Source organism: Podarcis pityusensis (assembly GCF_964106645.2).
Source record: "Podarcis pityusensis genome assembly, chromosome: 15".
NCBI classification, from domain to species: Eukaryota; Metazoa; Chordata; class Lepidosauria; order Squamata; family Lacertidae; genus Podarcis; species Podarcis pityusensis.
Genome location: NC_138040.1, coordinates 38,267,716 through 38,336,954, shown reverse-complemented (window position 1 = coordinate 38,336,954; position 69,239 = coordinate 38,267,716). Strand labels below are relative to the sequence as shown.

General features: G+C 43.4%; 6 protein-coding genes across 18 annotated transcripts in view; 4 read left to right on the top strand and 2 right to left on the bottom strand.

Annotated features, from left to right (window-relative positions):
* LOC308464621 (interleukin-1 family member 10-like) overlaps positions 1–4,143 on the top strand; it is an 8,549-nt gene extending 4,406 nt beyond the window's left edge. For all 4 annotated transcript variants that reach the window (XM_080984068.1, XM_080984069.1, XM_080984070.1 and 1 more), the window contains 3 exons: positions 611–751; positions 1,344–1,477; positions 3,147–4,143. In XM_080984068.1, coding sequence (XP_080840194.1) covers positions 611–751; positions 1,344–1,477; positions 3,147–3,359 — 488 coding nt within the window. In that variant the 3' untranslated portion in view covers positions 3,360–4,143. The remainder of the gene's footprint in view (positions 1–610; positions 752–1,343; positions 1,478–3,146) is intronic.
* Positions 4,144–6,950: 2,807 nt separating this feature from the next.
* Positions 6,951–16,018, top strand: LOC308463855 (interleukin-36 alpha-like). The gene is made up of 5 exons (XM_080982660.1): positions 6,951–7,078; positions 8,850–8,931; positions 13,176–13,304; positions 14,495–14,616; positions 15,652–16,018. Exons 2-5 carry the CDS (start codon positions 8,883–8,885, stop codon positions 15,859–15,861), a joined length of 510 nt encoding a protein of 169 aa, XP_080838786.1. The 5' UTR covers positions 6,951–7,078; positions 8,850–8,882; the 3' UTR covers positions 15,862–16,018.
* Positions 16,019–18,248: 2,230 nt separating this feature from the next.
* LOC308463852 (interleukin-36 receptor antagonist protein-like) lies at positions 18,249–23,312 on the bottom strand. 3 transcript variants are annotated; one of them, XM_080982654.1, is made up of 6 exons: positions 23,298–23,312; positions 22,827–22,869; positions 21,800–21,956; positions 20,045–20,161; positions 19,697–19,827; positions 18,249–18,901 (listed from the first exon to the last, which is right to left on the bottom strand). In XM_080982654.1, the coding sequence occupies exons 3-6, from the start codon at positions 21,894–21,896 to the stop codon at positions 18,680–18,682; spliced, it is 567 nt and encodes a 188-aa protein (XP_080838780.1). In that variant the 5' UTR covers positions 21,897–21,956; positions 22,827–22,869; positions 23,298–23,312; the 3' UTR covers positions 18,249–18,679. The 3 variants fall into 3 exon arrangements, with proteins under 3 accessions (XP_080838780.1, XP_080838781.1, XP_080838782.1); XM_080982655.1 differs by lacking the exons at positions 22,827–22,869; positions 23,298–23,312 and adding an exon at positions 22,250–22,480 and having other exon boundaries at positions 21,800–21,953; XM_080982656.1 differs by lacking the exons at positions 22,827–22,869; positions 23,298–23,312 and adding an exon at positions 22,264–22,281.
* A 3,166-nt stretch (positions 23,313–26,478) lies between these two features.
* On the bottom strand, positions 26,479–64,991 carry LOC308463850 (interleukin-36 receptor antagonist protein-like). 8 transcript variants are annotated; one of them, XR_013979737.1, is made up of 7 exons: positions 34,032–34,078; positions 33,568–33,610; positions 32,529–32,685; positions 30,778–30,894; positions 30,423–30,562; positions 27,530–29,605; positions 26,479–27,423 (listed from the first exon to the last, which is right to left on the bottom strand). XR_013979737.1 is itself a non-coding variant. In XM_080982646.1 (6 exons), exons 3-6 carry the CDS (start codon positions 32,623–32,625, stop codon positions 29,384–29,386), a joined length of 576 nt encoding a protein of 191 aa, XP_080838772.1. In that variant the 5' UTR covers positions 32,626–32,685; positions 33,568–33,610; positions 34,032–34,078; the 3' UTR covers positions 26,479–29,383. The 8 variants fall into 8 exon arrangements, 7 of the variants coding, with proteins under 7 accessions (XP_080838772.1, XP_080838774.1, XP_080838776.1 ...); XM_080982646.1 differs by having other exon boundaries at positions 26,479–29,605; XM_080982648.1 differs by lacking the exons at positions 33,568–33,610; positions 34,032–34,078 and adding an exon at positions 64,675–64,991 and having other exon boundaries at positions 26,479–29,605.
* On the top strand, positions 43,608–48,403 carry LOC308464516 (interleukin-36 receptor antagonist protein-like). The gene is made up of 4 exons (XM_080983866.1): positions 43,608–43,744; positions 45,390–45,506; positions 45,724–45,854; positions 46,638–48,403. Exons 1-4 carry the CDS (start codon positions 43,648–43,650, stop codon positions 46,857–46,859), a joined length of 567 nt encoding a protein of 188 aa, XP_080839992.1. The 5' UTR covers positions 43,608–43,647; the 3' UTR covers positions 46,860–48,403.
* Positions 57,920–63,494, top strand: LOC308463846 (interleukin-36 alpha-like). The gene is made up of 5 exons (XM_080982639.1): positions 57,920–58,119; positions 59,703–59,924; positions 60,041–60,163; positions 61,993–62,132; positions 62,830–63,494. Exons 2-5 carry the CDS (start codon positions 59,828–59,830, stop codon positions 63,073–63,075), a joined length of 606 nt encoding a protein of 201 aa, XP_080838765.1. The 5' UTR covers positions 57,920–58,119; positions 59,703–59,827; the 3' UTR covers positions 63,076–63,494.
* Positions 64,992–69,239: the final 4,248 nt, after the last annotated feature.

Here is a 69,239-nt window from a genome sequence, read left to right as displayed (position 1 = left end):
GGTGCTTCTGCTTAAGAACACTTTCAGGTTAAGTACAGACCTCCGGAACTAATTAAGTACTTAACCCGAGGTACCACTGTAGATATAAAAAGGGAATCTTGACACACCAACCAAAGCATTCATCTTCTCATCTATATATTAGAGAGACGGGAACCTTAGGCTCAGGGGTCAAATATGGCCAAGCAGCCCTCTTGATATGGTCCATGGAACACTCCCCAGGCCACACCCTCTCTTCCCAGGCCACACCCTCCACTGGCCTCAAATCCCACCTTCTTGGGGTATCTCCCTGGTCTGGAATGTGTCCTTGAACTCTGATTATAGCTCTTGGCTGCCTGGATGAAGAGAAGCATGTGTATAAAGTAGGCTAGTGTACATAGGTTAAATTTGCAATCATTTCTCTTCCCACTTCTGCTTCTGGTCCCAGTGATCACCGGTATGTGGCCTCAACCTGTGAAATATCTCATGCAGGTGTAGCACAAAAATTAAAAATGTGGCAACTGACAGAAGATGGTGTTCAGAGCCAACGGAGTTGGTTATTTCCTCCTCCAGATATCTCTTGGCTTATATGTTTTTGTGTAATATGTGTCTGTCTATGTATATTTTCCCCCAGGGCCTTTGCATCCCTCAAGTACAGAGAATGTGCATATGAAGAGGGAGCCCTGGTTGTTCAGATTTTGGGATATCAACCAGAATTACTTCTTCCTACAGAACAACATACTAATAGCAGCCCCACAAAATTCCAATTCATCAGGTAGCTGCTGAAGCTCTTCTCGTCTGTATGCATTTCTCAATCATTTGTAAATTTGGGATTTGGGTAATGGAGGTGTTGGGTTTGCCACTCTTTTTATAGGGTACATGATTATTGCCATTGCTGATAAATGGACCATGCTCTGATCTACCTTCTTTCATTTCTACCCCACTCTGATTCCTCCCCATATATGAAGATTCCTATTTGTGTATATTGACCCTATCAGCACCAGTAAATTACAGTTAAGCAAAATGGTGTAGTGGCTAGAATGTTAGGCTAGGACCTTGGAGACCAAAGTTGAAATCTCTACTGAGCCTTGAAGCTCACTGGTTAACCATGGGACAGTCACTATCTCTCAGCCTAACCTGCCTCACAGGGTTATTCCAGGGATGAAATGAGGAGGGTGAGGACCATGTACACCACCTTGAACTCTATGAAAGATGAAAGATGGAATATGAATTTTTGTAACAACAAGAACAACCGCCACCACCACCATCTCCTAATTAGTATCTTCTCATCCAAAACTCTTGCACCATTGAAAGATGCTTTTCACTATCTCTTGTACCATTTAACCTGTTTCTCTGTTGTTCTCCAGATGAGTTAATGGTTGTACTCCCAAACCACTCTCTAGAAGAAAAAAAGCGACCCATATTTATTGGCCTCAGAGATAAGAGCTACACCCTGTTCTGTGTGAAGTCTGGTGAAGGTCAACCTCAGCTAAAGTTAGAGGTGAGTTTCAGGTGTAGTTGTAGTTCAGTTTCAGTTGTTGAATTCACTCTGTCCTGAGAGAGCTCAGTTGGTAGAGCATGAGACTCTTAATTTCAGGGTTGTGGGTTCAAGCCCCACATTGGCAAAAGATTCCTGCATTGCAGGGGGTTGGATTGGATGACCCTCATGGTCCCTTCCAACTCCACAATTCTATGAATTGTAATCCTAAAAGATTATCTTGTCATGAAGATAGTGACTCTATTCCAATGCATGTCAAGAGCACCATTCTAGAGTCTATGACACTCCTCGACCTCTGTTGAGAACCCTAGCCTGAATAGACAAATATCCTTGGTTTTATCTCCAATCTATGTTTACAGTTTAACTCCCCTTTTTTCAATATTTCAACTGGTCTGAACAGTCTAGTTCTTATCTAATGGAAGTTCAAAGCATTAGGAAGATGAAACTATCTTCTAAGTAATATCTGGTTGGATATTACCTGAACCACTTATATCAGAGATGGGTTGTGTGTTTTTTTTTTTTGCAATTCATCCCATCTACACTCTCTGCATGGTTATTAACCTACCCTGCTGGATATAAGAGCATCCCACATGGTTTTGTTAAAGTCTGTGACTGAGCTTTGGAACAACAAAACTCTATCTTTTTAAGAGTACTTATAGAGTTGGGATTAAAGGTGGAGTCCTTGTCAGTAGATCTTTGAACCCCTCTCTCAATAGTCAGGCAGCCCTTATACAAAGGGAATCACCCATGTCATATCTGTTTGTCCTCTATGATTAGGGTTATGTATATTCTGTGCTAAACACAGACCTGGTATTCTGTACCAAGATCACTCATAGTCTTTGCTTACAGAGGAGGAATACTGAGAGCCAGGGATACTTCTCCACACTTTGTTTGTTTGCCCCCTTTTTACAGAGAATGCTTACATGGATGCACATTACAGTGTTTTATATATAGTGGTACCTCTGCTTGCGAACAGGATCCATTCTGGAGCCCCATTCACAACCTGAGCAGAACGCAACCCGCATCTGTGCGGGTCGTGATTTGCTGCTTCTGCGCATGTGCATGATGTCATTTTGCACATGCACGAGCAGCGAAACCCAGAAGTAACCCTTTCTGGTTCTTCCGGGTTGCCGCGGGATGCAACCTGAAAACATTTAACCCAAAGCATCTTTAACCCGAGGTATGATAGTACAACAGTAGATTACACTGCATTCTATATATCCTTCCTATTCCTCCCCCAGACATGATTGGTGGCAGTCTTCTTTGTGACAGAATGTGATTGTTGCGCTAGCCTATCCAGTGTGGAGAGGCAAAGCATAATTCAGGATTTTAGGGGCTATTGTGCCTTTAATTAAAAGGTTCCTATACTTGTTGTTTCTCCCTGCTTCATTATGTCCTGTCAACACTGTTGGGTAATTAGTTCCAAATTGACCTTTAATTAGTTTGCTTCTATATCCTGTGGAATAGAATGAACTTTAATTACTGGTTTCTGATATTTCCCCATTTTAAAAAAAATAATGAAGTAGTATAGAACACAGAAAAAAAACCCGTTAATAGAAACTGTTGGCATGGAACACAAGCTTTGAAATGGACTATTTGTTGTTAATCCAGAAACCATGCTGTCCTATTAATACCATGTAACTTATCTGTCTGAGTTTTCATGTTTTCTTAGGAGAGAAAAATTCATCAGCTTTATGAAAAAAATGAGGAATTCAAGAGCTTCACCTTCTACAGCAAAACTGAGGGCAACGGAGAGAAATGCTCTTTTCAGTCTGCAGAGTTCCCAGATTGGTTCATAAGCACTTCACCTGAGCCAAACCAACCTGTTGGTTTGAGTAAGCGAGATGGGTCTGCAAATATTCTGTTCTATTTTGAAATAAAATAATTCATCAGCATAGATCGGAACTATTGTTTTTAAGGGGAACTGAAAGCTGGAATCTGATATATTTGGGGTATAGCAAAATGAAGTCCATTGCAGCACTATGTGGACAGATTAGGAAAGCAGTTAATAGCCGCCCATCCATTGCTGATGCTGTCGATTTTACAGCCCGATCAGCTGCATTTTATGAAAAGCAACAACCAACACATCAGGAGCAGCCAGAAGTTTCATGAACTAGTAAACAAGGTGTTATGTAGAGATATGCTGAGAAATGTGTCAGAGGAAGGGTTTCTTTAGAAGATGTTCGTGCTTTTTTAGTAGCCCTCAGAAAATTGTCTCAAGTTGAGTACACAGTGGCATCTTACAATGAGGGAAAAATTGTATAAGAGGGAAAATACGGGATCTGTCAGTTACCAAATGGATAAATGAGTACAAAAAGGTAGCTAGATATTGGAAGACATTAGTGGGAATAATCAGTGAAATATTTCAGTGGAAAATAGAGCTAGACCCAGTGGTGTGTCTTTAATGATTTTTGTAAAGAACTGTGTGCCCGTAGAGAAACAAATCCCAATCTTACACATTGTTACAGTGGCATGAATAGCATTTGCAAAATCATGGGAAAGACTCAACATTATAAAAGATATATGATCAAATGGAAATCATTAAATGGTCAGCTTTGAAAAGAGAGATGAAGAATTATAGAAACAGTCTTCTCAGCTTTGTTGTTGCTTAGTCATTTAGTCATGTCCGACTCTTCATGACCCCATGGACCAGAGCACACCAGGCACTCCTGTCTTCCACTGTCTCCTGCAGTTTGGTCTGACTCATGCTGGTAGCTTCAAGAACATTGTCCAACCATCTTGTCCTCTGTCGTCCCCTTCACCTTGTGCCCTCAATCTTTCCCAACATCAGGGTCTTTTCCAGGGAGTCTTTTCTTCTCAAGAGGAAGCCAAAGAATTGGAGCCTCAGCTTCAGGATCTGTCCTTCCAGTGAGCACTCAGGGCTGATTTCCTTAAGAATGGATAGGTTTGATCTTCTTGCAGTACATAGGACTCTCAAGAGTCTCCTCAGCTAGGACAGTTATTCAATATATAGGGGGAGAGAACTCATTATTAAGGGAAAAGGGAGAGATTTTATGTTTGTTATATGACTCCTCACTTCACTGTTCTTAAAGTGATCTGAGTGGGAGCACTTTTGCAGAGGGAGAGGCAAGAAGCCACTACCTCTGATGTCACTGGCATTTGTCATCAGGGAGGAGGAGTGGACAAAGGCTGTAAAAAGTCTTATTACCCCGCTCTTCCTCCTCCTTCCCTGAAGACAAGACACAGCAGCACCCAACCTGCTTGCTCTGTATGCAGTGAGAGATTAGCTAGTCGTAGTAGTTGGAACTGAGCAGGACTTCTTTGTTCCTTTCTGCAACTGGCTGGTGGAAGGAAATACTGTATTACAAGCCTGGAGCAATTAGCTGTGGGTGCTGAATAATTAGGTTGATTGGCTTGACTGGCTTCTGGTTGCTTTGCAGGTACATAAGTGTGGGGAAATAGGGATGTGGGTGGTGCTGTGGTCTAAACCATGGAGCCTCTGGGGCTTCCTGATCAGAAGGTCGGCGGTTCGAATCCCTGCAACGGGGTGAGCTCCTGTTGCTTGGTCCCAGCTCCTGCCAACTGGCGGGAAGGTAAACCGCGTTTCTGTGTGCTGCTCTGCTTCGCCAGAAGCAGCTTAGTCATGCTGGCCCCATGACCCGGAAGCTGTATGCCGGCTCCCTCGGCCATTAAAGCGAGATGAGTGCCGCAACCCCAGAGTCGGCCACGGCTGGACCTAATGGTCAGGGGTCCCTTTACCTTTACCTTAGTTAATTTTTATGTGATTTTAGTAAGTTTAAAAATTAAATAATAAATATGCCAGAGCTCAGGAACTGATTTTGAGTTTAGTAAAGTTACTAAGCTGAATGCATATTAGATCAGCCTCAACTTGGCTTTGACTAGTGCTGCATCAGCAATGTAGTACTCAGATGCTGAAGAGATAAAGGAACAGTGTTGTAATCAAAGGAATTTTAATATTCAGGAAGTTGTTTATGAGTAATCTTAACTTTGCATTCCAAGTGGGACTTGAGCTAGTATTACCAGGAACAACTTTAGGTGTGGTCAGTGCCAAGTTCAGTTTTGAGAATGCTTGATAGATTTATTTGAACATGAAAGGAATGATTCCCACATTGTTGTCATCTGTTAAATGGACCATGGGATCCTTGCAGGTTGGTTGCCGGGTGCTGGCAGTGAATACTGACAATCAAAGCAGCAAAAGGAACGAGAAAGCAATGACCACCTACTGAAAGTGAGAAATAAGGCTTATTGAAGTCCTTTTAATGAAAACACTCAGCAGTAGAGTCTTCCTGGACTTCGCCTCCTGCACTTCAGGAGAATTGCCTAAGCCTCTTTGCAAAGTTTTCACATTTTGCCTTTGACTGCCTTGTACCTGATCTCAGCAAACCCACCACAAGAAAGATGCATTTTGGTTGGTAGAATGAAAGGAAGGGTAAAACATAGCATTTGCATGGGTTGAAAAATGAGGAAGAATGTGCACTGAAAGAAAGGGGTGAAATAGCACCTCTTTAGGATCCAGGAGGGACGCGGGTGGCGCTGTGGGTAAAACCTCAGCGCCTAGGACTTGCCGATCACATGGTCGGCGGTTCGAATCCCCGCGGCGGGGTGTGCTCCCGTCATTCGGTCCCAGCGCCTGCCAACCTAGCAGTTCGAAAGCACCCCCGGGTGCAAGTAGATAAATAGGGACCGCTTACCAGCGGGAAGGTAAACGGCGTTCCGTGTGCTGCGCTGGCTCACCAGATGCAGCTTGTCACGCTGGCCACGTGACTCGGAAGTGTCTTCGGACAGCGCTGGCTCCCGGCCTATAGAGTGAGATGAGCGCACAACCCTAGAGTCTGGCAAGACTGGCCCGTACGGGCAGGGGTACCTTTACCTTTACCTTTAGGATCCAGGAATTCCAGTCTCCTGCTGTCCAATTCAACCCCAGCTCTGGTGGAATTTACTCCCTCTTGACCCCTCCTGCCCCCCCCAATGGTGCATTGTGCCCAGCTGAGAAAATTAATATTTTAATGTGAGATGAAGGGTTATTTTTGCCTTAGAGATTTCCTTCAAAACGGAAATCCTGTTTCACAAGAACTTAGATATAGGTAATCTGGGTTCAGGGTAGCTGCAATCACATCAGAGACCCTGTAATTCAATTACTTACAGCTCAAACCTGGAATGTCTTAGAATAGGGGTCGGCAAACTACGTCTGGGGGCTGAATGTGGCCCCCTCAGCTCGTAAATCCGGCCCGTGGACCCTGCCACCCGCTCGGTCAGCCCCTGCACGCTGCAGACACCACATCACAAGGGGACTGACTTCCATGATGCTGGCACGGCTTCTGGGCAGGTGCCTACACTGGCGCAGGATTGGCTGCAGGAAGTTGTTTATTTCCTTGACATCTGATGGGAGGGCGTTCCACAGGGGCAGGCACCACCATCGACAAGGCCCTTTAAAGTGTCGTGAGATTGGCATCTTCTGTAAACATCTGCCAGTAATAAGGCTCAACTCAAATTACCCTTGAATATGTAAATCACACCCACCAGTGTCTGTGGGCTGCTATAAAGAGTTTTGTAAGGACCATTGGAGGAGCACAGAGAAGGAACCTCCGTCCCACAGCACAAGACTGCTCTACATCAGTGCAGGTACCATCTCCACAACTGTCTCTCTACGCTTTCTTTTCTTGAGCTGCTTTGTTCCCCTGTTAGGGCTAAACCACCTGTGAGGCAGGAAAGCTGTGTATAGCTCAGGGATCACCAATATTTTAAGTCCTGTGGGCACACTTCGAATTTTGAGTGAGTGCTGTGGGAGGTCCCCCTCCCCCACCTGTCACTTATCTCTCTTCTCCCCCAAATCACTCCCTCGAACAAAAGGAGAATGCGTGCACATACACACTTCACATTGATCTGGGAATTATCCTGAGCCTTTTAAAGTACACACAGCTGAAAGTGGATGTGGGAACCTGCGGCACTATAGAAATTTATAAGGGAAGAAAAAACTAACCACCCTTACCGTCCCAGGACTAAGGGAGCAGCCAGGGGCTCCCAGAGGCTTTGTGGGTGCCAGCGAAAGGCCTCAAAGGCCCCATTGCAGTCATCAATGCAATGCTGGTAATCCCTGGTCTAGCTCTTCCTTTGAATGATTTCCCTATCATTATAGCCACTTAAGAGACAGACTAAGAATCCCAGGGAACTGTGATAGTTTAGTTTAACAGCTCCTGTGACCTGGTATGGTTTGCTGTTTGTTAAGATTCTGCATGCATCCCTCCTTTATTTTTTTCATTTTTCTATTTTTCGTTTGCTGTATGGTTGGTTATGCATTTATTATAATCCAGCCTGTACAGTTTGTTTTTATATAATGGAAAGCGAACGTCTGTCTGTCTGTCTGTCTGTCTGTCTGTGTCCTCTTCCAGTCCTTACAAAGCTGCTGTTAGCTCCATAGTGGAAGAGATGGGGGAGGTACTATATTTTTATCTGATGGTTATAGTGTTTGGGGAATTTTGATTCAGAAAATGGCAGGGGGAGAGAAAGGGTAAAAAAAGAGAAGTCCTCTCTTCCCCAGAGCCACTACTTTGAACAAAATTGTAGAGCTCCATGGCTACTTTAAATTTAAAAACTTGGGAGAGATGCTATATTGGGGTGCCATCCAAGAGGGGCTGAGGACCCCCAAATTTTCAAGGAGGACCTGCTGGGCTTTTGCATGGCCACTGTGGGTCTTGCCAGGCCCTCCTGCAGCTAGGATGGGCCCTGTCAGGCTTTCTCTTTACTCTAGGTGAGGGAAACTGAGGATGGGACAGAAATTTGATTCAGTTTTCATTCAAAGGCGAACCTATCAAAATTGTGCTTTCCAAAACAATGCACAACCTGAAACTCAGCAACCTTTTGAAATTTACACTTGTCCAGATTTTGCAGTGCAGTTATCCAGTCAAGTAATGTGGAAAAAAAATGCACATATTGGAGTAAAGTGTCCACACAAGTGCACTTTTTGGTGAAAATAACATATTCATTGTTTCTCTTGTTGGTTTCTGCCTCGGTGAGGCCATTGACTCTGTACTCTTCCAGTAATGACCCATCCCCCTTGTTGCTTAAGGTGAGGCTGCAGTATAGCTCAAGTGACAGTCAGTGCACCACTGCTTTTGTTCAGAATGCTTACAGTGGTGTCCAAACTTTTTTCAAAGAGGGCCAGATTTGATGAAGTGAAGGGCTGTGAGGGCCAACCAAAGGGCCAACCAAAGTTGTTAACCTTTTTTAGGGTTGAAGTTGTTGAGCTTTTTTAAGGATTTTACCCCAGGAAATAAACTGCCGCAGGGGCTGGATTAAACCAACCAGTGGGCTGGATTAGGCCCCCAAAATGGACTTTGGACATGCCTGGTGCCTTAAGATGTCCTCTGTAGCTTATCACTCTCTGTTTCAACAGCTGTAACTGCTGAAGAGGTGACAAATATCCTGAATGTCAGCCAATCTTCAGGAAGGAATGGAGAAAGCAGGAGGAGATGAAGGTTTGTACACCCACAAGAATGAACTGGCACATTTCTTTTCATGTAAAGAAACCAAATTCTTTACTTTTCTATTTGTTTTCCAAGGCAATGTTCCCAAATCTGCAGATAGCTTTCTGAAAATCATTGGAGGCTAGATATTAAGAAAATAAAAGAATCAGAAGTGGCTTCAACATTACATTACATTACATTACATTACATTACATTACATTACAGTGGTACCTCGGGTTACATACGCTTCAGGTTACATACGCTTCAGGTTACAGACTCCGCAATCCCAGAAATAGTACCTCGGGTTAAGAACTTTGCTTCAGGATGAGAACAGAAATTGTGCAGCGGTGGCACAACAGCAGCGGGAGGCCCTATTAGCTAAAGTGGTGCTTCAGGTTAAGAACAGTTTCAGGTTAAGAACAGACCTCTGGAACGAATTAAGTACTTAACCCGAGGTACCACTGTACATTAATATATATACTGTATAGAGAGAAGTCTGTCTTTCTTTCTGAAGTGGCTTCAAGAGGCAATGCTCTCTGTCTGGGGATTCCCCTGTGCTTAATCAGAGACCTGTAATTAGTGAAGAATGCTTCAGCACAGTTGTTAACAAGAATGAGACCTTGTCAGCATACAGCACCTCTGCTCAGAGATCCGAACTGCCCCCCCCGATTTGGAATTGGCATTGTTAAAGATTTCACACTTGTAAGAAATCAGTCTTTTAATGCTGCAGCCAGCACCCACACATTAGAATTCCCTGCCTATTGATATCATATAGGCAGCTTCACTGTGCCCTTTTGGGCACATGCTTAAAACATTCTTGTTTAGGCAGGCCTATCCAGTCCCCTAGGTGTTGATGTGTTTTATAATCTCTTTTCTGTGTGCTCTAGAATTTTAATGGCCTTTTGTATAGTTTGACTTATTTGTTTAAACTGTTTTCATTGAAAATTTTTATATAACCTGTAAACCAATTAGAAGTTTTGTTATTACAGTCAAGCAGTATTTGCAAAAGAAATACAGGAACAATAAGAAAAAACTTTGAATCTCAAACTCTCAGAATTTCAGCACTAAGATTCAAACAGATGGCAAAGTTAATTTCTCTGTCAGTCAGCATTCCCAGAGCAACTTACACAACAACAACAACAACAACAACAACAACAACAACAACAACTAGTCTAATATAACTAAGACAGGCTTCTTCAACCTGGTGCCCTCCATCTATTTTGAGCTGTTACAGCTTCTATCAAGCTAAGCTAGCACTGTCACTCTGCATGGGATTGATAGGAGCTACAGACCAAATCATCTGAGAAGCACCAAGTTGGCGAAGGTGGATCTAAAGGAATAATAAAACAGCACAGTGCAATGTAAAATGCAAATAAATAAAAACGGGCTGCAGCTTAAAAGAATTAAAAACTTAGCCATGTGAATCCAACTTCTGTCCAAAAATTGTTAATGGATACATGAAGGCCTGTTCCAGGAACAGGAATCCGTCACTATCTCAAAATAAATAACAGGACTTATTCTCTGGGCATGGCTCTAACTGAGCTTTTCATGGTTTTCTGATTATGTTCCCATTCCTCCTCCACATCTGCCTGGGCCTGCCTTAGAGTACAGATTCCATACAGTATTTGGTTGACCACATACAGTCCTATGTTTGGATATAACCCTGGCCTGTCAGTCTAAAGCACAGAGGCTAAGGTTTATCAGGACTAGGGCAACCAGGCTGACTGCTAAAGCAACAGGGCTGCTAAATGCTGAAGATGCACCTCTTTATCCTGTGCTTTGATGCCTGAGATGTGTGTTTTCAGGACCCAACTTATTCCTGTGACTCTAATTGTTTTTAATTCTGACTTTTAAATGGTTGTAACCCACTCTGGGACCTGCTGGTGAAGGGTGGGTAATAAATTTGATTTTAATAATACAAAAAAATACTATAGCGCTGGCTGTCAGCTTCTCCTTAGCCTCAGCAATACCTGGAGAACTCAGCAGGGAGGAGGATGGGGGCCAAACCTGAATTGGTTTGCTCTGCCTGCCATTGGCTCTGGCTAATGTGGGTCTTTCTTCATTCCACCCCACCATTCCCAGTGGACACCATCCACCACTGTTTGAAGGTTTGGTGTGGTTTCTTCTCATATACATTAGGAGGCTCTGCTCCCATTTGATGCTGCACTGAATCTTAGGCATCCCATCCCATGGTGGATGAGGGCAGGGACAGAGTTGGAGGCAAGCCTCATCAGAGCTTGTTTCCAAAAGGGAAATGACAAGCATACCTACAGAGTGAGGTAACTGATCTCCTCTGCAGAAACCAGTGTGTGCAGTTTTCCATCCAGGTTAGTGCTATTGAAATGCAGAATACATATCAGTTGGCTGGGTCAGTTTGATTGATTGCTTTCCATTAATCAGGAGGAACGGAATTAAATATACAAGCAATGGGAGGTGACTCAAAGCCAGAAATCCAACAGCTAAGGCAAGAGAGAAAATAGGGAGCCAGTCAAAGACCAGCACTATGGACAGCTCTAAAGCTGTTAGGTGCAGAACAGAGGTCAGCAAGGCTTACTGGGCATGGGCTGGATCACTCTGCGGACCAGACTGGTGCAGCGCAATGCCGGAAAACGCGTCTGTGCATGTCTGTGGCGCCAAGAGCCACAGCGATTTCCGGAGAAAAAATGGCGCAGCCCAAACGATATGAATCAGAACCATACAGCAATTTCTGGACCATCTGCGGGCCGGATCCAGAACCCATTCGGGCCAGAACCGGCCCGCGGGCCTTAGGTTGCTGACCTCTGGTATAGAATGAACATCAAGCCGCTTCTCTAGGAAGCATTGATAAAGGCCCTAAACACCTGGAGTCCCATGCTCCTACAATGTTCTTTTTTGAAGGCTGCTTAGTGTTTTCAGCCAGGGACAATATGTGAGCATGAGGTCTTGGCAAACCTTCAGGGTGGCTGCTTGCTGGGTTTGGTGTTTCTTGTTGGGTAGTCTGGGTTGCTTGGTTCCTTCTTGATGAGTCCATCACTTGCTCATCCCAAGTGGCTTTTCAGGTTCCCTAAGGCTGCACAAGCTCTTTGACCCACAGCTGCTATAGCAGTGTTGAAGGAAAGGGGCAAAGAAATGACAATATATCTCGCCACCAGTGCCTAGGTTGCTTGTTGGGAGCCATGTCCATAACATGTTATGGCAAATGACATGGATTGCAGCCTAAAGCATTGTCAGTGAAGGATGCATCTAATTTTTCATTTTGGCAGTATACTTACCTGTGGTTTTAGCACTGGTTGAAAAAAGTAAAACTTTGTTGTAGTTGTTTAGTCATTTAGTCGTGTCCGACTCTTCGTGACCCCATGGACCAGAGCACGCCAGGCACTCCTGTCTTCCACTGCCTCCCGCAGTTTGGTCAAACTCATGCTGGTAGCTTCGAGAACACTGTCCAACCATCTCGTCCTCTGTCGTCCCCTTCTCCTTGTGCCCTCCATCTTTCCCAACATCGGGGTCTTCTCTTCTCATGATGTGGCCAAAGTATTGGAGCCTCAGCTTCAGGATCTGTCCTTCCAGTGAGCACTCAGGGCTTACCGTATTTTTCACTTTATAAGACGCACCAGACCACAAGACGCACCTAGTTTTTGGAAGAGGAAAACAAGAAAAAAAGTATTCTGAATCTCAGAAGCCAGAACAGCAAGAGGGATCGCTGTGCAGTGAAAGCAGCAATCCCTCTTGCTTTTCTGGCTTCTGGGATAGCTGCGCAGCCTGCATTCGCTCCATAAGACGCACACACATTTTCCCTTACTTTTTAGGAGGGAAAAAGTGAGTCTTTTAGAGCAAAAAATACAGTATTTCCTTAAGAATTGATAGATTTCCTCCTTCATGGATCACTGCCTTGACATGGCGAAGGGGCTTGAATAACTCAGAGAAGCTATGAGCTATGCTGTGCAGGGCCACCCAAGATGGACAGGTCATAGTGGAGAGTTTTGACTAAACATGATCCACCTGAAGCAGGAACTGGCAAGCCACTCCAGTATCCCTGCCAAGAAAACTCCATGGACAAAGACAACAGGCATATAAAAGTAAAACTAGGAACTTGTTTAACCAACTGTAGGCACAATACTCTGCACAATTGATGCCAAACAGGGCAGTTGCCATGTCATGCAAAAATGTGATTATTTCTAAGTATTGCTTGTTCCTTCTTTAGATTACTCTCCATTTTTTCTTGCATATGGATGTATTTTTGGGTACATTATATATTTCCATCCTAATGTGTTCCCCAGTTCCTTCCGGGGGCATTCGTCCAGCATTAGAGTATCCCTGGCGCTGCAGACTTACAGACATCAACCACAAGATCTTCATCCTGCAGAATGATCATCTGATAGCATCCCCACCAAATTCCAACACATCAGGTAATAGTTCTTATGATTCCTTTGCATCTTGCTGGTCCTGCCGTTACTGACTGAACACTTGTTTACATTCTGGAGCTGAGTAGCCAGGAATCGGGAAACAGGGGTTTTTTTATCATCCAGAACTCACCGGAACTTAGTTCCAGCACCATTGCCATTATAAGAAAACAAGGGAAGTGTTTGAAATATACTCGGAGTCGAGAGTGGATTTCATGCTCTTTATTCAGCTCATAGTGGTGAGGAGGAATGGAAGTTCCCCCAGGATGTCTCCATGATATACATTATTTACACAATGGGCCCCATGTGATTGGCTAATTCCGGGATTCTCCTGTAGGCCAATCCGGTTGCGGATTCACTTCCACCTGGAGCTGGATTGGGTGGCTCCTGTGGACCAGTCAGACTGCTGCATTCTGAATCCTATTGTTCTAGGACCAATCAGACTGCTGCATTTTGGATCCTATTCAACTCAGTACATAACAGTGTTCATGGTGAGTTCTGGCAGCAATTTTTCTAGAAAAATAGCATTGTCAGGAAGGTATCTGATTCAACCACATCTCCTTTAACAATGGTGCTCCATGACTTCTGTGGGTTTCATGAGAATCACTGCAAAACTAGAAAGGAAATGGGAGAATGATATATGCAGTTCTCTTCCTCTGTATTTTATCCTCACAACAACCCTGTGAAGTAGGTTAGGTTGAGATTCAGTGACTGGCCCAAGGCCACCCCGTGAGCTTAAGCTGAGTGGATATTCAAACCCTGGTCTCCCAGGTCATAGAGTGAGTTCGTGTAAACTGTATTTGTTGCTCTACCTGCTTTTGCATCTGGCCCTGCCCAGCAGTGGCATGTGGTCCTTGGAATGTTGCCCAGAAGGGATTGAGGACTGCAGGCCAAAAGGAGCTCCCCACTTCTGCCACAAGAGGTGGAAAAATTACAAACAGGGCATGGGATTATCTGTGGGTCTATGCAAACTACCGACACTATGTAGCAGAAACTCATGAAAACTGGACACGTGTCTACTGTAGTGATCATGTGTATAGACACATATTTGATTTTGAGGGGATCATCAGTAGTTTCCCATCCTATTGAAAACCTTCCTTCCATTTTGGCTTCTCCTACAAAATTCCTGTACCAAATAAGAATGCATGATTTACTCCCTCTCACGGTACTGACCCTGTTTTGTTTTTTGTCTCTAGAGGTAGTATTTGACATATATCCCAACAGAGGTATTACGGGAAATGTAATCTTTATTGGCTTCAATGGACGTGTCCTGTCCTGTGTGGAATCTGGAGGAGGGCCTCCTCAACTAAAGGCAGTGGTGAGTTTTGTCCAGGGCTGGTCCAATCATTTTAGCACCTGCGGCAAACCACAAAACGGTGCCCCCTGCCACAGAAGAAGGTGGGAAGATCTACCTTGGGAACAAAGCAAGGAATCAAACCAACCTTACTCAATGGTTGAACTGGGAATCAAAGGGCATCATGGGTGGGAAAGGGCCTGCTTTGGCTCACTCTGAATGGGGCCCAGAGGGCAGCCCCTTCCCTTTTCTCCCTAGGGGTGGGAGGAGACCAGCAGTCCCTCCTATTCTTTGAGGATCCACTGTGAATGGGGTGGGGGACTGCTAAGAGTGATGTGCCTTGGTCCAGTATACTTGAAGGAGCAGCTCCACCTCCATCGTTCTGCCCGGACACTGAGGTCCAGCTTCGAGGGCCTTCTGGCGGTTCCCTCACTGCAAGAAGCCAAGTTACAGGGAACCAGATAGAGGGCCTTCTCAGTAGTGGCGCCTGCCCTGTGGAACACCCTCCTATCAGATGTCCAGGAAATAAGCAGCTATCCTATTTTTAAGACATCTGAAAGCAGCCCTGTTTAGGGAAGTTTTTAATATTTAATGCTGTATTGTTTTTAACACTAGATTGGGAGCTGTCCAGTGTGGCTGGGGAAACTCAGCCAGATGGATGGGGTATAAATAATAAATTATTATTATTATTATTATTATTATTATTATCCCCATTAAAACAAAAACTTACACGTTTAGATGAATTAATGCATTCTAGTAGGCACTGTTGTTGCTTTTATCAATTAAAGTTCTACCTTGCCTTTCCTCCAAAGGAGACCAGGGTGGCAAACAACGAAGCAATAGAAAAATACAATTAAAAATAAAGTGCAACCATATTAAAAAGTTTAAAAACAATAATATATTTTTAAAAAGCTATTTTTTGGGTATTTAAAAATAATCCCATATTTTCAGGATCCTCCCCTTCCCTTCCACAAACATTTGCTTTCTCTCAAGCAACTGCAAGTGATGCAATACAACTTTTCTTTCTACCCAAGTCTTTGCGTTTCTGTTTTCTTTTAGCCTGGGAATATTAAGGAAATGTACAATGAGGTGAACGAATTCAGGAGCTCCACTTTCTTCAGAAAGCCTGGTGGCAAAGAGACGTACAGCTTGGAATCTGCAGCATTCCCGGGCTGGTTCATAAGCACTTCTCCTGAGCCAAACAAGCCTGTTGGTTTGAGCCGCCAAGGAGCCACGGAGATCACAGAATTTTATATGGCGAGAATATAGGACTAAATGTGACCTTCTGCTTTAAAGGAGAATATCTGCCACTACCAGGGAGCTGTCATTGAAAATACATGACACAGAGGAAATCATCCCCTAGAAACCCCGACGCTTCTCCATTTGTTGTTATTTTTATTCTTTATTAAATTTGTTATTTGCTTTATCTTGCCCAGGACAACCCAAAGTGTCTTAGAACCAACCAACCAACCAACCAACCAACCAACCAACCACCCACCCACCACACATACAGTAGATACATTAAAGTCTATAGGAAAACAGAAATACATTAACACTCCTCCCACTTCACAGATAGTTAAGGACTAAAGGCCTGGTAATAGAGGAAAGTTTTTGCCTGGGGCCTAAGGATATGATTGTGCCAGGCGAGCCTCCCTGGGGAGAACATTTCATAAATGGAGAGACACTGCAGAAAAGGCCCATTCTCATGTTGCCACATGCCAGATCTCTTTTTGAGGGGGCACACAAAGTAGAGCTGCAGATGGTGATCGCTGGGTCAGGGTCAGTTAATATGTGAGAGGCAGTCCTTGAGATATTGCAGTCCAGTTTCTGGCTGATGTCACAATATATGTCTGTTGAGCTCTTCTGCACTTCAGCACTGGGGAGCTGTCCGGGTGGGGGAAAGCCAGGATTTATGAGGCAAAATTCCTGGCAACGCTCCTCAGGGGGTTCTGGGGAGTGCACAGTATCCCGTGGTTGCTTAAGCTCGTATCTAGAAAGGCAGTACGGACAAAACCTCGGAAGTATGTCCCTGCCATGGACGAATCGTCTCAGGTATGATTTGTGATCGGTTCCTCGTGAATTTGGAATATTGGCGTTGATTATGGGGCGCTCCTGAAATGGCATATGATAAAGGGCTGCAATTAATCAGCTGCCGAAAGGACTGGATTTGAGCCATGAAGGTATTTCAATGATTTTCAACAAGCACAAAAATACTTACAATAGCCAGAATGGAAGGGGAGGCAAGGCAATGTTTGTTTTGATGGTTCCTAAATGGTCTTTTTCTTTCTTGACCACCCCTGTAAAATGAAAGAATCATGGGCAGGCGTTTTGATGTTATCTGTTACTGAGAGAGAGAGGGGAGCCAATGATTTATGCTCAACAAAGGGTTCTACAATTTCTTTTACACCCTTCCCTCTTGACTGAGATTGAATGGATCTTATATAAATTTTCTTGGACTGGATCAGGAGTGGAGAAGAGAACAATTTGCTATGGACTGCTAATTACACTTGGCAGGAATTTAAATATGTGACTTTGATCTTTAACTGCGAGCTGTGGAAAATATCCCCAGAATTTTAATGGCAGAGCAGACATCAACTTGGGGAGTTGTTTATAGCTCAGCAAGTACTTGAACAACAGAAGGAATGTTTTCAAAGGAGTGGAATGGACCAAGAACAATGACAATCTCTCTTCACACCAGGTCTAGGAACAACCTGCTAGAAGGAATGAACACATGAATTTTTTTTTATATGTTTGGAAAATAAGAATGGTGCTGATTGTAAGGAAACAAGAAGGCTAGCCACGAAAATGGATTAAAACTAATAGAAGGATGAGAATGTGATTAAAGAAGAAGAAGAAGTGGCAACATCAGGAAGCATTGGACATGTTTGTAACAGGAGCGGGAAACCTTATTATTATTATTTTTTAAAAAAATTGTATTAAATTTAAATAATTTGGATCAATTTATTAAAATTCGGAAAACACACACACACACACACACACACACACACACACACGAATGAAATATTGTAGTCCTGAGCCTTTTAAAGCTTTATAGGTCAAAACCAGCAAAGGCCACTGAGAGATCCAGCAGAACTAGGAAACAGCTTTCACCTTTGTCCTTAGCCCACCGGAGATCATCGACCAGCAAGGTCAAGGCAGTTTCAGCCCCATGATGAGGCCTGATTCCCGAATGAAAAGGATCTAAATGGTCCACATCCTCCAGGCGTGCCTGGAGTTGTTTAGCAACCATCCGCTCAGTCACCGTGCCTGAAGATGGGAGATTTAAAACTGAGTGATTGTTGGCCATATTGGATGGGTCCAAAGATGGTTTTTAAAGAAGCTTTTTAATAACTGCCTCTTTCAGTGAGTCTGGGAAGGCTTCCACACAGAGGGAAGCATTCACCACCCCACGGAGCCCATCGCCCAGCCCTTCCTGGCTCGCTTTTATGAGCCAGGATGGGCAAGGATCAAGGAGACAGGTGGTTGGTTTCACTCATCCAAGCAGCCTGTCCACATCTTCAGAGGGGACAGATTGGAAGTGATCCCATGCAACTTGACTAGGCAGGACACTAGGACTCTAGGTACAATTGCATGCAGAAATGTGAACGTTAATGAGAAATTGGCACCAGAATGCTGATGAATATTCCTGAGGACTCTTTTTAAAACAAAATGAATGAACTTTATTATGGTCACAGACCAGGATAAAAAAACAAACAAACAGATAAATAAAATAGCAGTTAGGATTTTTTTAACTGATAAATGTTGGAGCAGATAAGGACAAAGAAACAAGCATAGGATAAAACATCTGAATAAAATACAAGATTAAACACAAGGACTCTTTTAAAAACAAAATGCAAACTAATATGGAAATGAGGAGAACTGAACAAGACTGGAAAAATGAGAAACCAAGAGCAACCAAAATTGACCTATCCAGCCATCCCTACTCTTGATAGATGCAATTTCCTTGTGTTTTTGTAGCTTGAGTGAATACTGGAAGTTCTGAACATGTTAGAACTGAAAGGCATTTTGCTACTTGATTAGGATATACATACATTGGCATTAAAACCTCCCTCCTCTTTCAGAAGTTCTAATCACCTTTTACTTTATCAAAATAAAACTGAGTGATCTCAGCACCTCCTTGATGACTCAAACGAATCGGCTGGTTTGGCTCAGTCAAGGTGCTTAGGAACCAACCCGGGAATGCTGCAGATTCAAAGCTGCCAGTCTCTGTGCTGCTGCCACTTTTACAAAAGAAAGTGAAGTTCTTGTGTTCCTTGCCATCGTTGTAGAGATCCATAATGCCTTTACCCTATTTTAGATAAAAAAGCATACAAAAGGTTTAGTAGAAAGAAAGCTTGTGCTGTATCACAAATGAATGCCATCCGTTGCCTGGGAGAAAGCGAGACTTGGGGCTAAATCCCAATGATTGTAACCAAAGCATATAAAAATTCAAAGTTTACTGGAAGCCTCAAGTTTAAATCTGGATTGTGTCATGAATACACCAAGCATTCAGCCATGAGATAAGCCTTTCATTCAAAGGATGGGAGGACCTGTGGCCCTCTAGACGTTGGTGGACTACAATTCCTATCATCTCTGACCATTGGCTGTCCTGGATGGGGCCGATGGGAGTTAAAGTCCAACAAGATCTGACCCACCACTGGTTCTTCAGCTTCAATTCCTGTCTGCCTTTCATAAGTTTGAATCTTTGCTTATATACCAAAACAGGAAGGTTTCACTACTGAATTTGAAAAAACAAAACAGGAAATAGAAGCAGAAGCTGAATAATTAAGGAGAAATTCATAACTAATGGAGAAGAGTGCAGAACGTACAATCAGGAAGTGTTTGCTTTCACTAAAAGGACAGAAGCAACCCTAAAAAAACTCAGTAGATCTTTGCCTCTCCCAGTAGACAGGCCAGGAAGACAAAGGAGAGGGAAGAAGCACAGAAGGATAACAGAGAGAAGAATGGAATGCAGTGATTAAGGAAAAAAAGAATGAGCAAACAGCAGAGAATATCTAAAGTCTTTGTCATGGTGGATGCATCTAAACAAGCAGAAGAAATTTGAAACAATTGAATGTGGCTTTGAACCAGAAGTGAAACCCACCTCTAAGGTCAGCTGAGGTTGACCCCCAGGTTCACCACAGGAGAGGGTTTGTGCTCCATCTTGGGTGCCCAAAAAGATGGGGAATTTGTTTTCATCCATCTCTCTGTTGGGGGTCATAGCCACCAAGTAACCTGGAACCAAAAAACAGGCAAAGATCAGTGTGATAAGAGTGGGGTGTGACCATGGAAAAGTTATGGAGCACCATTTCTGACCCTAGCTGAAGACAGTGCTGCTGTATCAGACACTTCCTGAAACCTGGTTACCCAGTCCCAGAATTTGCACAAGTGTTCAATCAGTAGCAGTGTAGGTCTCAGCTGTGAGATGTGAAGGGATCATAACCATTGTTACCGGGTGAGTTGCCATCTTTGGGGGCTGCTACCAGCATGTTGTTCTTCAGGAACAGGAACTTCTGGTTGATATCCCAAATCCTGTAGAGCCATGGGCTCCCTAACCGAAGGGAAGGATCTGTGATGAAAAGAAGTAAAACAAATTTATCAACACACAAGAAAAAATGGAATATTCTAAAGAAGGAACAAACAACTTTTCAGACATATCTTTTTTCTTCTGTGTTGGAGCTGCAGTTCTTTTTTTCCCCTTTTGTGTGAAGTGGTGATAGCCATGGTTGGCACAACACATTTTCCATGGTGGCAACATTGTGGAGTTTCTGATGTGAGTCTAGGACTTCCTCTATCCTTAAGATATTGCGCAGCAAGTCATTAAAGGTGTTCCTAGTGTATCTTTTTTCATTTGGTATTAAGAATACAGGTTTATATATTGCCAAAGAGACAGCCTAGTTGTCTGGCTGTTTTCAGCTTTTATTCAATGGGATCCAACCTGGCTGAAACCCAAGGACTCTAGTTTGACTGGTTTCTCCAGGTGAAATCCATCGACTCCCCCTGCTGCTGTGTGTATCAGTTTCCTTTTGACTAAAGACCCCTGCTTTTTAGAGGAGTTTTGATTCTGACCATGTTCTTGCCCTCCTGAACCATGGCAGAACGAGATAAGCAGAATAATCTTGGGAACAGAGCACGCATGCATGTACGAATGAATGAATGAATGAATGAATGAGGTTAGCTAACGAAGCAGGATATCTATTTGGTTATCTGCAAGTATATTTGCACACAATATCGTCCATGAAATATGTACTTTAAAAAAACAGTCGTGATTGTTTACGACCCTCCTCCCCCTCCCAATTCTATAACCCAGTAATTCAGGATAATACTTCATGCATCTGGTAAAATGAGCTGTAGTTCATGAAAGCTTATATTGTTAGGAAAATCGTCCAACAGGTACCGCTCGTTCTTTGCTGAAACAGACTAACACGGCTAGATTTTGGGGACCAAGTCCTCCTTGCTTTTATGTTAAACCACCAACATGGAAAATATCCCCGTGGGGAATGTCATTTCACTCAGCTGGTGTACATGCTTACGGTGACGTAGCATGGTTTGCTGGTTTCCGGGGCAGGTGGGAGCCAGGTGGATGCACGTGCACACGGGGATAGGATGCGGAAGATGAAGGGAGCCTGCCACACAAGGCCAGCCCTCGCTGTTGATGCCACACTGCAATGCCTGCCTGCCCACGCAGGGTGGAACCCAGCTAGCAAATTGTGGCCCTTGGCAGGTAAATCCCCCTGATGCCCTAGGAGAGGAGTGCCAGGCTTTACTCGGGTTGCCCCTTGTCTGCTTCCCTCCATCCGTGCCCACTCACCATTGGGAGAGCATACTGAGCGAGGAGTGAGTGAGCAGTACGTTGGTTGGGCTGCCATTCAGAGAGAGGGTCTGGGATGTAGTGGCAATGCCAGGTCAGACTCTGGCGCCCAGATAGCCCTGCAGCAGGCAGGGAAGGATGAGGAGCTGAGGACAGGGCACACCAGTACTTGCCTGGACAGGAATCCCCGCAGAAGCCAACACCTGCATGGGGATGCCTGGTTTGCACCCACTCAAAATTATGCCCCCAGGGGACTCGACCTTCTCCCCCCCCCCAGTATGTTATGCCCCTGTGAGCATATATGGATAATGGAAATTCTAATTTAATTTAAGGATCACTGCAGGTTTTCAGAACTTCTCTTGGGCAGGAAATATAAAAGCAAAGCATTGATTTCACCTGGCTTAGGAAAGTGATGGAATAAATCTCTCATTTTCTGGTCCACAGTCATCTTGTAGGGCTTCTCCCTTAAAGTCTCTGTGTCTACTTTCTCCATTGCTTCCCAAGGATTGGTTGAGATTCAGGCTACAAGCTCACTCTTCTGCAGTTGTAGCTACTAAAAGAGAGGGATGTAAAATGTTAGAGGAGAGGCTGCAAAAACCCAAAGTTCCATTGATGGCCCTTCTGCACAATATCCCCGGATCAACATAGATACATATATATATAACTTTATTTGTAAGCCACCTTTACATAGTTCATACCATGCTCAAGGCGGCTAACAACATTGAAAAACTACATAATTACAACATAACAACCAAACCAAACAAGTTCCACATAAATCATAGTAAGATCTAAAATAAAATATCAGTATCAATCAAAAAATCAGTATCAAAAATAGCAACAACCCACTGCCTAAACAACACCCCAGGAAAAGGTCGTTCAGCAGCCTCAGCTTTTGTAGTTGGAGTCCGTCCTGGCCCCACCCTCCCAGGCCAGGTGGAACAGGCTTGCAAGGCAGGAAGGAAGTCTTCCAGGACTCACAGCCAATATAAATTAGGCATGGTGAAGCAAGGCTAATTACGCAACCAATGTCCAGGAGTAAGAATACAGCAACAGAGAATCAGACGATATGCCACTGGTATGAATTGATGCAATATAGCAGATCATTAAGTCAGAGCTTCCACCTTCTTGAAATTTAAAACAGATACACAAGCTTCCAGTTTCTATCAGGATAGAGGCTCTGGAGGTGAATTTTTAATCCTTTCCCTTGTGCTCAATCAAGCTTAACCCTCCGTCTCCAAACATTTGTATTACCCTCTTTAAGGGGAGAAGGAATGAAGGACAGATCTGCTGGGCTGGGCTGGATTAGGGAGGCGATATATTTCTTTAAAAACATATATCCTGCACAAAAGAACATTACAAATTACAAAAATATCTCAAAATACCTTACAATAAATTCATTTTAAAAAATAGAGATGCCACTTACAGCCAAAGTAAAACGAGAATAAAGTAAACAGCAGTCCAGAATGCTTAGAAAGGGGAAACAAAAAGTACACCTGAATTAGTATTGTTAATTACAATTAATTGACATTAAAATCAAGGAAATATGTCTCCCTCAGCTTCACTGCCCCCCACCCACCAAATGACTATAATGATAGATGGGGGAAATGGGTCTGAGGAAAGGCTAAACAGAGATTTCCTGCCTCTGAGATAATTTGGCATTTGAAGCAGACAATTTAGCATAGTCTTCCCTAATCTGAGGCCCTCCACATGTTGTGGACCACAGCTCCCATCAGTCTCAACCAGGATACCCAATGATCATGGATGATGGAAGCTGTAATACAACAATATCTGGAAGGCAAGTAGCTGGGAAAGGCTATGATCTCAACTAGCTGCCTTCCAGATATTGCTGGATATCTGGATAGAAGGTTCAGAGAAGTAATTGAGGAGATGCTACCTGTGCTGGTGTGAGGAAGTCCTGTGCCTTGCTATGAATTGTTTTCTCAGATTTACACAGCATCTTTTAGCTTAGTCAGACCAGTGGGTGTGGTTTATATGCTCTATGGCACCTTATATGGCACAAACACTAATCCAAGTCTTGCAGCAGCAGCCAGCTGTTCCGGGAAGTTACAAATGCTGTGATAGTTCAAAAGCTGAGGGCTCCTCCCAACATCCTTTTTATTCTGCATTTGTGATCCTTTATGCTCATGATGGTACTGAGGTGGTCATATGCAACCCCAGTTTCAATACTCTTTGAGACTAGCGATAGAGGAGAAATTTGATTCAGTGTTCATATAAACCTGAATCTTATCAAATTTGCACATTCCAAACAATATGTGAACTGAAACAAAGCTATCTTAAATTTGCGGTTCTGCAGATTTCGCAATGCAGTTCTCCATCCAATCAAATAATGTTTGTGGAATTGCATATATTATAGGAAAGTGTGCAGTATAATGGACACATTAGTAAAAATCTACAGAAATGCATTATATCGGGGGAAATTGATCACAAACATGTGTACACTAGTCATAACTGCATAGAAAATGTGTTTAGTGGGAGAAATTTGCAGTAAAAAACTAGTGAATCTTCATGAGGAATTCTTTAAAAATGCAAATTGCTGCAAAATGTAGAGAACTGAATTTCTGCCCACACCCCTCTTTTGCAGTGCCCTCCTTCCCTATGCAGTGTGGACTTTTGGCCAGTTGCCTGCTGGGGTGTGTGTGTGTGTGTGTGTGTGTTTGTGTGTGTGTGTGTGTGTTTGTGTGTGTGTGTGAGAGAGAGAGAGAGAGAGAGAGAGAATGAATATTTGGAAGAGTCTCTGATTGGCCTTGGGGAGCCTTTTTCCATCCTGCTGAAGCAGGTTAATGCAACTATCATTTAAGAATAGGGGTGGGGAACCTGTGGCCCTCTAGATGTTGAACACAACTCCCATCATCCTGATGCAGGGACAGACCTTCAAAATTTAACCCTCTTCCAGCCCAAAGCTGGGTAAGGGAGGCACCAGGCTTTGGGGAAGAGGCGTGAGACCTAGATCCATCCTACCTCCTTCCCAAAGTTGGGCAAGTTCAAATGAGGCTTTAGGATGAAGGTAGGAGGACAACAAAGGATGTGGGTGGCGCTGTGGCTTAAACCACAGAGCCTAGGACTTGCCGATCAGAAGGTTGGCGGTTTGAATCCCTGCGACGGGGCGGTTCCCTCACTGCAAGAAGCCAAGTTACAGGGAACCAGATAGAGGGCCTTCTCAGTAGTGGCACCCGCCTTGTGGAACACCCTCCCATCAGCTGTCCAGGAAATAAGCAGCTATCCTATTTTTAAGACATCTGAAAGCAGCCCTGTTTAGGGAAGTTTTTAATATTTAATGCTGTATTGTTTTTAACACTAGATTGGGAGCTGTCCAGTATGGCTGGGGAAACTCAGCCAGATGGCTGGGGTATAAATAATAAATTATTATTATTATTATTATTATTATTATTATCCCCATTAAAACAAAAACTTACACGTTTAGATGAATTAATGCATTCTAGTAGGCACTGTTGTTGCTTTTATCAATTAAAGTTCTACCTTGCCTTTCCTCCAAAGGAGCCCAGGGTGGCAAACAACGAAGCAATAGAAAAATACAATTAAAAATAAAGTGCAACCATATTAAAAAGTTTAAAAACAATAATATATTTTTTTAAAGCTATTTTTAGGGTATTTACAAATAATTCCATATTTTCAGGATCCTCCCCTTCCCTTCCACAAACATTTGCTTTCTCTCAAGTAACTGCAAGTGATGCAATACAACTTTTCTTTCTACCCAAGTCTTTGCGTTTCTGTTTTCTTTTAGCCTGGAAATATTAAGGAAATGTACAATGAGGTGAACAAATTCAGGAGCTCCACTTTCTTCAGAAAGGCTGGTGGCAAAGAGGCGTACAGCTTGGAATCTGCAGCATTCCCGGGCTGGTTCATAAGCACTTCTCCTGAGCCAAACAAGCCTGTTGGTTTGAGCCGCCAAGGAGCCACGGAGATCATGGAATTTGATGAACATAACCTGACATTCGTTATGATTGAACTTAAAGAAGAACGGATGAATTTGAGGACCAGAGCCCTATCTGAATTGGAAAAGAAAAGCCTGACAGAGTTTCAGGAGGCGACAGGACTAACATTGGTTGAGAAAGAGAGGTATTTGGGGGTTAGTATGACCGCCAAAAATGTGAATCTGCTTAAGGACAACTGTGAAGGATGTTGGATTGAAGAGAAGGGGAATTTGGAAATATGGACAAATCAGAAGTTGTTACTGTTGGGCCGAGTCGTTGTGGTGGGGATGGGGGCTGCTGTGTTGCTGGGGATGTTGCTGTTGTTTCAAACATTGCAAGCTCTGGATGGGATGGAGGGTCTCAGGAGGTGGCAGAGGGATGCTCCTAGAGTTGTTTGGCAGGGCAGGAAGCCTCGAGTTAAGCTTAAGATATTGATGGATGCTAAAGAAGGAGGTGGACCTGCCCTGCCAGACCTTTAAACTTCGTTGTGAACCATCTGCCTTTTGCTGGTTGAGAGAATGGTTGCTTCTTGAAAACACTGAAGTATTGGACAATGGCAGACGAAGTTGATGGGCTATACGGAATTGGCGGAAATGACTGGCAAGATCCGAGACCAGGGTGAAGAGTGGGTGGAAGAAGATTGGAAAAAGTTTAAAGACTATTTACAGAAATATTGTAAAATTAAGGAATGTTAGAAAAATGTTGGAATGAAATTACATGGCTTTAGTAGAAATGTCATAAGGAATTAAGTATAAATAGATTAATAGAAAATTAAAGGAAAAGTATGGCAAGAATGTGTTAAGATAATTATAGAACAGAACACAGAGTAAGATGGAAAGGAATTGCTGAAACAAATAATAGAAGTGGAATACAAAAAGGGAGGTGTGAGGAAGTCGCTGGAAATAAGTGAATGAAATATAAGATATTGAAAATGTTTGAGGTGTTTTTAAATTGTTTTTGTTTGTTTTTGCTTGATTTGTTAGTCCATGTAGCGTTTTTGTATTGTACTCGTATTGTTTTTTCTTGTTTTTTCTTTTTTTCTTTTTCTTTTTGTTTGTAGTGTTGTGTTGGAAATTTTGAAAAAGTAATAAATATCTTTTTTTTTTTAAAAAAAAAGGAATCTGCAGCATTCCCGGGCTGGTTCATAAGCACTTCTCCTGAGCCAAACAAGCCTGTTGGCTTGAGCCGCCAAGGAGCCACGGAGATCACGGAATTTTATATGGCGAGAATATAGGACTAAATGTGACCTGCTGCTTTAAAGGAGAATATCTGTCATTACCAGGGAGCTGTCATTGAAAATACATGACACAGAGGAAATCATCCCCTAGAAACCCCGACGCTTCTCCATTTGTTATTATTTTTATTCTTTATTAAATTTGTTATTTGCTTTATCTTGCCCAGGACAACCCAAAGTGTCTTAGAACCAACCAACCAACCAACCAACCACCCACCCACCCACCCACCACACATACAGTAGATACATTAAAGTCTATAGGAAAACAGAAATACATTAACACTCCTCCCACTTCACAGATAGTTAAGGACTAACGGCCTGGTAATAGAGGAAAGTTTTTGCCTGGGGCCTAAAGATATGATTGTGCCAGGCGAGCCTCCCTGGGGAGAACATTTCATAAATGGAGAGACACTGCAGAAAAGGCCCATTCTCATGTTGCCACAAGCCAGATCTCTTTTTGAGGGGGCACACAAAGTAGAGCTGCAGATGGTGATCACTGTGTCAGGGTCAGTTAATATGTGAGAGGCAGTCCTTGAGATATTGCAGTCCAGTTTCTGGCTGATGTCACAATTTATGTCTGTTGAGCTCTTCAGCACTGGGGAGCTGTTTGGGTGGGGGAAAGCCAGGATTTATGAGATAAAATTCCTGGCAACGCTCCTCAGGGGGTTCTGGGGAGTGCACGGTATCCCGTGGTATTGCTTAAGCTCGTATCTAGAAAGGCAGTACGGACACGATCTCGGAAGTATGTCCCTGCCATGGACGAATCGTCTCAGGCATGATTTGTGATCGGTTCCTCATGAATTTGGAATATTGGCGTTGATTATGGGGCGCTCCTGAAATGGCATATGATAAAGGGCTGCAATTAATCAGCTGCCGAAAGGACTGGATTTGAGCCATGAAGGTATTTCAGTGATTTTCAACAAGCGCAAAAATACTTACAATAGCCAGAATGGAAGGGGAGGCAAGGCAATGTTTGTTTTGATGGTTCCTAAATGGTCTTTTTCTCTCTTGACCACCCATGTAAAATGAAAGAATCATGGGCAGGTGTTTTGATGTTATTTGTTACTGAGAGAGAGAGGGGAGCCAATGATTTATGCTCAACAAAGGGTTCTACAATTTCTTTTACACCCTTCCCTCTTGACTGAGATTGAATGGATCTTATATAAATTTTCTTGGACTGGATCAGGAGTGGAGAAGAGAACAATTTGCTATGGACTGCTAATTACACTTGGCAGGAATTTAAATATGTGACTTTGATCTTTAACTGCGAACTGTGGAAAATATCCCCAGAATTTTAATGGCAGAGCAGACATCAACTTGGGGAGTTGTTTATAGCTCAGCAAGTACTTGAACAACAGAAGGAATGTTTTCAAAGGAGTGGAATGGACCAAGAACAATGACAATCTCTCTTCACACCAGGTCTAGGAACAACCTGCTAGAAGGAATGAACACATCAATTTTTTTTTATATGTTTGGAAAATAAGAATGGTGCTGATTGTAAGGAAACCAGAAGGCTACCCATGAAAATGGATTAAAACTAATAGAAGGATGAGAATGTGATTAAAGAAGAAGAAGTGGCAACATCAGGAAGCATTGGACATGTTTGTAACAGGAGCGGGAAACCTTATTATTATTATTATTTTTAAAAAATTGTATTAAATTTAAATAATTTGGATCAATTTATTAAAATTCGGAAAACACACACACACACACACACACACGAATGAAATATTGTAGTCCTGAGCCTTTTAAAGCTTTATAGGTCAAAACCAGCAAAGGCCACTGAGAGATCCAGCAGAACTAGGAAACAGCTTTCACCTTTGTCCTTAGCCCACCGGAGATCATCGACCAGCAAGGTCAAGGCAGTTTCAGCCCCATGATGAGGCCTGAATCCCGAATGAAAAGGATCTAAATGGTCCACATCCTCCAGGCGTGCCTGGAGTTGTTTAGCAACCATCCGCTCAGTCACCGTGCCTGAAGATGGGAGATTTAAAACTGAGTGATTGTTGGCCATATTGGATGGGTCCAAAGATGGTTTTTAAAGAAGCGGTTTAATAACTGCCTCTTTCAGTGAGTCTGGGAAGTCTCCCACACAGAGGGAAGCATTCACCACCCCACGGAGCCCATCGCCCAGCCCTTCCTGGCTCGCTTTTATGAGCCAGGATGGGCAAGGATCAAGGAGACAGGTGGTTGGTTTCACTCATCCAAGCAGCCTGTCCACATCTTCAGAGGTGACAGATTGAAAGTGATCCCATGCAACTTGACTAGGCAGGACACTAGGACTCTAGGTACAATTGCATGCAGAAATGTGAACGTTAATGAGAAATTGGCACCAGAATGCTGATGAATATTCCTGAGGACTCTTTTTAAAACAAAATGAATGAACTTTATTATGGTCACAGACCAGGATAAAAAACAAACAAACAGATAAATAAAATAGCAGTTAGGATTTTTTTAACTGATAAATGTTGGAGCAGATAAGGACAAAGAAACAAGCATAGGATAAAACATCTGAATAAAATACAAGATTAAACACAAGGACTCTTTTAAAAACAAAATGCAAACTAATATGGAAATGAGGAGAACTGAACAAGACTGGAAAAATGAGAAACCGAGAGCAACCAAAATTGACCTATCCAGCCATCCCTACTCTTGATAGATGCAATTTCCTTGTGTTTTTGTAGCTTGAGTGAATACTGGAAGTTCTGAACATGTTAGAACTGAAAGGCATTTTGCTACTTGATTAGGATATACATACATTGGCATTAAAACCTCCCTCCTCTTTCAGAAGTTCTAATCACCTTTTACTTTATCAAAATAAAACTGAGTGATCTCAGCACCTCCTTGATGACTCAAACGAATCGGCTGGTTTGGCTCAGTCAAGGTGCTTAGGAAACAACCCGGGAATGCTGCAGATTCAAAGCTGCCAGTCTCTGTGCTGCTGCCACTTTTACAAAAGAAAGTGAAGTTCTTGTGTTCCTTGCCATTGTTGTAGAGATCCATAATGCCTTTACCCTATTTTAGATAAAAAAGCATACAAAAGGTTTAGTAGAAAGAAAGCTTGTGCTGTATCACAAATGAATGCCATCCGTTGCCTGGGAGAAAGCGAGACTTGGGGCTAAATCCCAATGATTGTAACCAAAGCATATAAAAATTCAAAGTTTACTGGAAGCCTCAAGTTTAAATCTGGATTGTGTCATGAATACACCAAGCATTCAGCCATGAGATAAGCCTTTCATTCAAAGGATGGGAGGACCTGTGGCCCTCTAGACGTTGGTGGACTACAATTCCTATCATCTCTGACCATTGGCTGTCCTGGATGGGGCCGATGGGAGTTAAAGTCCAACAAGATCTGACCCACCACTGGTTCTTCAGCTTCAATTCCTGTCTGCCTTTCATAAGTTTGAATCTTTGTTTATATACCAAAACAGGAAGGTTTCACTACTGAATTTGAAAAAACAAAACAGGAAATAGAAGCAGAAGCTGAATAATTAAGGAGAAATTCATAACTAATGGAGAAGAGTGCAGAACGTACAATCAGGAAGTGTTTGCTCTCACTAAAAGGACAGTAGCAGCCCTAAAAAAACTCAGTAGATCTTTGCCTCACCCAGTAGACTGGCTAGGAAGACAAAGGAGAGGGAAGAAGCATAGAAGGACAACAGAGAGAAGAATGGAATGCAGTGATTTAGCAAAGATGTCCTTTGGATTCCCTGACTACAAAAAAAAGAATGAGCAGAGAATATCTAAAGTCTTTGTCATGGTGGATGCAACAGAACAAGCAGAAGAAATTTGAAACAATAAAATGTGATTTTGAACCAGAAGTGAAACCCACCTCCAGGGTCAGCTGAGGTTGACCACCAGGTTCACCACAGGAGAGGGTTTGTGCTCCATCTTGGGTGCCCCAAAAGACGGCAAATGTGTTTCCATCTTTTGGGGTTATCCCTCTGTTGGGGGTCATAGCCACCAAGTAACCTGGAACCAAAAAACAGGCAAAGATCAGTGTGATAAGAGTGGGGTGTGACCATGGAAAGTTAAGGAGACCATTTCTGACCCTACTTGAAGACAGTGCTGCTTTATCAAACACTTCCTGAAACCTGGTTACCCAGTCCCAGAATTTGCACAAGTGTTCAATCGGTAACAGTGTAGGTCGCAGCTGTGAGATGTGAAGGGATCATAACCATTGTTACCGGGTGAGTTGCCATCTTTGGGGGCTGCTACCAGCATGTTGTTCTTCAGGAACAGGAACTTCTGGTTGATATCCCAAATCCTGTAGAGCCATGGGCTCCCTAACCGATGGGAAGGATCTGTGATGAAAAGAAGTAACACAAATTTTTCAACACACAAGAAAAAATGGAATATTCTAAAGAAGGAACAAGCAACTTTTCAGACATATCTTTTTTCTTCTGTGTTGGAGCTGCAATTCTTTTCTCCCCATTTTGTGTGAAGTGGTGATAGCCATGGTTGGCACAACACATTTTCCATGGTGGCAACATTGTGGAGTTTCTGATGTGAGTCTAGGACTTCCTCTATCCTTAAGATATTGCGCAGCAAGTCATTAAAGGTGTTCCTAGTGTATCTTTTTTCATTTGGTATTAAGAATACGGGTTTATATATTGCCAAAGAGACAGCCTAGTTGTCTGGCTGTTTTCAGCTTTAATCCAATGGGATCCAACCTGGCTGAAACCCAAGGACACTAGTTTGACTGGTTTCTCCAGGTGAAATCCATTGACTCCCTCTACTGATGTGTGTATCAGTTTCCTTTTGACTAAAGGCTCCTGCTTTTTAAAGGAGTTTTGATTCTGACCATGTTCTTGCCCTCCTGTACAATGGGAGAAAGGCATAAGCAAAATAACCTAGGGCACAGAGCACGTATGCATGTACGAATGAATGAATGAATGAATGAGGTTAGCTAATGAAGCAGGATATCTATTTGGTTATCTGCAAGTATATTTGCACACAATATCGTCCATGAAATATGTACTTTAAAAAAACAGTCGTGATTGTTTACGACCCTCCTCCCCCTCCCAATTCTATAACCCAGTAATTCAGGATAATACTTCATGCATCTGGTAAAATGAGCTGTAGTTCATGAAAGCTTATATTGTTAGGAAAATCGTCCAACAGGTACCGCTCATTCTTTGCTGAAACAGACTAACACGGCTAGATTTTGGGGAACAAGTCCTCCTTGCTTTTATGTTAAACCACCAACATGGAAAATATCCCCGTGGGGAATGTCATTTCACTCAACTGGTGTACATGCTTACGGTGACGTAGCATGGTTTGCTGGTTTCCGGGGCAGGTGGGAGCCAGGTGGATGCAGTGCACACGGGGATAGGATGCGGAAGATGAAGGGAGCCTGCCACACAAGGCCAGCCCTCGCTGTTGATGCCACACTGCAATGCCTGCCTGCCATGCAGGGTGGAACCCAGCTAGCAAATTGTGGCCCTTGGCAGGTAAATCCCCCTGATGCCCTAGGAGAGGAGTGCCAGGCTTTACTCGGGTTGCCCCTTGTCTGCTTCCCTCCATCCGTGCCCACTCACCATTGGGAGAGCATACTGAGCGAGGAGTGAGTGAGCAGTACGTTGGTTGGGCTGCCATTCAGTGAGAGGGTCTGGGATGTAGTGGCAATGCCAGGTCAGACTCTGGGGCCCAGATAGCCCTGCAGCAGGCAGGGAAGGATGAGGAGCTGAGGACAGGGCACACCAGTACGTGCCTGGACAGGAATCCCCGCAGAAGCCAACACCTGCATGGGGGTGCCTGGTTTGCACCCACTCAAAATTATGCCCCCAGGGGACTCGACCTTCTCCCCCCCCCCCCAGTATGTTATGCCCCTGTGAGCATATATGGATAATGGAAATTCTAATTTAATTTAAGGATCACTGCAGGTTTTCAGAACTTCTCTTGGGCAGGAAATATAAAAGCAAAGCATTGATTTCACCTGGCTTAGGAAAGTGATGGAATAAATCTCTCATTTTCTGGTCCACAGTCATCTTGTGGGGCTTCTCCCTTAAAGTCTCTGTGTCTACTTTCTCCATTGCTTCCCAAGGATTGGTTGAGATTCAGGCTACAAGCTCACTCTTCTGCAGTTGTAGCTACTAAAAGAGAGGGATGTAAAATGTTAGAGGAGAGGCTGCAAAAACCCAAAGTTCCATTGATGGCCCTTCTGCACAATATCCCCGGATCAACATAGATACATATATATGTATAACTTTATTTGTAAGCCACCTTTACATAGTTCATACCATGCTCAAGGCGGCTAACAACATTGAAAAACTACATAATTACAACATAACAACCAAACCAAACAAGTTCCACATAAATCATAGTAAGATCTAAAATAAAATATCAGTATCAATCAAAAAATCAGTATCAAAAATAGCAACAACCCACTGCCTAAACAACACCCCAGGAAAAGGTCGTTCAGCAGCCTCAGCTTTTGTAGTTGGAGTCCGTCCTGGCCCCACCCTCCCAGGCCAGGTGGAACAGGCTTGCAAGGCAGGAAGGAAGTCTTCCAGGACTCACAGCCAATATAAATTAGGCATGGTGAAGCAAGGCTAATTACGCAACCAATGTCCAGGAGTAAGAATACAGCAACAGAGAATCAGACGATATGCCACTGGTATGAATTGATGCAATATAGCAGATCATTAAATCAGAGCTTCCACCTTCTTGAAATTTAAAACAGATACACAGGCTTCCAGTTTCTATCAGGATAGAGGCTCTGGAGGTGAATTTTTAATCCTTTCCCTTGTGCTCAATCAAGCTTAACTCTCCGTCTCCAAACATTTGTACCCTCTTTAAGGGGAGAGGGAATGAAGGGCATCAATTTTTTCCCCTTGGTACAGACCTGCTGGGCTGGGGAGGTGATATATTTCTTCTAAAAACATATATCCTGCACAAAAGAACATTACAAATTACAAAAATATCTCAAAATACCTTACAATAAATTCATTTTTAAAAATAGCGATGCCACTTACAGCCAAAGTAAAACGAGAATAAAGTAAACAGCAGTCCAGAATGCTTAGAAATGGGAAACAAAAAGTCCACCTGAATTAGTATTGTTAATTACAATTACTTGACTTTAAAATCAAGGAAAGATGTCTCCCTCAGCTTCACTGCCCACCAAATGACTATAATGATAGATGGGGGAAATGGGTCTGAGGAAAGGCAAAACAGAGATTTCCTGCCTCTGAGATAATCTGGCATTTGAAGCAGACAATTTAGCATAGTCTTCCCTAATCTGAGGCCCTCCACATGTTGTGGACCACAGCTCCCATCAGTCTCAACCAGGATACCCAATGATCATGGATAATGGAAGCTGTAATACAACAATATCTGGAAGGCAAGTAGCTGGGAAAGGCTATGATCTCAACTAGCTGCCTTCCAGATATTGCTGGATATCTGGATAGAAGGTTCAGAGAAATAACTGAGGAGATGCTACCTGTCCTGGTGTGAGGAAGTCCTGTGCCTTGCTATGAATTGTCTTCTGAGATTTACACAGCATCTTTTTGCTTAGTCAGACCAGTGGGTGTGGTTTATATGCTCTATGGCACCTTATATGGCACAAACACTAATCCAAGTCTTGCAGCAGCAGCCAGCTGTTCCGGGAAGCTACAAATGCTGTGATAGTTCAAAATCTGAGGGCTCCTCCCAACATCCTTTTTATTCTGCATTTGTGATCATTTATGCTCATGATGGTACTGAGGTGGTCATATGCAACCCCAGTTTCAATACTCTTTGAGACTAGCAATAGAGGAGAAATTTGATTCAGTGTTCATATAAACCTGAATCTTATCAAATTTGCACATTCCAAACAATATGTGAACTGAAACAAAGCTATCTTAAATTTGCGGTTCTGCAGATTTCGCAATGCAGTTCTCCATCCAATCAAATAATGTTTGTGGAATTGCATATATTATAGGAAAGTGTGCAGTATAATGGACACATTAGTAAAAATCTACAGAAATGCATTATATCGGGGGAAATTGATCACAAAAATGTGTACACTAGTCATAACTGCATAGAAAATGTTTTTAGTGGGAGAAATTTGCAGTAAAATACTAGTGAATCTTCATGAGGAATTTTTTAAAAATGCAAATTGCTGCAAAATGTAGAGAACTGAATTTCTGCTCACACTCCTCTTTTGCAGTGCCCTCCTTCCTTATGCAGTGTGGACTTTTGGCCAGTTGCCTGCTGGGGTGTGTGTGTGTGAGAGAGAGAGAGAGAAAATGAATATTTGGAAGAGTCTCTGATTGGCCTTGGGGAGCCTTTTTCCATCCTGCTGAAGCAGGTGGATGCGACTATCTTTTAAGAATAGGTGTGGGGAACCTGTGGCCCTCTAGATGTTGAACACAACTCCCATCATCCTGATGCAGGGACAGACCTTCAAAATTTAACCCTCTTCTAGCCCAAAGCCGGGTAAGGGAGGCACCAGGTTTTGGGGAGGAGGCGTGAGACCTAGATCCATCCTACCTCCTTCCCAAAGTTGGGCAAGTTCTAATGAGGCTTTAGGATGAAGGTAGGAGGACAACAAGGGACCTGGGTGGCGCTGTGGGTTAAACCATAGAGTCTAGGACTTGCCGATCAGAAGGTCGGCGGTTCAAATCCCTGCGACGGGGTGAGCTCCCATTGCTCGGTCCCAGCTCCTGCCAACCTAGCAGTTCGAAAACATAAAGTGCAAATAGATAAATAGGTACCACTCCAGCGGGAAGGTAAACGGCGTTTCTGTGCACTGCTCTGGTTCACTAGAAGTGGCTTAGTCATGCTGGTCACATGACCTGGAAGCTGTCTGCGGACAAACTCCGGCTCCCTCGGCCAGTAAAGCAAGATGAGCGCCTCAATCCCAGAGTTGTCCGCGATTGGACTTAACTGTCAGGGGTCCGTTTTCCTAGGAGGACAATAGGATCCTGTCAGAGCCCTCTTGCTTCCTTCCAGAATCCCATAATTTACTAGGCTTTGGGAAGGAGGAGTGGAGGCACTGTTAGAATTCCTGCTCCGTGACTGCAGTCATAGGATTGTTGTCTTTCACATGACGACTGGCATGTTCTCTCCCTCCTAGTCCTACTGGAGTGTAGGCTGAGCTCCTGACAGGCACCCCCTTGACCCCTGTGCCCTGTGTGGGGGAACCGGTCATGCCATATTAAATCTGCCTGAAGCACTCGCCATATTGTCTGGGGCTGAGGGGAGTTAGAGCATTACAACTTCTGGAGGGCCACAGGTCACCCCCCTCTGTCTTAAAACATGAAATATATGGCAGTGGAGGCCCTTAGTCAAGCACCACACCTTTGAAAAGTATGGTGTACTGTGTTAACACCACTTAGGAATGAGTTAGGTGTGGCTGTTCACACACAGTTAATTTTCCTTCGTTTGCTGCAGTCCAGCAAAGATATCCCATAGGTGAAAACAGTTTTGTGTGTGCTCATTTTTGTACTATCTGTACATAGGTCTATTGCGCAAGCTAAATAAATCCAGCAGCCAAGCACCTCATCACCCATGGGAAAATCCATCCCTTGTCCTCTCTTGGTGGTACTATTTAGTTATGGACATATTTATGCAGCCCATACTTTTCTAGATCCAATCCACACCCAGTTCAAATGGTAAGCCTTGCCAGAAACACTACATATTCAAAAGTGCAAGTCTCTTGGGTTTCCTTTGGTCTTACGGTAGAAAGTGAAGTTACTGCATTTTAAAAAATAAAACACACGAATGTAAGAAAACATGAATGCTAAATTGAAAAGGAAAGCTTGATCAATCTATTTTTTAAAGGGCGATTGTACCAATGGCTGTTGGATTAGCAGTGAATTGTCCTGAGGAAGTTTCTGTTCCCTCCAAGGGGGCTCTAATTATTGGCTTCCGTTATTCTTTTCTCACTTTTACAGCAAATGACACAATTTCCCCACAAAATGAAAAAGAAAGCAAAAATAATGGAAGCCACTAATTAAAGGCCATTCTGTTCCTTTGAAAAGCCAGCTAACTAAGGGACAATTCATAACTTATCCCCCATCAGGGACAAACACATATCAATAAAACAGGTAAAACCTGAAAACACAGAAAGCTTTTAATTAAAGGCACAATAGATCTTAAAAATATAAATGGGACCTCTATATTAAAGGTATTATGTCACTGAGTGCCATTTATTTGGAATCAAAATTGGGGGAGGGTCATTGTCCTGCTTCTAGGATTCCCTAGTGAATATGGTTGGCCACTTTAGGAGAGCTGGTCTGATTCAGCTGGGCTCTTCTTAAAGTTAAGGCAAAAGGAGGACATATATGTATCAGTTATGGTTTGAGGTTAAGTGTGGAAGAAAGCTGAAGACTATAGTTTTGAAGTGATACCCCCCACCAAGACATTAGTGCAAACTGCTCATCTAACATGGTGAGGTTATGGGGGAATCTTCTGTCCAGCTATATTTTGTATGGAAGAGATACAGTATTTTAAAAAGAAATTTGTATCCTGTTTCAAACTTGTACTAATCAGCACTAGTACTAATTTCTGTTTCTTAAAATTAGTAAGCAAATTATATGAGTCTCAATTTAGCAATGATCAGAGATACGTCAGCTAATATTATTCATGTGCTGTGGAAATACAGGAAAGGTGGTGTTGGAATCAAATGAGTTTTAACAATGTGTACGGAGTTGTTGGTTATTATTTACATACCAAGTAGGGCTTCAGCTGATATTTCCATAAAGGTTATTGGGTGCAGTCAGCTCTAATTTCAGTTATGAGTGTGCAAGATCCACTTATGTAAACATGAGATTTGGAATGTCCGAATTGTGTTCATCTGTTATGTGGGGCACACAGCACTTGTAGGTTGATTTCCAGTCCTATGAATGCTGGGGGCTGATGTAGCAAAAGGGACGAGCAGTGTATTTTCTGGGGATACTCCTGGGTACAAAGTACAGGCACCTCCCCCCCCCCAAATGTCAAAAGTGTGTCATTTACTGTAACAAGTTCATGGTGAGTACCAGCACCATTTTTTATTTTTTATTTTAAAAAAAGCACTGGGGATGAGGCTTATTTGTGACTCCCAACCAACCAACCAACCAATCCCAAGCAGCAGCTGAGTCTTCCTAATTGGCTTTTTCAACAATCCAAATGAGAAAATCTGTTGCATATTCTGTAACCGACAAACCTAGACAGCATCTTAAAAAGCAGAGACATCACCTTGCCAACAAAGGTCCGTATAGTTAAAGCTATGGCTTTCCCAGTAGTGATGTATGGAAGTGAGAGCTGGACCATAAAGAAGGCTGATTGCCAAAGAATTGATGCTTTTGAATTATGGTGCTGGAGGAGACTCTTGAGAGTCCCATGGACTGCAAGAAGATCAAAGCTATCCATTCTGAAGGAAATCATCATCAATCTTTATTACGGTCCAGAGACCCAACAAAACATTACAAATTAATACAGAGTTCATACAGTCTACCTCCTGGTTAATCAAGCACTTTGTTTGGAATATAGGGCTCGTTTGTTCTTGCAACCACCGATAAAAACTTTGCCACTGCCAACGTTCTAGCTTTTGTCCGGTCTTCCAGTAGGAACCTGACATAGTGAGCCTCTGACTTTCCTGGGAAAGGCACCAGCAAGGGTAGTATCAGTTCAGCCCTGGCCTGCTCATACTTCGCACAATGTAACAAAATATGATCTATGGAATCGATGTCTTGAGCACACGAGCAAAGTCTGTCCTGGTAGGGAACTCCTCTCAACCTACCATCCAGCACTGCAGAGGGGAAGACATTCAGTCTGGCTTTGGTGAAAAGCCTTCGATAGTTAGGTACTGTTAGGTTTTTGATGTAAGATGTTAACTCAAAGACATACCCATAGTGAACTCCTGCTGCCAGCGGACTACAGACTGCGTGTGACCGAGATCGCAAGTCACTGTGTGCATTGTCCCATAATCTTTGCTTTAAAACCTTTTGGGTGCCTTCATAGCCCAGGTAATACAGTTGGGGGGGGGGGGAGACAGACCAATAGAGGTGGCTTTTTAAGCCATGGTTTTCTGCCATTTGCTGACAAATTCCTCATTGGTCAAATGTTGGTACAGACCCTTCCCTAGATTAAACACTGAAATCCTGAGCCAATGTTTTAGGGCAGCCCACCACGCTCTAGCTGAAATTGGGCATTCACCAGCTTCCAACAGAAGTACGGAGTTAGGGACGCAGTTAGGTACCTGCAGCAGAGATCGTATAAATTTTGCCTGAAAGCCATCTAGCTTTGGCAGGTCCCCATTATGCCAGACATTTGCTGCATACAGGAGTTGGGAAACGGGCTTTGCGTTGAAAACCCTTAAGGCTGCTGGAACATATTTGCCGCCCTTTGTGAAGAAGAATCTATGTATGGCTAGCTTTGTAATCTCCGCCTTTTGAAGGGAGGTTTGCCAATGGTGCTTCCAAGATCCTGTATGATGGAATGTGAGCCCTAGGTATCTGAAGTATTTTACCTGTTCAAGGTTATGGCCATCCAGCACCCATTTAGACTGGGAGAATCTTCTTTCGAAGACTAAAATTTTAGATTTTTCATAATTAATGGATAAACCATTTCCAGAACAGTAATCAGAAAATTTCCTCAACAGATAATTCAAGCCCGGTCTGGAACGCGAGATGATGGCCGCGTCATCAGCATACAACAACAAAGGGGTCCTTCTCATTCCTATTTTTGGAATGTGTCCATCTGGGTCCATTAAGTTCTCTTCTAGGTCATTTAAGAATAGACAAAACAATGTGGGGGCCAAAATACAACCCTGTCTCACCCCCCTAGTCATCTCGATGCTGTTCGATAGCTGTCCCTGTCGACCGCATCGGACCTGCAGTTTGGTTCCATTGTACAGGGCTTTTATAAGAAAGAGAAGTTGTTTGTCCTGCAAAATCAGACTCAATTTGGACCATAGCTGGGATCTGGGGATGGAGTCAAATGCTGATTTCAGATCCATAAAGGCCACGAAGAGTTTACCCTGTAGAGGTCTGATATACTTCTCAGCTAGGAAGGACAGCATTAGACAGTGGTCTGTTGTTGAATGGTTCTCACGAAAAGCTGCCTGGGCTTCAGATAGTATATTATGTTCATTTAGAAAAGTTGTCAGTTTGCTACTGAGGAAACGGGCATACAGTTTCCCAATTATTGAGAGCAGGCTAATAGGCCTATAATTGGAAGGTACATTTGGGTGGCCTCTCTTAAAGATTGGAACTACTATAGCATGTTTCCAGCTATATGGTACCTTGCCCGAGTTATTTACTACCGTAAAGAGTGCTGCCAGTAGCGGAGCCCACCAGTGCTGGTTTGATGTAATCAACTCAGCTGGGATAAAGTCTTTCCCCGGAGCCTTTCCACTCTTCAGATTCCCAATTAATGTATGGACTTCCTCCACAGTAACCGGCCTCCAATTAGGGAGCAGTGACAATTCTGCCCTGTCATCCTCCTGTAAGCTGGAAGGGAGGTTTGGATTTTCCATAAATATATTTCTGAAGTGGTTCTCCCAAACCTGAGCTGGAATGACACAGCTGGGGGCTGAAGAACTATTTTTCATTGAGTCGGAGACCAGTTGCCAAAAGAGTTTAGTTTCATTGTTTAGTGAGGCATTCAATAGTAGGGACCAGGAATTTTGTTCGGACTGCCTTTTTTTTGAGGCCAAAAGGGCTTTATACTCTTTTTTAATTTTGAAATAAGATTGAGGTAAGTAGCTTAATCCAGCGTTTCTATAGGACAAATAGGCGTTCCTTAAGGCTTCCTTCTTTGTGTGGCACTCTTGTTCAAAGCAACCGTGCCCTTTAGCAGTGCGTGGCTTGCCGGCTGAGTTTATGTTAACCATTCTTAAGGAAATCAGCCCTGAGTGCTCACTGGAAGGACAGATCCTGAAGCTAAGGCTCCAATATTTTGGTCACCTCATGAGAAGAGAAGACTCCCTGGAAAAGACCCTGATGTTGGGAAAGATGGAGGGCACAAAGAGGAGGGGACGACAGAGGATGAGATGGTTGGACAGTGTTCTCGAAGCTACCAGCATGAGTTTGACCAAACTGCATGAGGCAGTGGAAGACAGGAGTGCCTGGCGTGCTCTGGTCCAGGGGGTCACGAAGAGTCAGACACGACTAAACAACTAAACGACAACAATTAACCAAATCAAAAGATAGTCCAGGCAGGGTAGTTTCTTAAGGCAGGAGGAATCAACTCCCTCCACTCTTGGGAATGTTTACAGGCTCATCCTGTGGCCAGCAAATGATTGGAAGGAGTTATTCCTTCTTGGGTAAGTGAATTTGACAAGTGCCGCATGGCACAGATGATTTGGTGTTCTGCCTGGTGTGTATGCCAAGTCTAAAGGGCCCCCCAAGGGAGCCGCCAAACCTAAACTGGTGTTGGGTAACTTAAGGGTGCCCTAAACCCAATTGTGGCATTCACCTGTTTCGAGAAACAATGGAGTTTGTCTCTGGGGCTAAAGTCAGTGTTAGCAGCACAGAAGTGACCTCCCCAGGATGTATATGGAGGTCCTGGGCTGCCCAGATGACAAGACACAGATGTGACCCAAAGGGAAACAGAGTAGTACATTTGGAACCAGCTTGGCTGCAGGAGTGGCCAGAAGGAGGCGTACAAGGCACCGTCAAACCTCCTTAGGCTTTTCCTCTCCCAAAAATATTTTGCAAGGGTGTGTACGTTTAGGATCAGTGTTTTCCTTCTCCTAGATGGGCTACCTTCCCAGACTGACGAGTGCCAACTGCCCCTTATTTCTCTTACAGCACATGCAGCACATAGACCCACTATTGGTCTCATCTGCCAGAGTCTGTCTTCACATGCACTCACTGTGGGTTTGAGGTCTATCAGTTACCCTCACCTGGTTTAACTGGCTAGTTGAAACTGTTCCCAGGGTGTGGTTGCTGTTGCATGCTGACAGCTTCTAGGAGTTACAGGTGACAGCTGAATGGAGTGGGCACCAAAGGTGGACAAACTACCCCAAAAGGAGCACCATGGATCTACCACCGCTGGTACTGCCCCTCCCCATAACACCCCATAAACCCCTTAACCCATTAATACCTCAGGTATGCATCCTTTTCCCTTACATGCTCAGTCTAAAAGCCAGTAAAACCAACCAAAAATGCCACTCCAACACAAAACTCCCAACAGTATGAAGTAGGTGAAAAAAGGCTCCCCAAGGCCATTTTACTAATGTGTCCATTATTCTGACACTTTCCTGTAATATATGCAATTTCATAAACATGGTTTGATTGGATGGAGAACTGCACAGCGAAATCTGGAGAACCACAAACGTAGGATAGCTTTGTTTCAGTTCACATATTGTTTGGAATGTGAAAATCTAATAAGATTCAGGTTTATATGAACACTGAATCAAATTTCACCTCTATCCCTAGTCACAAACAGTATTGAAACTGGGGTTGCATGTGACCACCTCAGTACCATCATGAGCATAAATGATCACAAATGCAGAATAAAAAGGATGTTGGGAGGAGCCCTCAGCTTTTGAACTATCACAGCATTTGTAGCTTCCCGGAACAGCTGGCTGCTGCTGCAAGACTTGGATTAGTGTTTGTGCCATATAAGGTGCCATAGAGCATATAAACCACACCCACTGGTCTGACTAAGCAAAAAGATGCTGTGTAAATCTGAGAAGACAATTCATAGCAAGGCACAGGACTTCCTCACACCAGGACAGGTTACATCTCCTCAATTATTTCTCTGAACCTTCTATCCAGATATCCAGCAATATCTGGAAGGCAGCTAGTTGAGATCATAGCCTTTCCCAGCTACTTGCCTTCCAGATATTGTTGTATTACAGCTTCCATCATCCATGATCATTGGGTATCCTGGTTGAGACTGATGGGAGCTGTGGTCCACAACATGTGGAGGGCCTCAGATTAGGGAAGACTATGCTAAATTGTCTGCTTCAAATGCCAAATTATCTCAGAGGCAGGAAATCTCTGTTTTGCCTTTCCTTAGACCCATTTCCCCCACCTATCATTATAGTCATTTGGAGGGCAGTGAAGCTGAGGGAGACACATTTCCTTGATTTTAATGTCAATTAATTGTAATTAACAATACTAATTCAGGTGTACTTTTTGTTTCCCCTTTCTAAGCATTCTGGACTGCTGTTTGCTTTATTCTCGTTTTACTTTGGCTGTAAGTGGCATTGCTATTTTTAAAAATGAATTTATTGTAAGGTATTTTGAGAATTTCTTGTAATACAAAGGCAGAGACATTTCTTTCTTTTGTAATGTTCTTTTGTGCAGGATATATGTTTTTAAAGAAATATATCGCCTCCCTAGCCCAGCCCAGCCCAGCAGATCTGTCCTTTATTCCCTCTCCCCTTAAAGAGGGTAATACAAATGTTTGGAGAATGAAAGTTAAGCTTGATTCAGCACAAGGGAAAGGATTAAAAATTCACCTCCAGAGCCTCTATCCTGATAGAAACTGGAAGCCTGTGTATCTGTTTTAAATTTCAAGAAGGGGGAAGATCTGATTTAGTGATCTGCTATATTGCATCAGTTCATACCAGTGGCATAACGTCTGATTCTCTGTTGCTGTATTCTTATTCCTGGACATTGGTTGTGTAATTAGTCCCGCCTCACCCTGGCTAATTTATATTGGCTGTGAGTCGTGGAAGACTTGCTTTCTGCCTTGCAGGCCTTTTCCACCTGGCCTGGGAGGTGGGGCCAGGACGGACTCCAACTACAAAAGCTGAGACTTGTCCTGGGGTATTGTTTAGGCAATGGGTTGTTGCTATTATTGACACTGAATTTTTGATTGATCCTGATATTTGATTTTGGATCTTATTATGATTTATGTGGAACTTGTTCAGTTTGGTTGTTATTTTGTGATTATGTAGTTTTTAAATGTTGTTAGCCGCCTTGAGCATGCTTTGAACTATGTAAAGGTGGCTTATGAATAAAATTACCTATGTACATTTGCATCTATGTTGATCCTGGGATATTGTGCAGAAGGGCAATCAACGGAACTTTGTATTTTTGCAGCCCCTAACATTTTTTATCCCTCTCTTTTAATAGCTACAACTGCAGAAGAGTGAGCTTGTAGCCTGAATCTCAACCAATCCTTGGGAAGCAATGGAGAAAGTAGACACAGAGACTTTAAGGGAGAAGCCCCACAAGATGACTGCGGACCAGAAAATGAGAGATTTATTCCATCACTTTCCTAAGCCAGGTGAAAACAGTGCTTTGCTTTATTTTTCCTGCCCAAGACAAGTTCTGAAAACCTGCAATGAGCTTTAAATTAAATTAGAATTTCCATTATCCATATAGGCTCACAGGGGCATAACATCCTGAGGGGACAGGGAGGCTGTGTCCCCTGGGGGCACAATTTTGAGGGGGCACAAACCAAGCACCCCTATGCAGGCGCTGGCTTCTGTGAGGATTCCTGTCCAGGCACGTCCTGGTGGGCCCTGCCCTCAGCTCCTCATCCTTCCCTGCCTGTTGCAGGGCTATCTGGGCCCCAGAGTCTGACCTGGCATTGCCGCTACATTCCAGGCCCCTCCCTAAATGGCCAACCTCCTCTCTGAATGGCCACCCGACCAACGCCTAGTGCTCACTTATTCCTCGCTCAGTATGCTCTCCCAATGGTGAATGGGCACGGATGGAGGGAAGCACACAAGGGGCAACCCGAGTAAAGCCTGGTACTCCTCTCCAAGGGCATCAGGGGGATTCACCTGCCAAGGGCCACAATTTGCTATCTGGCTTCCACCCTGCGTGGGCAGGCAGGCATTGCAGTGCGGCATCAACAGCGAGGGCTGGCTTTCTGTGGCAGGCTCCCTTCATTTTCCGCATCCCACGCCCTAGTGCGCGTGCATCCACCTGGCTCCCACCTGCCCCGGAAACCAGCAAACCATGCTACGTCACCGTAAGCATGTACACCAGCTGAGTGAAATGACATTCCCCATGGGGATATTTTCCATGTTGGTGGTTTAACATAAAAGCAAGGAGGACATGTTCCCCAAAAATCTAGCCGTGTTAGTCTGTTTCAGCAAAGAACGAGTGATACCTGTTGGACTATTTTCCTAACAATATAAGCTTTCGTGAACTATAGCCCATTTCACCAGATGCATGAATTATTATCCTGAATTATTGGGGGGTGGGATGGGGGTGGTAAACAATCAGGACTGTTTTTTTAAAGTACATATTTCATGGACGATATTGTGTGCAAATATACTTGCAGATAACCAAATAGATATCCTGCTTCATTAGCTAACCTCATTCATTCATTTATTCATTCGTACATGCATGCGTGCTCTGTGCCCTAGGTTATTCTGCTTATCTCTTTCTCTCATAGTTCAGGAGGGCAAGAACATGGTCAGAATCAAAACTCCTCTAAAAAGCAGGGGTCTTTAGTCAAAAGGAAACTGATACACACACCAGCAGGGGGAGTCGATGGATTTCACCTGGAGAAACCAGTCAAACTAGAGTCCTTGTGTTTCAGCCAGGTTGGATCCCATTGGATTAAAGCTGAAAACAGCCAGACAACTAGGCTGTCTCTTTGGCAATATATAAACCGGTATTCTTAATACCAAATGAAAAAAGATACACTAGGAACACCTTTAATGACTTGCATGCGCAATATCTTAAGGATAGAGGAAGTCCTAGACTCACATCAGAAACTCCACAATGTTGCCACCATGGAAAACGTGTTGTGCCAACCCCCATGGCTATTACCACTTCATGCAAAAGGGGAGAAAAGAATTGCAGCTCCAACACAGAAGAAAAAAGTTATGTCTGAAAAGTTGCTTGTTCCTTCTTTAGAATATTCCATTTTTTCTTGTGTGTTGATAAATTTGTGTTACTTCTTTTCATCACAGATCGTTTAAGGCCCATAGAAACGCCATGGCTCTTCAGGGTTTGGGATATCAACCAGAAGTTCCTGTTCCTTAAGGACCACATGCTGGTAGCAGCCCCCAAAGATGGCAACTCACCCGGTAACAATGGTTATGATCCCTTCACATCTCACAGCTGCGACCTACACTGTTACCGATTGAACACTTGTGCAAATTCTGGGCCTGGGTAACCAGGTGTCAGAAAGTGTCTGATACAGCAGCACTGTCTTCAGCTACGGTCAGAAATGGTGCTCCATAACTTTTTCATGGTCACACACCACTCTTATCACACTGATCTTTGCCTGTTTTTTGCTTCCAGATTACTTGTTGGCTGTGACCCCCAACAGAGAGATGGATGAAAACAAATTCCCCATCTTTTTGGGCACCCAAGATGGAGCACAAACCCTCTCCTGTGGTGAATCTGGGGGTCAACCTCAGCTGACCTTGGAGGTGGGTTTCACTTCTGGTTCAAAGCCACATTTGATTGTTTCAAATTTCTTCTGCTTTTTCTGTTGCATCCTCCATGACAAAGACTTTAGATATTCTCTGCTGTTTGCTCATTCTTTTTTTCTTAATCACTGCCTTCCATTCTTCTCTCTGCTATCCTTCTGTGCTTCTTCCCTCTCCTTTGTCTTCTGGGAGAGGCAAAGATCTACTGAGGTTTTTACGGGTTGCTTCTGTCCTTTTAGTGAAAGCAAACATTTCCTGATTGTAGGTTCTGCACTCTTCTTCATTAGTTATGAATTTCTCCTTAATTATCCAGCTTCTGTTTCTATTTCTTGTTTTGTTTTTTAAATTCAGGAGTGAAACAATTCCTGTTTTGGTATATAAACAAAGATTCAAACTTATGAAAGGCAGACAGGAATTGAAGCTGAAGAACCAGTGGTGGGTCAGAACTTGTTGGACTTTAACTCCCTTCGGCCCCATCCAGGACAGCCAATGGTCAGAGATGATAGGAATTGTAGTCCAACAACCTCTAGAGGGCCACAGGTCCTCCCATCCTTTGAATGAAAGGCTTATCTCATGGCTGAATGCTTGGTGTATTCATGACACAATCCCGATTTAAACTTGAGGCTCCCAGTAAACTTTGAATTTGTATATGCTTTGGTTACAATCATTGGGATTTAGCCCCAAGTCTCGCTTTCTCCCAGGCAACGGATGGCATTCATTTGTGATACAGCACAAGCTTTCTTTCTACTAAACCTTTTGTATGCTTTTTTTTATCTTAAATAGGGTAAAGCCATTATGGATCTCTACAACGATGGCAAGGAACACAAGAACTTCACTTTTTTTTCTAAAAGTGGCAGCAGAATAGAGACTGGCAGCTTTGAATCTGCAGCATTCCCGGGTTGGTTCCTAAGCACGTTGACTGAGCCAAATCAGCCTATTCGTTTGAGTCATCAAGGAGGTGCTGAGATCACTCAGTTTTATTTTGAAAAAGTAAAAGGGGATTAGAACTTCTGGAAGAGGAGGGAGGTTTTAATGCCAATGTATGTATATCCTAATCAAGTAACAAAATGCCTTTCAGTTCTAACATGTTCAGAACTTCCAGTATTCACTCAAGCTACAAAAACACAAGGAAATTGCAGCTATCTTTTTTACGGAAAGGTAAAAGTTTCACTCTGACCGCTGAACAGTCAGACTTGGCAAAGGAAGCAGACTTCTTTTGAAGCTAAAAGGTAAAGGACCCCTGACTGTTAAGTCCAGTTGTGAACGATTCTGGGGTTGTGGGGTCCCTCGCTTTACTGGCTGAGGGAGCCGATGTTTGTCTGCAGGCAGTTTTTCTGGGTCATGTGGCCAGCATGACTAAGCCGCTTCTGGCGAAACCAGAGCAGCGCACAGAAACGCTGTTTATCTTCCCACCGGAGCGGTACCTATTTATCTACTTGCACTTTTTTTGGTGTGCTTTCAAACTGCTAGGTTGGCAGGAGCTGGGACCGAGCAATGGGCGCTCACCTCATCGCGGGGATTTGAACCGCCGACCTTCTGATCGGCACATTGCAGCTGTGTTTCCAGGAAAGGCAAGGAGTTAAACATGTCCAAGAGAGACCCCTAGTGACTAAAAAATGTACAGAACTGCTTATTGTATACAATGGAATTTAAAGGTGCTTTATAGATAATGATTTTAAAGGCAATCAAAATCCATAAAAGACTGTCTGTCCTCAGATAGTACTATTTATGCGGGGACCTAAAAAGGCACCCTAAAAGCTGAGTAGAGAGAGTTTGTCTGAACAGAAGACAGCTAAGAATTCTTAATACTATGATAATAGGGAAACTCTGAAAACTGCTTTAGAAAGGACAAGACAACTGGATTTATGAACTTGAAGATAAGAGACAGACAGTTACCTGGGGGACAGGTTTCCCTGCACGTCTCAAAATAGCCCAGAGCAGAGACACTTTTGAGCAATAGAGAATAATGCTTTGAAAAATGTAAGTTTGTAAGATTGCTCTTAAGGGACCAAAGACAGAATATACCTCAAAAGCTAAAACTAGGGTATGCTAATAGGGACACCCCAACACTGAAAGTAACACCAGAAAGTAAGTCTCCCAGGCTAAATACTTGTAAAGAGTGAACTGTGAGTGAACTAAGCCAACCTGACCTGACCTGACCAGCTGAACTGCTGTAGGAAGCTAGGAAGCTGGGAAGCTGGCTAACTCAAGGGAAGCACCCTTATCTAAGGGGCATGCTTTGAGGATCAAGGTCTCCGGTATTGTACGATTGCCAAATGTATACATCAGACAGGTTCCTTGACTCGCTGCAAATCCTATGCTATAAATTATGCCAGAATCTTAGCTTGAAAATGTTCCTATGTCATATACAGCTTGTCTTTGACCAATTGGGGTTTTCCACATCTTCTCTGTGAGGGAGCAGAGAGAGAGAGTGACTACAGACTTTAAAAACCCGTGTATAATTCTTGATTGGTGTGCTGCTGGTTGGCATCCCATGCTAGAGCACGCACCCATCTGCGCAAATGAACTAATAAAGCCTTCCTAATTTACCAATATTGTCCTAGATAATTTTATTTTTAAGACTCTCAAAGCATTAAGTCTTGGGGGCCATTATTTCATTTCTAACAGCAACCAACTTATACAACCAGCATTGCAGAAGGTACTGTCTCCACCTCTCTCTCTTAAAGACTAAAAAAATTAGTTATATGGATTCACCTTTTGAATACAAGAGGTAAAATCCACCTGGGCATTCTCAAGAGGGCCTGAGAGATGCTAAAGAAGGTGAGGGAGGAGACTCTTGCCTGTAAAAGCTTGTTGCTTTACTTCACTTTTCCAAGTGTCAGCTTCTGGGAACAATAGGATGCCTTACTCAAGCATCCTGATACACAAAGTTTCCTTGAGCATGCAAATCACACCCACCAGTGCCATTAAGCAGCTATGAAATGTTGTGTAAAGCCCAGGAGAGACTTCAGAGAGGGATCTTTCACACTAAGGCACAGTACTTTCTCACATCAGCGCCTTCAATTACTGCTCTGGACTTTCTACCCGTGTGTTAGAACAGGGGCAGACTTTGGTAATATGTCGCCCTGAGCGAAGCTATAATTTGGCCCCTCCCCTTAAATATTTCTTATTTTCACAAAACTTCCTTTTGGTGCAGTTGCTTTTTATGAATCTTCTAAGTAGGTACCTGCATAAATTTAGCCTTCCTTCAGTCCTTCCACACCCACACTGCCCTAAATCTGGCACTGCTTAGAATATTAGCTTTCCCCGAACCTTCTGCTTTCTAGACAGCTTTCTATACCATCTACTGAGCTGTGTAAGCATGATGGTCTGTGGGTGTGATATGGACTAGATCCCATGGAAGGCAACACCCAAGCAGGATTTCCATGTAATCAAAACAAAAACTACATGCATTTATGGTGATTGGAGTCCATCTGGTATTTAAATGGTGCAAGGGGAATAAAAATACTTCTAAAACTAGCAACAAGCATTAAGAATAAACTGCAGGAGATTTCTTAGGCAAAGGTCTTTCTACATACAGTAAATGGTTCTGGTAAATCTTTGATTTCAAGCTATATGCTGCACTAGCTTCAGTGAGAAAGCAATCAAACCTCCCTTGCATCTGCCTGCTTGAATTTTGCAGACCCTTCGCCTGGTTTTGACAACTTATTCTACCAGAGCGGGGCCCATAGTTCATTGGGGGTGAAGTTGGAGGTGCAGCTGCACAGAAATTTTCAAACTCATATAGATGGAGGGAAAGTGGCTTCTTTAGTCTAAGGGCTCCCCTAGATGATCTGTTCATTTAGTACTCTTTGATTTGCTTGTACAGAGGTTATACAATGTCCGCTCTTCATTGAACATTTGTTCTGATTTGCTTGTAGGGTGGTTATATAACAGTGCACGTCCTTATTTGTTTGCACAAAGGTTACTGTATGTGATGGACTCTAGTCACCATCATCCCTGGCTGGCTTGGGCTGACAGTAGTTAGAGCCCACCAACAACTGGAGCTCTGGGAGGAAAACCTTTCATTGCCTACAGAAAGCCACCCAATCTTAAACAGCTCCTCACACACAATAATACAACAACCAGAATTAACATGGACACTGGCACAAGAGCCTGCAATAAATCTAGATGCCAACTTTTTTTTTTTTTAAAGATATTTATTAAGAATTTTAAAATTACAGAAAAAACAAAAAAGAAAAAAAGAGAAAAAACAAAAGAAAAACAAACCACAATCAAACAATACAAATTGATAAAAATCAAAATAAAAAAATAACAACAAAACACGTAACAGAACACAATCAAAAAACAAAAATAAGCCACAAAAATTTAAAAACAGATCCAATATTCTCAAATCCTTAACTGTCATTGCCTTCTTTCATTGACCTCCTCACTCCTCCCTTTTTTTGTATCCTAGTTGTTAATTATCACAGCAAATCCTTTCCATTTTTCATAATGTTCTGTCATAACATTACCTTAGTCTATTTTAACCTTATCTTACTATAAAAAACCCTAAAACTTAAAACTTACATCTTATTTATACCAATTTCTCATAACCATAACATATTCTTACATAATTCTTTTGACATTTTTGCTAAAGCCAAATAATTTCGTTCCAACATTTTTCTAACATTCATCAATTTTATAAAGCAATCCTAATAATTTTTTTTTTCAAATTTTCTTCCAATCTTCATCCAGCGTCTCTTCCTCCTGGTCCCGGGTTTTGTCAGTCCTTTCTATCCCATCAATCTAGCGCATTAACCTGGTAATCTTATGTCCGAGGCCCTTAAGTCTCTTCCATGTCCCTTCCGCGGCTCTTCTTCATATTTATACCTGTACTTTACTTTGTCTCCTGCTCCTTTCACTCGTGGGAACTCCAACTTGACAGTGTTTTTGACCCTTCTCGACAAATCAGCCCCTTTTCCATCGTCCGCACTAAACTCCATGTGGTATTTAAAAACATGTTTCAAAGTCCCTCCAGAATTAAGAGCCCCCACAACCCCAAACATCTTGCGGCCCATTGCCAGACTTGGAAAGTCAAAACATCCCTGCATAGGGGGGTCTATCCAACCCCCCATTTCCAAACCAAGCAAAACTCTATCTCTCCAAATCTGGCTTTTTCCAAGTTCATTTATCAGATCCAACAACTCATGTTCCTGCTGGGCCACAACTCCCTCCATCTCTGGCACCCGAGGTTCAGCAACATCCACTTCCCTCATCTGATCTGTCAGAGCACACTCCTGATTTGATTCCTGGGTGGGCTCTATATAGTTACCCACTACCTGTCCAAAATTTCTGATCGCAACAGTCATCAAGCCCGTCTTCTCATGTAGCTGTTCCAATAGGGCACTTGTTTTGCTGAAAGCACGCACCAGAGCTTCTGGATACATTGTTCTGCAAGGTCAGAAGTCTGTTCCCACGATCGTAATCTGTTGCAGCTGCAGAGTTCCCCGATTCAGATTTAGTAACAGTTTCACAGGCTCCCTCTAGGGGAAGAACTTCTATTTGTTCTTTTCTTTTAAAGGCAGATTTAACAACAAAGTTTCCTTTTTCAGATATTTTGTCAATATTTGTTCCTTTAAAATGCGAAGAAGAACAATGGAATCACTATGTTTCTCTTCTTTTAACTATCTGTCAAAGACGTTTGTTTATGGTCAATGAGCTTCCCGAAGAACGTCAGTCCTGACACCCGGCTCCCAGGTTCAAGACGGTGGAAAATTACTTTTCTTTACACTCTCTTCTGCAGGTTTAAACAGTCCAGAAAAAATCCACCCTCTTCTCCTGCTTCCGAAGGGAGTTCAACAATTTTAAATGATGAAAGTTAATCCTTTACAAATGATTCTCTGAACTCTAGTTTGCCATGTCTTTGCTTTAATCTATCTACAAGAAACAGAAGGCTGACTTCCTGTTTAGACCTTCCCGTTTCAGTGCCAAATTGAGAAGAATTTCTTAGTCCAATTTTCCTTTCTACTCGCAGATCATTATTTAAAGTCCAATTGTCCGAAATTAAGCTACTCACTGGTAATTGTTTTAAAAGCCAAATTGTCCCAGGAAAAAGGCAGCGCTCTCCGGCAACGGCTGTGCGGCTTCGCTCCACGGAAGAAGCAGTTGACTCTCAGCACCGCGCCACTTGCCCCTCTTCGCTCCGGAGCCCGTAACTGGGTTCCTTTATGAGTTGGGGGGGCGCGAAAGGTGCCCGCCGAGTCCCATGGTCACAGGCTTCATCCGCCTGTGATTTTTCAAAGGGTCCCCACTTTGCTGTAGCGGGAAGACCCGTTTTCCGCGGAGCTAGTCCCTCCGGATCAGAGGGAGTCCGCCATTACCGATGGCGCCACCCCGGAAGTCTAAATCTAAATCTAGATGCCAACTTTGTTGCCATGTACACCCAGACAGCATCATTATTGGCCCCAATAACATCAAACATACTGTAATGGCTATCGGGTGGTTGCCCAAGAGCAATCAGGCAAGATGCCTCACTGCTCTGTTCTAAAGCTTAATTATTGGTGCTAAAAAACCTTTACAATGTGGAGTGCCTCTATTCCATGTCTTGCTCATTCACTAGCAGAATCTGAGAGTGGGCGGTCCTTAAATCATCCCCAGTAGAGTAGTCTCTTGACCCCCAGCCTACGCCTCCCCTCTCTGCGTGAAAGCCTACTGCACAAGGAAGGCTTGGGTAAAGGGGGACCTCTCTCCTCCCCGCTTTGCTCAGGCAAGGTGTCCTGGCACCGCCTCGCCTCCTCCGAGCCCTACATCTCCTCCCCACTAGAGGCGTGACTTCCTTCCTCCGCTGAGGAAGTGCTGCTTCCCACGATCTTTGGGGGCTCTCTGTAATCCATCCGCCTTCCCCCTGCCCCACTCCTGACCCGATGGCAGTTCCCGGACACATACCATCTCAGGCCTATTTAATTGTTCATCTTCCAACATTATATATGCTATCAAATGCCAACAGTGCCCTTCAGCTCTTTATATTGGACAAAAAGGAAAACTTTACACCAAAGGATAAATGGGCATAAATCTGACATCAGGAATCATAAAGCAGGGAAACCAATAGGAGAGCCCTTCAATCTCCCAGTCCATTCTGTGCAGGATCTTAGAGTGGCTGTCTTATTGCAAAAGAATTTTAGAAATACACTTGAAAGAGAAGTTGCTGAATTACAACTCATTACCAAACTAAAAACTATGGAGAGACCTGGTCTGAATAGCGATATTGGATTCATGTCTCATTATACATACTAAAGCTAATTTTGGTCCTCTATCGCTTTAAAAATCCCTTGCCCTTCCATGTGGAACCAACTGCGATAACAGTCATCAACAGTTATAAGGTTGAAGTGACCTCCGCTTCAGAGTATCTGACAGAAGTGTGTATTACACACGAAAGCTCATATCTTGAAAGCTTATATTTAGTTGATCTGGAATCTTTCATCTTTGTTTCATCTTTCATCTTGTTATTTATTATGACTATGACAGATCAACAAGGCTATCCACCTGAATCAACATCTGGAGTGTCATGGGTTCCTCATCCCTGGACTGCAATATTAGTATTATACAAATTTATAGAGCATAAAGCCATGTACAAGAGAAAAGCAGAATAAAACACGGAATTATGGAAGTGCTGTTCCTCCTTTATTCCACAAAGTGGAGATATTGATCCAAATTCTGTTCAGGAGCTTAGCAGTGTCATGTGGGAAATATTCTGGCAGTTAGTATCCTACCACCAAATAAATCTCCCTCCACATATCTGAGTTAGCCAATTCACACCAGTTAGCCCTAGTTCACACCAGTTAGCCAATGTTGTTGTTGTTGATGGTGGTGGTGGAAATAATGGAGGAGGAGGAATCAAACTTTAGAAGCACATTGGATGGAGGCAAAACCCAGGATCCTATTTCCTCAGCAAGCGTTCCAAATCGCTTTGTCTATATCACAAAATAGGCTCTTGCACCACCCTTTCATGATTTTTCAGACCTCATAGGTTGGTAGTCTTTTTGCAAAAGGACATCATTGCAGTGGAAGCCTGCCCAGTCTGGAGAGGTAAAGCACTATGCAGACTTTTAAGGGCTACTGTCCTTTTAATTGAAAGCTTTGTGAGTTTGCTTTTACTGGTTTCAGTTATTTTTTGTCTTGTCTTTTCTTTGCTGTAAAATTGAGAAAAGAAAAAGAATAAAGTAAACAGGTAATTAAAGTTCCCGGGGGTGGAGATATGCTCATCCAACAGCCACACTGTCTTATTAATACAACAAGCCTTTCATTTTTTATTAAGCATTCATAATTTCTTAGGAAACATGCATTACAGAGCTTTATTTTTTTAAAAAAACAAACAAAACAAAACCGAAAGAGGTTCATTATTTACAGTAGATCTGGAGAGAGCTAAGGGCCTTTCTCTTTTGAATCCATGATGTTTCTGGGTTGGTTCATGAGCGCCCTTTTTGAGCCAAACAAGCCGCTTGCTCAGAGTCAGCAAAGAGCTGCTGAGATCACTTTGTTTTATTTTGAAACCTGCAGCCATTTCTAATAGATCAGATCCAATGGTGTTAGGGGAAAAAATCAGAATGTTGCTGCTATCCATGCTTGGCATCTGTCTGTCTTGGGAGACAATGGGTCAGTGTACCTTAGGGGGTGAGGACAAACTGTTGGAGAATTACAGTGCATGCTGGTGCTGTGGAGACCAATGCAAGAGAGACATGTTTTGTTTCAGCTAGGGCAGATGAAGGCATCCAGTTGTACTGCTGCGGATGCACCATGCCGTTTTTTCTGTCTGCCTACTCACAGCGGTCATTTCTTCTCTGGTCACTGCTATGGATACACAAATTGACTGTCTGTCTCCAGGCACTGTGGTTGTCTGCAATGGATTCCCACAATGCAGTGTTGACGTTGTCAGCCTTCATGTCACATTTGCAGTCATCTTCATAATGCAGAGTTGGTCTGCCAATTGACCACCGGGCTTGGATTAAAAACTCTCCCAGGAAGCTCTCTAAAACCCTGCAAGTAAACTTGTTAGGTTACTCACATATGATGATTCTGAACACCATAATCAAGGTTCAAAAATCCTTAGGTGGTATAAGGTGAAGCCTCAGACAATGGTTGCAGGCTTTAAAAAAAGAAATAGCTGGATGGGATGGTACCTTAGACTGTTAATGCATGACGTTACAGCTTTATGCAGCTTAGAGACCCTTCCCCTAATTTCTCTAGTGTGAAGGTTTTCCAAAGTTAGTGGTGAAAGAGAAGCACTCTGGACTTGCTTAAAGGCAGCTTCATCTATTCTTAATATGCATTAATAATACAAATATAGTTAAAGCTATGGTTTTCCCAGTAGTGATGTATGGAAGTGAGAGCTGGACCATAAAGAAGGCTGATCGCCGAATAATTGATGCTTTTGAATTATGGTGCTGGAGGAGACTCTTAAGAGTCCCATGGACTGCAAGAAGAACAAACCTATCAATTCTTAAGGAAATCAGTCCTGAGTGCTCACTGGAAGGACAGATCCTGAAGCTGAGGCTCCAATACTTTGGTCACCTCATGAGAAGAGAAGACTCCCTGGAAAAGACCCTGATGTTGGGAAAGATGGAGGGCACAAGGAGAAGGGGACGACAGAGGACGAGATGGTTGGATAGTGTTCTTGTAGCTACGAATATGAGTTTGACCAAACTGCGGGAGGCGGTGGAAGACAGGAGTGCCTGGCGTGCTCTGGTCCAGGGGGTCACGAAGAGTCGGACACGACTAAATGACTAAAAAACAACAACAACAACAAAATACAAATACAGAGATGCCAGGTTGGAGCCTTGGTGAATCCAGATGAAAGTAAAAACTTGCTTCTGTCCCTTCTCCTGGAGTATTGCCAAAATACTCTGTTTCCATTTCAACCACGACGGCAAAGATAAAATCACTCTCACACAGCCAAGGCACAAGAGCTGGAAAGTTACCAGCTACTGAGTAAGGAAATGGGAAATACATTTTGCAATTTCACAATAGTGTGAGCCCCCAGTCATTTTAATATTTGGTATTGGCGGGTTTTAGTGTTGATAACCACAAATATGTAGGGTCAAAATCTACGGTGTTGGCCAGAAATCTTTATTAGGTCCCAAATGTAACAAAATAGTGTGAAGGTCCTCCACCCATGTTACAAAAAGCAGGGGGCGGATGAGGAAACAACAATGGAAGCTACAGATATTAGGCAGATATTATAGGGATGAACCGGTGTTTAGAGTTAATCCCAGAATGGAGGCGCTATACTGAATTAGTTTCTGCTAATTAGGTCTCTGGTTACCCTAAGGATTTGGCAATAAATGACTGTTCCTCATTTATTAAAACCCCACCTCCAGAAACAATAGAATGTAAGAAGAGGCCACTGGATGAAGCTAGTAGGTGATCTAGCCAAGCATTGTGTTCCCACAACTGCTAGCCAGGGACCTAAGCACATTAATGATCTCCCTGTTGTTTTTTAGTTGTTTAGTTGTGTCCGACTCTTCGTGACCCCATGGACCAGAGCATGCCAGGCACTCCTGTCTCCCACTGCCTCCCGCAGTTTGGTCACACTCACGTTAGTAGCTTCGAGAACACTGTCCAACCATCTCGTCCTCTGTCGTCCCCTTCTCCTTGTGCCCTCCATCTTTCCCAACATCAGGGTCTTTTCCAGGGAGTCTTCTCTTCTCATGAGGTGGCCAAAGTATTGGAGCCTCAGCTTCACGATCTGTCCTTCAAGTGAGCACTCAGGGCTGATTTCCTTAAGAATGGATCGGTTTGATCTTCTTGCAGTCCATGGGACTCTCAAGAGTCTCCTCCAGCACCATAGTTCAAAAGCATCAATGCTTCAGTGATCAGCCTTCTTTATGGTTCAGCTCTCACTTCCATACACCATTACTGGGAAAACCATAGCTTTAACTATACAGATCTTTGTTGGCAAGGTGATGTCTCTGCTTTTTAAGATGTTGTCTAGGTTTGTCATTGCTTTTCTCCCAAGAAGCAGGCGTCTTTTAATTTCGTGACTGCTGTCACCATCTGCAGTGATCATGGAGCCCAAGAAAGTAAAATCTCTTACTGCCTCCATTTCTTCCCCTTCTATTTGCCAGGAGGTGATGGGCCCAGTGGCCATGATCTTCGTTTTTTTGATGTTGAGCTTCAGACCATATTTTGCGCTCTCCTCTTTCACCCTCAATAAAAGGTTATTTAATTCCTCCTCACTTTCTGCCATCAATGTTGTGTCATCTGCATATCTGAGGTGCCTAGTCCCCAGCAAATGTTATTCAGGTACTGAGTAAGCAAAGAATGATTGTGTTGTAATCAAAGGACTCTTCATAATGTTCAGGGAGTGGTTTCATTCTTAGCATTCTAAGTAGGATCGGAGCCAACCTTTTCAAGAAGTTCTTTCAAGGCAGTTAGTTTTAATGTCATTTTCGAGTGTGCAAGATGCACTTGCTTGGACACAAGATGCATAATGCCCAATGTGCTACCATTTGTTAAGCTGAGCACAAGAGCCTTCCAGGTTGTTCTTGTGGTTGGTGCAGACTATGAGCCCAGCAAACGTCAGCCTCACCCCCAGCACATTAACTCTTGACCAGAGCCGATCTGGAAGAGAGGAAAAGGTGGGGAGAAGTGTTTGGAGAAGAGTGGAATGGAGTATTCCTTCAGGGAGTTGATGGAATAAAGAAGCTTCAAGCCTTTGTCTCTGGAATTTTGGATTCCTTACTGTGTAAAAGTTGGCGCCAGGCTGCTAGCAATTAATGCTGGAGATCAAAGCAGCCAAAGGAATGAGGAAGCAACAGCATTTAATTGAGATGGGGGAGGAGGCTTGTTGGTCAATCTCAATCAATTAATACACTCAGCAGCTGAGTCTTCGTAGTTAGTTCTTTTAGCAATGCAAGTGTGAAACTTGGTAGCACATCCTGTATGCAATAGACTTACGCAAGCAGCATTGCAGAATGATCTGTCTTCTCTTTTCTCTCAAATGTTTTATAATACAAATGGTCAAGTGAATCCATCCTTGCTCAGAAGTACTTCTATCACTGAACTTAAAAAACAAACCAACAACCAGATGGAAATCCAACTAGGCTTTTCCCAAAGAGCCTGTGAAGTTTTGTGCAGATGATAGACCTGAAAAACTGGTTAAATTAGTATTTCAAGTGCCAAGAACCTGACATGTAAATAAGCATGAAGCATGCAAACCACACCTACCAGCCTCACTGAGCAGCAATATAATGCTGTGCAAATCCCAGGGGAGAGCAGAGAGAGAAGGATCTCTCCCAAGGCACAGGACTTTATCGCACCAGCGCAGGTACCACTTCCTTAATTACTTATCTGAATTGCCTGTCTCTGTGTTGAAATGTTAGTCGTCTACAACCTGCTGCCTTCCAGATATCATTGGACTGCTATTCCCATCTTCTATGAACGTTGCCTAAGCCGGGTTGGAGTCCACAACATTTGGAAGGCACCAGGTTAAGGAACAGCCTGCTAGATTGTCTGCTTCCACTGCCAAATCATCTGTGAAGCAATGGAATTGTATCTGGCCTTTCCTCTTGCCAATGTTCCCCATCTATCATGTTTCTTTTTGTGCAAGATATATCTTTCGAAACAAGTCAGCTTCAAACTATGGGCTGTGTTGAACAGTGGAACGGATTTCCTTGGGAGATGGTGGACTCTCCTTCCTTAGAGGTTTTTAAGCAGAGCTTAGATGGCTATTTGTCTGTACAGTGGTACCTTGGTTCTCGAACTTAATCTGTTCCAGGAGTCCATTCGACTCCTGAAACTGTTCGAAAACCAAGGAGTGGCTTCCGATTGGCTGCAGGAGCTTCCTGCACTCATGCGGAAGCCGCGTTGGATGGTTGGCTTCCAAAAAACATTCGTAAACCGGAACACTTACTTCTGGGTTTGTGGTGTTCAGGAGCCAATTTGTTCGGCAACTAAGCTGTTCGGGAACCAAGGTTTGACTGTATGAGAAATGCATCTGGAAGACAGAATGTATCCAGGAGCTAGTGGTCTGACAAGGAGCCCTTCCTGCCTCTGTTCTTTCCCCTTCCCTCTCTCTTGTTAAGTTTTCTGATGGAATGCATTTTGGCTTCTCATTGCTATTTTTCAATATGAATGTTTTTGAGAACAGTCCTCAATGTTTGGGAATGTTGGCAGGAGGTGAAGCTGCCTTATCAGTTGTGGAGGATAGTGCTGGGTATCTTCTTTCATGTTTGTTGTGGTTTGAGAAAGTGAGGCACTGGGAGGGAGTAGCTAATGGATGATCTGCACGTAGCCAGTCTTGAAGGCTACACAGGTTATCTATAAAATCTGACGGTTTGGGCAGAGTTTCTCTGAAGCCCATGCATGGACTGATCAGCTGCAGGGCTGTGCAAACTGAGGCTACCTGGAGGAGTCACTTTGCCACTTCTTGAGGGCTTCCAGGTGGCAGATTGAAGTGCTTGCTTGGTATGTATACATTGTTTGCTGTTTCAGAATAAAATCTTTAATCTTCTCACTCACTTGTGTATTTTGTATTGCTTCTGAATCTCATTTTAAAAGAACCACCTTGCCTTTGGCAAGACACTGTCCTGCACGCTTTAGTTGAGATTCCTATATTTCAAGGGATTGGATTAGTTGACCCGAATAGTCCCTTTCAACTCTACCATTCTATGATCTATGTGTATATCTTTATTGCTTTAAAATAGATACATTTATGCCAAGAAAGCAAACCAACCAACCAACCAACATACAATCAAATAAACAAACAAACATACAATCAAATAAACAAACTATGAATTGACAAAGGTTTTACAATAGTTCACATCATTGGGAGTACAAAGGATGTTAGTTATAAGAATTGATGTAGTTTCATATATTGCTACTGTCTGTTTGTCATTCTATGATCTATAGATGAAATAAACCAAACCGGAAGCTCATCGGGGATCGCAGCGTAAGACGTCACTCTTTTTTAAAAGCTCCCCCTACAGAAATCTGAACTTCATACAGTCTGAACCTCAACCACTCATCAAGAAGAAATGGAGAAAACGGGGGAGGCTGAAATGAGGAAGCCCCACAAAACTGTACAACAGGAAATGAAAGATTTATTCAATCATTTTAAGGAGCCACCTCCAGGTGAAAAATGATTCTTTACTTTTCTATTCATAGCTCAAGCTAAGTTTCCAAACTATGCCAATCATCATTATGCCAATAGTTTAGATTTTTTAATTTTTGCCTTTTTAACCATCCAGGTACGGTTGTGATCCAGTCATTACCAGATCCCTGGTACTTCAAAATTTGGGATATTAACCAGAAGTACCTCTTGTTAGTGGGTGACCAGCTGCTCTCAGCTCCCAGAAATTCCAACTCACCAGGTAACAGCTCCTACCATGTTTCTCAGTTCCTCCACCCCAGGTGGCTGGCTGTTTTCAATGGACCTAGGTAACCTAGTTTCAGGGAGGTGTCTGATTCAGCAGGGCTGGTCCAAGACATTTTTCTGCCTGAGGCAAAGGACAAACTAATGCCCATCCTTCATTCCAGGCATGGAAGCTAACAGGATTGGTAGTTGAATATTTTTTTAATGCTAGGAACAAGATAGGTTCACTCTTCCTAATGGTAGGGCCGGCCCTGTTGTATTGGGTGAAGGACAAGATAGTGTCTTCCCATTCCACATATGCTAGAATCTGCCTGGCAGTGGCAGTTGAATCTTACTTCAACACTAGTAATAGGGCAACATCCTTGACCACACCCAGGGGAAATGGACAAGCTTAGGTACACAGGGATGTGCTGCCTGAAGTGAGTGTCCCACTTTGCCTAGTTGCAAGGCCAACCCAGTGACTCGGCAGCATCTTCTTAAACAAGGCTCAGCAATCCTCTTGTGGGACTTATCCATGGGGTTCATGAGAGCCACTGTGAAATGGGGAAGAGGAGAGTTCTGGGCTGAGTCTGTTCTAATGCAATGCCTTTAGTCACTAGTTGCATAGGCAGGTGCCTTAGACCTAGTCAAACCATTGCTCCATCATGCCCAGATCACTGGTCCATCTCTCTTATTCCAAGGTTAGTCCATCTTGTCTTACTTATTCCAATTGGCAGTGGTTCTCCAAGGGTATCAGTCAGAGAATGATCTGTCATACCACCTGACACATGAACTTTTAAACTTGGAGATGGGGAGCCTGTGCCCCTCCAGATATTGCATGGACCATTGGCCATGTTGGCTGGAAGTTGACGTCTAAGAACAACCATGAGAGGGAGGCACAGGTCCTCCATTCCTGCTTCAGCTAGAGATGACAGGTGGAGCCAGTCAATCAGCATTGTGCAAGCCTTGCTTCTCATCAGCCTAGAAAATGCCGTCTTCATGCTACAGGAAAAGATGTTGCATGTGTGTTGCAACTGTGGTGAGTGGCCTCCATAGTAGATTCACCACAGCCTTATATTGAAATATCTTTCTGTGGCTCCCTTCTTTCAGATCTACACATTTGGATAGTTAGCAAGCCATAGCAGGAAGATACAGCTGGCAGGGTGTTTCAATTGGAAAAACCCATCCAGCTTGAGAACAGCTCCCCAAATGGAACAAATAACTCTGAGATTGCAGAGCGAAAGGCCGGTATGGACTAAAATGAGACACCATGGACAAGATGCAAGCAGCAGGCACTGCACAGAAGCAACAAAGAACAATGTTACAAAACAAGCCTCTAACGCAGGTGCAGGGGAAGTTTGACCCTCCAGTTGCCCTAAGAGGCATGGCCAATAGCCAAGGGTGTTGAGAGCTGTTGCTTTACCCTCACCTGTTATAATGGTTGACAGGGAAGGTCTGTAATTCATTGGTAGAGCACATGCCTGCAGAACAATGTGTGCTACCTCTGAGCTTATCACCCATTTTAGGAGGTTTCAATTTTTTATTTTTTTTTGTAAAAACAATGTGTAAGAGGACTGAAGGTCACTTCAAGATACAAAATTGCTTGTGCGTTGTGCAAGCTCCTGTGCTATGCTCTCATGATATGAACATTGGACATACTTCTAGTATAGGGGTTGAGCTCCTTTCTAGAGACTTGTTCTTATGCGTCACTTCAACAGCTTTCAATCTGATTGATGGCCTTCCAGTCACCCAAGACTCCTGTACCAATAATGCTTTCTCTCTCCCTTCCTCCCGCTCTTCCTCTCTCTTTCCCTCCACTGATCCTGTTTCTGAGCTGCTCACCTCCAGAGGGGTTAATTGCTGTGGTCCCAGATAAAATTATTGGGGAAAAAGATGACAGAACATCTGCCATCTTTATGGGTAAGGAAGATGGGCGACGTACTTTGTCCTGTGTGGAAGTTGGTGGTCAACCTCGGCTAAAGTTAGTGGTGAGTATCATTTGTGCTTCAATGTCTTTTTTGATTCCATATTTGTCACCCCTAGTCTATATGAGAAGCTCAGCATATGAGGTCTGAGCTGGCTGCTCCAAACTCAGACCACATGGCTCTAACAAGCCTCCCTTGAGTTCCTGTACCAATAATTTAGGAACTTTCACCACTGTAACTAAGCCAATTTTTACTGCCTGTGTCTTCTGACTGATGTATGGGAAAGCACATGAACCTGGCCTTTGAAGTGTTTGTAAGTAAACCAATTTTTAACTTATTAAATGTGTGGCCTTTGGGGGAAGAGACAAACTTTGAAGGAACTTAGAAAGGTACATTTTGAAGGTCTAACAGCCTATATTTCCACCCTTTACTTTGCTACATATTTTGTGATTTTAAATTTCTGCTGGGGTTCTCTCACCAAAGAGTACTTGCCCCAAACCTGCACCCTGGCATCCAGGAATTCTCTTCTAATATCTATATTTATTTCCTTGCCACCAACATAATGGAATTGGGAGTAGGGGTAACTTAGGCTGGCTTGTGTGAGTTCTACTGGCTTCCAATACTTAGGGTTGCTCAGTACTGCCATGACTCCTTAACCCTGCAGAGGATTTTATGAGGCAACAGAGGGTCTCTTGTTTTGTTGGATGAATTTAAATAAATTATTTTGCCGATTGTTGTGAAAATGTTTTTTTTTTTTAAGGGAGAAAAAATTATGGATCTATATAATAAAAAACAGGAATCCAAGAACTTCAGTTTCCTCTGCAAGACTGCCAGCGGCAAGGAGACTGGCAGCTTTGAATCTGTAGCATTCCCAGGATGGTTTCTTAGCAGTTCGACGGAGCCTAACAAGCCTATTGGTTTGAGCCAGCAAGGAGGTGCTGAGATCACTGAATTTTTCATGGAAAAAACAAATAAAGGGGCAGGAGGTGCTGTTGCCATTCTATAGACCCTGTATCGGTGGTGTGGTAGAATGAAGTCCCACAGATAGAATTTTTCCAGAAAAGTTCAATACCCCACATTTCCATGCCTGCTATACATTTTTTTGAAGTCCTACTGAAAATTCATTAGCATTTTAATGCAATTTTCTCCTGCTATACACATTTAATGCTACTTTGCATATTTTTTTTGCAAAGTGTTTCCCCCTCAATACACGGCATTTTTTGTGTCATTTTCCACTAGCATATGCAATTTTCTGCACACTTTAACTCTAGCATGTGCCTTTTTGTACATATGACTTGGTTGGGGAAACTGCCTGCAAAATTCAGAAAGGCAAATTTGGAAGGATGACGGTGTTTCAATTTATGCATTGTTTCCAAAAGAGTGAATTATTTATGTGAAATAAAATTATCTTATACCCCTTTTAAATGTACTTGCGGAAGGAGGAAGGGGACTATTGGTTTGTGGTTTTTGGTTCTTTTTTTAATCATGTATTTTGTGTTTTTATCCTGTACAGTGGTGCCCCGGGTTACATATGTTTCAGGTTACATACGCTTCAGGTTACACACTCCGCTATCCCAGAAATAGTGCTTCAGGTTAAGAACTTTGTTTCAGGATGAGAACAGAAATCGGACTCCGGCGGCGCAGCAGCAGCAGGAGGCCCCATTAGCTAAAGTGGTGCTTCAGGTTAAGAACAGTTTCAGGTTAAGAACAGATCTCTGGAACAAATTAAGTACTTAACCTGAGGTACCACTGTATTTTTATGTTGTGAACCACCCTGAGATCTACAGATAAAGGATGGTATACACATTTAATAAATCATTAAACTGGATTGGATTTGTCTGCCATCCCTACTTACAACAACCCTATGAAACAAGTGAGACTGGGAAATGGTTACTGACTAGCCAAAGGGCACCCAGCCAACTTTATGGGTGAACAGATACTTGGTTCTTGAACGCCTTGTGACTTGAACGTTTTGGCTCCCAAATGCCACAAACTCAGAAGTGAGTGTTCTGGTTTGCGAATGTTTTTTGGAGGCCAAATGTCCAGCGCAGCTTCCGTGGCTTCCGATTGAGTGCAGGAAGCTCCTGCAGCCAATCGGAAGCCGTGCCTTGGTTTTCAAACGTTTTGGAAGTTGAATGGATTTCTGGAATGCATAACATTCGAGAACCAAGGTATGACTGTATTTGAACCTCCTATCACACTGACTCTCCAAGTGTACAACTTGTAAAACAGGTATTAAAATCTGCAAAGGAGTTTTTCAACTGATTCTCCCCAATACTAGTCATATAAAAATTTATGCTCTAAAATTTTTGTAAGATGCTTAGAGACTCCTATGGGGCACGTGACCTTATCATAATATGAGCCCCACATTGGACAAAAGATTACTGCATTGCAAGGGGTTGGATTAGAAGACCCTTAAAGCATAGCTGTCAATGTTTCTCTTTTTTAAAAGGAAAATTCCCTTGTTCCGAATAGGATTCCTCGCAAGAAAAGGGAAAAGTTGACAGCTATGCCTTAAAGTCCCTCCCAACTCTACAATTCTACGATTCTAAGATAACCACCCTGGATCTCCCAAATTTGTAGCTTGTAAAATAGGTATTCATACCGGAATGGAAGTTTTCATTCTTCCAGAACACAAACACTGCTCCCGATTTTCATCATTGTAGGCGTCGTAGTTTTAGACATCAAGGGACATATCTCAACCCCTGTGAAATGGTCCGTTTCCCAGTACAAGAGCCCATGTACTAGTGGATGGCAGCTGCGGTGGAGGAATCCACTGCAACAACTGTGCTAGTGGACGCTTGTTGCACAACAGCGGGTTCTTGCTGCAAAATCTGTTGCACAACCATCTTTGGTAACGTCCTTGTGTTTTCCCTTGCACAACGATATATCTCGCGGTTGTCCCCTGGCCACTCAAAAAAGGAATTTGTTCTTTTCACACATCTTTAAAAGTGACAAGGGAAGATGAAACTGAAGCAACTTCCTTTTTAAACTGGAAACATTTCCATTCACACCCCCCACACCCCCACCCTCTTCGTTCCTGAGAGGGGCATGCCATTAACCATTGGTGCGATGCACGATTGATGAAATAAACGGGTGGCAGAATTAGCTCAGAAACACAAGAGGCTGCAAATCTCTCCTTTTTATTGCAGTAATCATAGAGGCCTTCGTCACAATAGAATTCAAATTGCTCTGCCCCGAAATAAATGAACCTGGGCAAATGCAGCAGTGGAGGAGAGGAGGGAAGAGCTGGCAGTATCTGGGGATCTGAAAGAGGAGGAAAGGAAGGGGACCTTGGCAGAAATTCTGTGCTTTCTGGGTCTGCAAACTAAGGAGATGAAGAGTGAGTCCAGCGCTACAGTGAAATGAATTGTTCAGAATGAAGAAGAGCATCTGAGTACTGCTTTTTGTTTTGTTTCTATTTTAAATATGGCACGGTGGATCTAGACTGATCCTTGTAGTTAGCCGCAGTGGTGTAGCATGGGTTGCTGGCACAGGGCAGGTGTTGCACCTCCCTAGTGAACTGGGCAGCTGCGGTGGAGGCATGTCCCGGGGGGGCACATGGAGCCCATGAAGCACATGACTGCTGGTGCTGCCACTGCTGGTGGCTGCACACCTTACAACAACAACTTATTTATACCCTGCCCATATGTCTGGGTTTCCCCAGCCACTCTGGGAGGCTTCCAGCAGAATATTAAAATACAGTGGTCTGTTAAACATTAAAAGCTTCCCTAAACAGGGCTGCCTTCAGATATCTTCTAAAAATCTGGTAGTTGTTCTTCTCTTTGACATCTCGTGGGAGGGTGTTCCACAGGGCAGGTGCCACTACCAAGAAGGCCCTCTGTCTGATTCCCTGTAACTTCAATTCTTACAGTGAGGGAACCACCAGAAGGCCCTTGGCACTGGACCTCAGTGTCCTTGGCGGCTCCACCACCTTCTGGCCCAGCCAGCCCAGGGGTGGAGCATGCAGGTGTTCCACCTTGTTGCACCCCTATCAGAATTTTGCACCCAGGGTCACTGCCCCTCTCCCCCCCATGCTATGCCACTGGTTAGCTGTTACTGACCACTAAGCCAGCATGTTCTGTCTCATATCGCAGCCTAGAAGAAGCAAGCCTTGTGGTAGGAATGTGACATATAAAGTGCTAATGGTAACCTGGGATGAAACTCTCCTCCCTGCATCTGTTTGGTGTCTTAGATTTCTTACACATCAAGGATTGCTTATAATTTGACACTGTCTCATATTATATCTCCCAACTCCCATCACCCCTGACCATTGGCCACAGAAGCAGTTTTAGATTTGGTCACACTGGGTGCCAGCACCACAAGGGGCGCTGCAACAATGATGTAGAATGGAGGTGCTGGGGAGGGGCACCTAATTTTAAAGTAACACAGGGCGCCGCTGAAAGTTGAGAGCCCAAAGTCCTCCACTGCTGGCAATGCTGAACATAAGAGTCAGACCAAAGGCCCGTCTAGTCCAGCGTCCTCTTCTCACAATGGCCAACCAGATGCCTATGGGTAACCTGAGAGTAGGTCCTTGGTGCAACACCCCACTTGTGTTCCCGAGCAATTGAAGGAACACAGATAGCTCAGTCAGTAGAGTGTGGGACTCTTAATTTTAGGATCGTGGGTTTGAGCCACACATTGGGCTAAAAAATTCCTGCATTGCAGGGGGCTGGACTAGATGGCACCCCATGGTCTCTTCCAACTCTACAGTTCTGTGAGTCTATAATATGCAGAGACACACAGCTTACTTCAGGGCCAGATTCACGTACAGGCAATCCAAACTGGAGGCTCTGGGCTTATGAAGGGGTGTGTGTGTGTGTGTGTGTGTGTGACCTGCCATTTATTTTAATTACATCCCACCTTGCCTTCAAGGAACTCATGGTAGCATGTATGGTTTTGGGTTTTTTTTAATCATTTCTATTAATTTTCCAATAAAAAACATCCAATTAACATATCCAATCATAATCCAATTAAAATAATAATAATAATAAAAAAAGACCAAATTATAATTGTTGATTTTTCAGGACTCCCCATAGTCTGGAGCTCTGAAGCATATCTCCAAATCTAAGTCCTGCCTCTCCTTGGTAGCATGTATGGTTTTACCAATCTTCTACCACCATATCTTTCGCCTTTACAAATATTGACTGGCCCAAAGTCATCCCATGAGCTTGATGGCAAAGTGGGAATTTGAACCTGGGTCTCTCTAGGCCTAGGACAGGGGTGGCTAACCCACAGTTCAGCAATTTTCAGATGGCCACAATGACAACATCAGCCAGCATGACCAAGGATTATGGGAGTTATAGTCCAGCAACAGCTGGAGAGCCACAGGTCAGCCACTTCTGGCCTAGTATGATGTACTAATCACCACCCCATGGGGCTCTCGTGTGTTTAGGGAGCTCTTCTACCAGTACCTGGGGGGCCAGGGGTTCCCCATCCCTGCAGTCAGGTAAGCCAAGTGAGACAACAAAGGCCCTCAAGCCCCTAATAAACTTAAGACTCAACAAAGATTTAAACGTGATGCTTTCCGTGTGTCAAACAAACCCAATATTCTCCACCCGGCACCACACTGTGATGATTGCTGCTCAGTTACACCCACCTCCCTGCTGCGCTGTCTGACATGACTTGGAGGAGGGGAGGTGCCGGGCAGAGCTGGGAACACAAATTTCAGCAGGGCGTATTGGTGGGTGGCTGCAACTTTGTGGGAGACGAGAAGTTAAATCACTAGGTGGCAGTCGATTCTCTTCCCTTCACTCCCTTTGTCTAATGAGCCACTATAATGAATAAACACATCCCCAGTGGAGGCTGATTTAGAAGAGGCCTCCCAGCCCCCCCCCCACAGAAAATAACCAATTTAATCGGGCAGGTTAACCTTCTTGCAGTCAGGGGGAGGGGAGAAGGGAAGAGACAGCAAGCACCATATTCCTTTACATGGCCCATTAGGCTTCTGGCACCAACAGCAGCTTCCCTCCCTAGGCAAATAGCAGCTTCTGAGATTAGAATTTCACCGGGCCCTTGGAGCGAGGGGGAAAGAGTGAGCTTTCCCTCCCATAAAACCCCATGCCCTGCAGTCCAGAACGTGACTGTCCCAAAAACATAGGAAGCTGCCTTATTCCCAGTCAGATGCACTGATGCATCTAACTCAGTATTTCCTACACCAGTGCTACTCAAAGGAGTGGTTCACGGATCAGAGTCATCAGCTGCCAGTCTCCAATGACTCCACTACAGCCCAGGTTGGGTGGGATGCTTCAGGGACCAAGCATGCTACTGGTCCCTGGCACATTGCAGTCCGGGTGGGTGGGAATGCCAATCCAACACACTAGATAGCTTGAGAAGCACTGCTTTACACTGTGGCTCTGTAGGGTTTCAGTCTGGATGCTGTCCCAGACCTACATGGAGATACCAGAGCAGAGGTGGTTTTAGGGTGGCCCAGTTGGTGTGGTTGCAGTGGGTGCCACGTTGCAGAGGGTGCCAAAACAATGCTGCAGAACAGAGTGTGGGGAGCAGGGCATTGCACAGGGCCCAAAGCCCTTCACTGATTGGGGATTGAACCTGAAAATTTATCCATGTAAGTCTGCTACTCTACGACTGAGCTATGTCCCTATCCTTCTCCCAAGTCTGTTTTAAAGTAAAAAAGGCGACATCTAGATGCTATGTCCTCTACCCTTCTCCTCTGTTGTTTCTACCTGCTCTGTATACCCTGGGTAGGCAAACTAAGGCCCAGGGGCCAGATCAGGCCCAATCGCCTTCTAAATCCAGCCCATGGACGGTTCAGGAATTAGCGTGTTTTTACACAAATAGAATGTGTGCTTTTATTTAAAATGCATCTATTTTTTAAAAAAATAATATTTATTACTTTTATAGATTACAAAAAGAGAAAAGAAAAACAGAAAAAAGACAAAGAAGGAAGGCAAAAAGAAAAAAAACAATACAATACAATATATAAACAATGCAAAACACAACCTAAACTCAAAACTAAACACATTAAACTAAACTAAACAAACCCCACTCCCTAACCTTAACCCTAAATGAAACAAAACAAAAACAATTTAAAACATACATAATCTCTTTTCCGTACTCTATCTTTCATTCCCTTGTTTCCTCGACCTTCTCTCACCTCCCTTTTTGTATTCCACTTCTATTAATTGTTTCAGCAAATCCTTTCCATCT

Bases quoted from the DNA above. Each gene is read 5' to 3' on its own strand.
- LOC308463855 (XM_080982660.1), top strand. From the start codon at position 8,883: ATGTCAGCCAATCTTCAGGAAGGAATGGAGAAAGCAGGAGGAGATGAA. The intron at 8,932-13,175 runs GTTTGTACACCC...TGTGTTCCCCAG, and splicing joins GAAAGCAGGAGGAGATGAAG to TTCCTTCCGGGGGCATTCGT. The intron at 14,617-15,651 runs GTGAGTTTTGTC...GTTTTCTTTTAG, and splicing joins CTCCTCAACTAAAGGCAGTG to CCTGGGAATATTAAGGAAAT.
- LOC308463852 (XM_080982654.1), bottom strand. From the start codon at position 21,896: ATGGAGAAAGTAGACACAGAGACTTTAAGGGAGAAGCCCTACAAGATG. The intron at 19,828-20,044 runs GTAACAATGGTT...TTTTGGTTCCAG, and splicing joins CAAAGATGGCAACTCACCCG to GTTACTTGGTGGCTATGACC. The intron at 18,902-19,696 runs GTGGGTTTCACT...TATCTAAAATAG, and splicing joins AACCTCAGCTGACCTTAGAG to GGTAAAGGCATTATGGATCT.
- LOC308463850 (XM_080982648.1), bottom strand. From the start codon at position 32,625: ATGGAGAAAGTAGACACAGAGACTTTAAGGGAGAAGCCCCACAAGATG. The intron at 30,895-32,528 runs GTGAAATCAATG...TTTTCATCACAG, and splicing joins CCATCACTTTCCTAAGCCAG to ATCCTTCCCATCGGTTAGGG. The intron at 29,606-30,422 runs GTGGGTTTCACT...TATCTAAAATAG, and splicing joins AACCTCAGCTGACCCTGGAG to GGTAAAGGCATTATGGATCT.
- LOC308464516 (XM_080983866.1), top strand. From the start codon at position 43,648: ATGGAGAAAGTAGACACAGAGACTTTAAGGGAGAAGCCCCACAAGATG. The intron at 43,745-45,389 runs GTGAAAACAGTG...TTTTCATCACAG, and splicing joins CCATCACTTTCCTAAGCCAG to ATCGTTTAAGGCCCATAGAA. The intron at 45,855-46,637 runs GTGGGTTTCACT...TATCTTAAATAG, and splicing joins AACCTCAGCTGACCTTGGAG to GGTAAAGCCATTATGGATCT.
- LOC308463846 (XM_080982639.1), top strand. From the start codon at position 59,828: ATGGAGAAAACGGGGGAGGCTGAAATGAGGAAGCCCCACAAAACTGTA. The intron at 59,925-60,040 runs GTGAAAAATGAT...TTAACCATCCAG, and splicing joins TTTTAAGGAGCCACCTCCAG to GTACGGTTGTGATCCAGTCA. The intron at 62,133-62,829 runs GTGAGTATCATT...TTTTTTTTTAAG, and splicing joins AACCTCGGCTAAAGTTAGTG to GGAGAAAAAATTATGGATCT.